Here is a 60,948-nt window from a genome sequence, read left to right on the forward strand (position 1 = left end):
AAAAGGGAGCTGTCTTTTATGGAGAAGAGGAAGAATGTTAACAGAGTAAGTTTGGGGAGAAAGATCAGAAAATAAACAGTTTTGAGTGTGTTGACTTTGCGATGCCTATCAGACATCCAAGTGGATATACTAGGAAAGAGAGTCGGGCCAGAAATGGGACGTTTAGAGACGCTAATACTTAAAGCTGTGAGACTGGATGAGACCACCAAGGAGTGGGCAGGAAGAGTAAAGCAGTCTGAACACTTGGCTTTTAGACTCTAACATTTAGAGGTCAGGAAAATGGGGATGATCCAGTAAAGGAGGTGGGGGAAGAGGCGCTGGCTAGACTAAGTGTCATCAGCTGCCCCAAATGCTGCTGAGGACCAAGAATTGGCCATTGAATTTAGTAACATGGAAATCATCGGTACGTTGAGACAAGTCAGAGTGGAGACGGTGAGTAGATGGCTTTTTTTGAGGAGCTTTGCTGTAAATAGGAACAATGGGACCGTAGCTGATGAAGCTGAGATCTTTTTAACCACCACCCCCTCCCCTCTTAAGGCCAAAGTCCTGGTCTTGCTTTTTACTAGTGTCTCTAGCCTCCCATCTTTTTTGTCAATGTTTTCTTAAACCTGATGGATGTTGACTTTTGCTAAAATTTCCCTTCTCTTCCCCATTGCCGGTACTTCTCCAAAATAATTCCTTGTCAACTCTCAGGGCCATGTCCTCTGAATCAGGTGCTTTGGATGTGCCCGCTTGCGTTCTTCAGAGTCTCCGTGGACTGTATGTGTAGTGTTGAAGGCATTACAGATTTCAAAACAAATTGAGCCATTGCTTTAATCACCTTTTGTTTTGCTTTAAAATTTTTCTTGGTTAGGCTCCACCAGCCAGTGTTATTTCATGTTGGTATGGAGATCTCACTTCAGATTTTGTTATGAAATTTAGAACAATTATAAACAAGTTGCTGGTTTCACAGTCTTGTGAACACCCACCAAATTCCTCCAAGTTCCTGCAGGATGAAACAACACAACTATTTATTCAGTAGTTTTATATTTACCTCACAGTTGATACTTTGGTTTTGTGTTACAGTCTGGTGTAATAACATCCTATGTAAATAGTTGTCCAGTAACTAATACATGAATTTTTATAACACGGAAATATCTGCTGTAGGTACAGTCTAGGCAACTGCTAATTTAATGTTTTATTTGCTTAATTCCTTCTTCAATTTTAAAATAATTAATGATTAAAATAGAAGAATAAACTTCAATTTTAAAGGTCTTATTACTCAAATACAATAAATATTTCATGTGTGAAGTAACCAAACAAAACATCCCAAGCAAAAATATTACATCTTGCCATTCACATTCTGTTTCACTCTTTTATTTTTACTTATTTTCTAAGTTTATTTATTTATTTTTAAGTAATCTCTGCACCCCACATGGTGCTCAAACTCACAACCCTGAGATTAAGAGTCACATGCTCTGGATGCCTGGGTGGCTCAATGGTTGGGTGTCTGCCTTGGGCTCAGGTCATGATCCCGGGGTCCTGGGATCAAGCCCCACATCAGGCTCCCTGCATGGAGCCTACTTCTCCCTCTGCCTAGGTCTCTGCCTCTCTCTGTGTCTCTCATGAATAAATAAAATCTTAAAAAAAATTTTTAAAAAGAGTCACATGCTCTTCTGACTGAGAGAGTGGGGTGTATCACTGTTTTACTCTTTTAAATTTAAGCACACAAAAGCAACTCCAAATGGTCACACAGAATGACAAAAATGAAGTGACTCAAGTTTTATCTCTTCATCTTTACGATCGTTGTTGATTTATGAATCAATGGCTTACACCCAGGAATAGGCTGCTCCAAGGAATATGTAGCACCAAAGGGAATGGAGACAGGAACCATACCTGATATGAATTTGAACCACTCTGGGCCATTATGAATTTCCAAAATGAATATGGAGAGCTGAGTCCACATGTGTCCTGGGTCCAACTGTGTAACTGGGGTTTTTTCAAATTAACTTCTATGTTCATGACTACAATGTTCATTAAATGCTAAGAAGCTAATGTGCGCTGATTTGAAGTTTACATGTGTATTATTAAAACTCAACAGTAATTAGAGGAATTGTTTAGAACACTATGCCAATAAAGAGTTGTTCTCTCAGACGTTGCTTAGAATTGCCGACATGTGAGAAGAGAAAGCAGACTGACTTTTAGTTGTTTTCATCCTTGTTTGTAAATTTTCTACAGACAACGCCCATGCCATTGCCTGCACCCAGGACTGACTGCCCCTTCTCCCATCTTTGGTATACCCCTGGGTGGTGGATGTTTGCACGGTGGCAGTGATCCAGTAGCAAAAGGAAAGCGTATGATGCCGAAGACAGAGAGAGAGAGAGAGAGAGAGAGAAATTGCCAGGGTCATAGCTCTGAGTAGACAGAGGGGACGGGGCTCTGAGGTGCCAGCGATTTGGATAAGGGCAGGAACAGTTCACCCATTGCAATAGGAGGGAAGGCCGACTTTACCGGTACAGATGCAAGCAGGCCTATTGTATTCTAGTGCCTTGTGAAGAAATGGAATTGCATTCAGAAGCTTGGGTGGGTGTCTGTGACTCCTTTTAAGGGCCCTTTAGGATTGACTTTAATTTTCTTGACTAGTTGGGTTGACCATTTCAATTGACTGGTAGCGAGCCTTGTTTATCACCTCTACTGACCCAAATGGGAAAACTCTTATAGTTTTGGAATTGAAGATTATTAACCCTGCTGACAGAACAGATGTTCTGATTGGGGAAACCCAGTTGTGGACATTGAAGAATTTACCCTTTTCCTGCTCCTTGTCTCTGAGGGAGATGCTGAGGGTCTGCGAGTGGCTGCATGGAGGTGGGAGATGGCGCCAGCAGCCATGCATGGCCTTTTCTGTGGGGCTTTATTTTGATATTTTCACACTGTTCAAGGAGAATTCCACCCAAAGGTCCTCAAGTGCCATGAAAAGGACAAGGAAAGAGCATCTTTGAACAGTGGCATTGTTAAATGCCAAGAGCCTGCCTCTCCAGTGGATAATTTTGAGACCTTCTGAAACACTTTTCAGAGGCTTTGCTAAGTACTCATTGTGGAAAAGGACAAATTCTATATTAAACTCACACCAGGGCCAGAAGTGGCCTTGGGTAAAATCGTGAACGAGATGATGTTTGCCACCCTCTCCTTACTGCCCTTTCCCTGTCAGTGGATCTCCGCCACGTGCTATAAGCTTGCTGAAGTCTCGTGGGGTCTTCCCCTGCTCTTCCTCTTTGCTTTCTGCCATTGGGCACCAGGAAGGGGTACACATCAGTCACTTTGATCTCATTCTTCCCGTGGACACTGCCTCTGCATGTCAAACAGAGCTGCTAATTCTTCCTTACCCACAGACCTGTAGCTGCTCGTCTGCTTCCAGTGTGGCTGTTCTCCAAACCAACCTGCTCTCATTTCCTCAAACCCTCCCTCAGGGCCCAAGTTTCAGGTTGTACAGCACCCTGTCCTGGGGACATTTTTCCTTTTCCCCCCTAAGGTGGGGGGGGCGGTCCTACCCCAGGAAGCCTTGATTCTCCCCATTCAAATTAGTTGCTCCTCATAAGTAATTTTTAGTACTAATCTCATTACCTTGTAATTGCTTGCATATTTTTCTTTCCTCTCTCTCCATCTGAGATTTTGATTGGGATGACTCTGCCTACAGTAATTTCTCATTCTCTGGGAAGAAGCCCAAAGTCGGGGTGATTGTAGGTGATGGTCGCATCAATGTCAATGCTATGGTGTTGATCCCTTAGCCAGAGTTAATGACCTATATGTTGAATAAAAAATACTGAATGGATGGATGAATGAATGAATGAATGAATGGAGATATTCACTACTTCTGTGGATAATTTCATTTTGGTCTCTATATTTTTCCTCTATAAATAGGCTAGAAATTCTATTTTATAACAGTTTAATGATAAATTCAAATCAATAATATTTAATGAATGTTTTCTGTAGTAGAAGTACTATGCTAGGAACTCAGGGGCACATAAGGACAATAATAAAACAGCTTCAGTCCTCAAGAAACTTAAAATCTATCACACTTATATTTTTTCACAATAAACACATATGTCTTCAAAGGGTTAAAAAGATTAAGTGTTTGTTTTAAAATTTGATTTGATCTTATTTTTGGAAGCTGCTAAAAATGAAGAGGAAGCACCTTTAGACTTTTAGTGCCTACTATGTGCCAGGGGTCATGTTTTTCTCATTTGATACCCAACATCTAAAAAAATGGTATTTTTGGTTGTGAAATGAGAGTATCTGTCTTTTGTTTAACATATTTTGGAACCATTTGGTAGCTTCAGGGGTTTTTTCCTGCATTTGAAACAATACTGGGAGCTTAATTTCCTGTTATTTTAGAGATCTGCAAGTCTAAGTCAAAATGAAGAGCTACTGTTTAGTGGATACAGAGTTTCGGTTTCCCAGTATGAAAAGACTTAAAAGGATGGTAGTGATGGTTATACAACAATGTGGATGGACTTAAAGCCACTGAACTGTGTATTTAAAAATGCTTAAGATGGGGAGTGCCTGGGTGGCTCAGTTTGTTCAGTGTCTGACTCTTGGTTTCAGCTCAGGTCATGATCTCATGGGTTGTGGGATCCAGTTCCACGTAAGGAGTCCAGCCTCAGCAGGAAGTCTGCTTGAGATTCTTTCCCTCTGACCCCCCTCCCACTCTTTGTCTTTTTCTCTCTCTCCGAAATAGATAAAATCTTTTAAAAAATGGTGAAGATGGCAATTTTCATAGTATGTGTATTTTACCATAATTTAAAAAAATTAGTCCACTCTAGAGAAGAGAGCCTCCCCTGATACCTTGATACCTTTTAAAATCTTTCTTGATGACTTATCTCATAAAATTTGCCTGTTTTAAGTGTACAATCCAAAGATGTTTAGTGCATTCACAGGATTATATAACCATTACCTACAATCAATTTTAGAACATTTCCATCTCCCCCAAAACTTCCTTGAGCTTATTTTCAGTCATGTCGTCATCGTCGTCGTCGTTGTCTTCTTCTTCTTCCTCTTCTTCTTCTTTTTTAAAAGATTTTATTTCTTTATTTGAGAGAGAGAGAGAGCGTGCGCATGAGTCTTGGGTGGAGGAAGAGGGATAAGCAGACTCCCTGCTGAGCATGGAGCCGGTCTCAGGACTCCATCCCAGGACAGTGAGATCACCACCTGAGCCAAAGTCAGACACTTAACCGGCTGAGCCACCCAGGCACCCCTTCAATCACTTCTTATTTTTCATCCCAGGCCCAGGCAACCACTAATCTAATTTCTCTATATTTTTGCCTTTTCTGGACATTTCATATAAATAGATTTAAGCAATACAAGTTTTTTTTTGTTTCTGGCTTAACTTAGTGTATCACATTTTTGAGGCTCATCTGTAATTTGCGTCTCTGTTCACCCTGGGTGATGGATGTATCAGGGCTTCATTCCTTTTCATTGTCAAATTTTATTTATCTATTTCTCATTTGATGGACGTTTGGGTCTTTCCCCACTTTTTTGCTATTATCAACAGTGCTGCTATGAACATTCATGTATCAGTGTTTGTGTGTACTTGTTTCATTTCTCTAGGGTATGAGTGGAATTCCTGGGTCATATGGTAAATTCATATTTAACTTTTCAAGAAACTGCCAAACTGTTTTCCAAAGTAGCTGCACCACTTACACTTTCTTCAAGTTCTCGCCAATGGTGGTTTGTGCCTGTCTTTTTCTGTTTGTTCCCTTGGTTCTTTATTTCTCTTTTCTTTTTCCTGCCTTCCTATTGGTTACTTGTGCATTTTTTGTAGAATTCCAGTTTGATTTATCTATAGTATTTTTGAATGTATTTCTTTGTGTAGCTTTTGTTAGTGGTACATATATAACTTACCAGTCAACATTTTTTCCAGTTCCAGCAAATTGAAGAAACCTTATCTTCTTCTATCTTCTTCTGTTGATAATAGAATTTGAGAACTATATGAGGCAATGTTGCAATTTTTGCTCCAACTGTCAAACACACTCAAACAGCCAAGAGAGGGCAGCCCCGGTGGTCCAGTGGTGTAGCACCGCCTTCAGCCCAGAGTGTGACCCTGGGGACCAGGGATCCAGTCCCATGTCGGGCTCCCTGCATGGGGCCTGCTTCTCCCTCTGCCCGTGTCTCTGCCTCTCTCTGTGTGTGTCTGTCATGAATAAATAAAATCCTAAAAAAAAAAAAAAAAAAAAAAAGCCAAGAGAAGGAAAGTCTATTTTTTACTTTTCATCTTTCTTTCTTTTTCTTTATTATATTCTTCCTTTTATCATTTCTATTTTAAGAATTTCCTTTAGCCATTATTTTAGGGTAGTTTTGTTGGTGATAAATAATCTTAGTTTCTTTGTTTTTGTTTTTTCATCTGAGAATATTTTGATTTTCCCTTTTTTCCCTGAAAGATATTTTCATTGCATCGGGATAGTGAGTTGACAGTTCTTTCAGCCCACTTCCTTCTGGCCTTTATGATTCCTGACAAGAAAGACACTTATATTTGAATTGTCTATTTTTCTCTTTGTTGTTCAAATTGGGCTATTGTTCTATTTTCAAGTTCACTGATTCTTTCCTTTGTCCTCTCCATTCTGTTGCTGAGCCTTGTATTAGTTTCCTAGGGCTGCCATAACAGACTACTATGAACTGAGAAATTTAAAATAACAGAAATGTATTGTCTTGATTTGAAGTTTGGCCAGAAGTTTGAAATTAGGATGTTGACACAGCCATACTCCCTCTGAAACCCACAAGGGAGAATTTCTTCCTTGCTTTTTCTAGCTTCTGTTGTTTGTTGGCAATTTTTGGTGCTCCAATCTCTGCTTCTGTTGTCACACAGCCATCTTCTTTCTGTGTGTCTTTGTCCTTCCCTTAAAAGGATATCTTCTAAAAGGATCTTAACTAATTCCATCTTCAATGACTCTATTTCCAAACAAGGTCACATTCTGAGGTACTTGGTTTTGGACTTCAACATACCTTTTTGAAAGATACAGTTCAACCCATTATAAGCCCATCCGTAGAATTTTTAAATTTTAGTTATTCTATTTTTTTATATGTTAATTGTCACTTTATTGTAGAGGAAAAAATATCCTGTAATATTTGTTAAATAACAATACTTCCTGACAAAAAATCATTCTTCAGGGTTTTCAAGCCTTACCATCTCATCAGACATAGTGAGCTATCCCTCACCTTGTAATAAGCTTCATTAATATTGGCATAAACCACAGGAAAACCCAAAGATTTCCTAAACGGCTTCCCAATTTCTACATAGATGTCCTTAATAATTCCAAAGGTAAACAATAAGCAGATTGGTGGAGAAATTAGAAGGATAGTTTAGAGGGGAAAAATATTAACACAACTGGTGAATCGAGAACAAGGGTCATAGATAAGTGTTCATTATACCATTCTTTCAACTTAATTTTTTCATTGCAGATAGACTGAAGAGTTGCTTAGCATGATCATGCCATTTTCCACACTTGCCTAAAAAGTACAGCCAACTATTTCCTTTTAAACCAGAAACAGAAAAATTAGTTCTCCCCCAGGTGATACCCACTTTCAAATATGTCTAAAAAGCTAACAGTTTTCTGGAAAGTTTAAATTAAGAGGCTACAGTACATTGATATGGTTTTATAGTTCTTGGGAGGTGTTTGAGTCAAATTTTCATCAAAGGTCTCTGATGGTCACTGCTTTGTCCACAACAGTCATGTGGCCGCAGCTACAGAAGAGAGGTGGGTCCTTGCTGTGTGGATGAAATCCTTTCTGGTGACAGGAAGAAATCTCTTCTAGTCCATGGTCAGTTAATTTAAAGAATCCAGTTTCCTGGAACTTGAGGGAGGAGGGACAAACAATGGCTATTGATTCCGGCCACATCATCTGGTAGGAGCACTGAGTGTGTAGGTCAACACTGGAGAGGAAGGCAGTCTGTGTGGGATGAGTATGGATCCAGTCCAGTGTGATGAGACCCTGCTGATCCTGTAGAGGAAGCTCTTCTTCATTCTCAGTGTGGCAATAATCAGACCTGGCACTTTGCTTGGGGATGAGAACATGGGTAATGGTAAATTCATTCCTCATCAGTTTTCCACAGAGAATTCCACATGTCTCTACTCCTCGGGCTGTGTTGGCACTGGCTAGCTGGAGAAACTGTGGACAGAGCCTCTCAGGTACCACCACATGGCGCAGTCCATCGATGGCAGGAGTACTTTCTGAGTTGCTCAATGCTCCAGGTTTCAAGGACCTGGCGACCACAGGTGGCTTGGCAGGCCTTACAGCGGTATTACAGTCCGCAGGCTGTGCAGATGCGACAGGTGCTGGGGGGAATATGTCTGGGGAGGGCTTCTCCAAGTCCGGCACCAGAGGCCCGCCTAGGCCAGGGTCCACCTTCCCAAACTCCTGCACGATTTTCAGCCACTCCTTTTCCAGTTCCTGGTTCTGGATCATCTCCTCAAAGGCATGGAACTGCTCCTGTTCCAACTGCTGCTGCTTCTGCTGCCACCCTCTACTGTTCCCTGTCCAGCTGCTGCTGGATGGCCACATTTTGGGCGAGTTCGTCCGCTTCCCATTTCTTTTCTTCATTATGTTCTTTGGTATATCGTTTTAATAGCTCTTCCTTCAGCTCTGCTGCTTTGGGAAATGCAATTTCCTTTAACTTCCTTACTGTGTCTTTCTTCTCAAGAATGATAGCCGATTTGCAATCTCGATGCTTGGGGAGTTTCTCAATAAAGAGCGTGATATACTTGTTATAGAGGATGAAGGCATGTTCAATGTGGCCTTCCTCAGAGTAAATGGATGCCATTCGGGTAATCTCAACTCCAGAGTGGAAGTACCATCGGGGTGGAATGTCTTCATTTATCTCCACTGTGCTACCCATCTGGGACAGGCTCTCACCCGGTCTTCAGGCGGAAGGCTCACATCTCCATGGTCAGACATCAGGACCATGAAGTTCTGTCCCCACAGACGACACTCCGAGCTTCTGGAAATGTCACTAGTTATTCTATTATTTGGTCATAAAATTTCCGTTTGGTTCTTCTTTATGTCATCTAATTCTTTGTGGAGACTTATTCTAGGTTTTCACTTGTGAATTTGAATTTCATTTCATTAAAGTGCTATTAAATTGCTTGCTTAATTGTTCATCAAAGCGATTTTAGGAAGACTGCTTTAAAATCCTTGTCAGAAAATTCCAACACCGTACTCCTCTCTATGTTAGTGTCTACTGTCTTTTTTTTTTTTTTTAAGTTTTTTGTTCGTTTGAAAGCGAGAATGAGAATGAGAGAGAGAGAGAGAGAGAGACTGCGCACATGTGTACAAGTCCAGGGAGGGGTAGAGGGAGAGGGAGAGGCAGACTCCCCACTGACGAGGGAACCCTACCATGGGGCTCAGTCTCAGGACCCTGGGATCATGACCTGAGCCTAAGGCAGACACTTAACTCGGGGATCCCCGATTGTCTCTTCTCACTCAAGTTGAGACTTTTCTGGTTCTTGGTATGACAGATGATTTTCAATTGCTTGCAGGACATTTTGGTTATTATGAGACTGGATCTTATTTAAACCTGTTTTGCCAGGTCTCCTGTGACACTGAGTCAGTGGGGGAGGTTGAGAATGGCATGTTGCTATTGCTGAGTGGAGGGGGAAGGCATATTCTTCACTCAGCCTCTGTTGACAACCCAGGGAGGGAGGAGCTCTCATTACTCTTGGGTGGGGAGAAGTTCAGGCTCCCCACCAGGCTTCCACTGACGTCACCCAGGCTGAGACAGGGAGTGGTGCCTTGTTGCTCCCTCTCACACTGCCTCTGCTGGCACTGCAAGGGCAGGTCTCACTATTGCCAGCAGGAATCAAAGTTTTGGCCTTCTCTGACACAACCCTGCTGAGTGGAAGGGATGTCTCCATATAGCTGGGTGGAGTGCAAGTCCAAGTGTCCCATGTGGTCTCCAGTGACATCGTGGGCATGGCTGTACTTCATGACATGTAGGCAAGACTGGAAGTCTAAACTCCCAAATATGCCTTTTCTGACAGGTGGGGGTTGGAGCCTATCTTTTCAATGTGTTTGGCTGCAGTAGAGTAGTTGTTGTTTAGGAATTTTCTGTCTTGGTACCCCTTTCCTGGTCCTTTGGCTAGAAAGAGAAGGCTTTCATTCATTTTTGTCTGTGACAGGTGGTGTTTCTGGGTTGCAAACTTCACCAGCACCCAGTTTGGGATACATGAGGCAAAAAGAAAACCAGGGAGTTCACTTTCACTGCTGTGCCATTCTTTGGGTTGTAAAGTCCCTAACTGAGCAATTCTCTCCACCCTTCAGGGTCTTCTTATGTTTGCTTTATATATAATATTTAGATTTTTGGGGGGCTATATTTAGATGAAAGAATAGGAAGAAGTGTGTCTACTCCATGTTTTCCCTGCCTCTCCTGATATTTGAAGCACCTAAGAAAACAATCTAGAATATTCAAGATGCTGCCATTTACCTCTTATAAAATGAGACAAATTAGGTAAGAAGAAAAGTATAGTTATTCTGGAAACAAAGCTAGTTTGTTCTCTCCAAATCATAGCTTTTTTTTTTTTTTTCCAAATCATAGCTTTAAGTTTAGTTTTATTGGTCTTTACTTCTATCTTCTCTAAGTAGAGATTTAGGTTGGAAAATTAACTGGAGCCAATGGACATTATCCTTGCTAATATTTCATGTTCATGTATGATTATACACATTGTGATTTAAAGAATTAAAATGGAATCATTTGTTAGCTAGGAAATTACTGAATCCTTATCAGAGTCTGATGAGAATGTTGAGAAAGTAGCCATGGGGAAAATTGTCTTTGAAGTCATCCTCCACACTTTCAGTGAGTTAATTACAATCACTAATTTTCATACGTACACAGTATATACATCTCTTTAATATTAAAACATTTTGAAAGAGGCAGTAATGTGATCATTAAGAGTGTTCCACTGTGTGATACAGTCACCAGTTGGCCATAGCATTGTGGCACAGTCATTTTAACTGAAATCCTGTTGGGGTGGGGAGGGGGAATTCATCATGGTGAAGCAATATCTGATGTTCAAATAATGTAAGTTGATTTTGGATTACAAAATAGAAAATGTTACAAAAGTACAGATTGTAAATAAATCAGAACTACCAACATTGTAACCATTTCAAAGTTACAAGGTGAGGCAGAGATTATCTGGATTTTCATTTCCTGGAAGATGTGAAGGGTGAAACAGGCAGAGAAATGCAATACTGCTGAGCTTAGTGCACTGGTTGCAAAATGTTCAGAAACTAATTATGAATATTTGCTGCCTTAAGCCATCTGTTCATAGACTAACTTGTATTTTTCATTACTGATTAAATATATTATTTAGAGTCTATACAGTTATTGAAATGTCCTGTATTTGACTGTAAAATTTAATATGTAAAAGATAATGGTCTGTCTCTAAAACACCTTTTTTTTAAAAAAAAAATTCTCATTCAGAGAAAGGACTTCATAGATCTGGCCTTTTCTCACAATAAGCAAAGTGAAATTGTTTTGTTAGCCTTGTAATAGTAACATTGAGACCTCCAGGTAAAAATAATGAGAATATACAGAATACAAAGAAATTAATCCAATTATTAGATTTGTTAAATGTTGCAAAACTGGTGTTTGTTATAAATGACATATTATATATTATAGTCTGTAAACAAAGCAGAGGAAAATGAAAATCTGATGCTCTGAATTGTGATGGGCAGCTAGGGAAGAGCTTTGTGTTTTGCCTCAGGTGTAATTTCAAAGAACTGAGTGTTCAAAGAAGGACTAAAGCTCAGCATACCTTTTTTATTTTCTATTTACTAACATAAAAAATAGTCACTGAAAATTGCCTCACTGAAGCTTTGGGATCTTAAAATTTCAATTTGAGCATCAAAAGTGTTTTGTGTATGCAACACACTTCCTGATGGGTTTGAAAATTGACAAAAGAATTACGACCATCACATAACTATAAGAGTTTGCTTGTTTGATGATAACCTGGGGTCAATGCCATCAAATATCAGTCTATAAAGATTCTTTTACATACTTTCCAAATGCTCTTGTGATTGATGAGGGTTTTCAAAAAACTTTAAATGCTGAGATTACAATGAGGGAAAACTAAACCTTCACTAGTCACAATCCAATCAGACAATGGGCCTTGTGTTAGTTATCTCATGCTGTGTAACAAATTATCCCCAAATTTAACTGCTTAAAATGGCATGTATTTATTATCTTACACAATTTCTCAGGGTTGAAAATCATGAGATGCCTAGAGGATGATTGTAGTTCAAAGTCTCTTAAAGGAATGCAGCTGAACTGTCAGTCAGGGCTGCATCATCTGACCACTCAAATGGGGAAAGATCAATTTCCAAGCTTACTCATGTGATTTGTCTACAGGCTTCTGATCTTTGCTAGCTATGGGCCAGTCTCAGTTCCTTGTCACACAGGCCCCTCCACAGGCTACCTGTGTGTCCTCACAACATGACATCTATTTTCTTCCAAAGAGAGTGATCTGAAGGAATCTCAGGGATGGAAGCCACAGTCATTTTTAACCTCATCTCAGAAATGACACAATATCACTTCTTCTTTATTTTATTGGCCACCCAGACAAACCATGGCACAACGTGGGAGGAGACAACACAAAATTGTGAATGCCAGGAGGTGAGGTTCATGGTTTATTGATTGTTTATTATTGGGAAATTGTTTATTATTGGGAAAAAATTACATTGGCGTCTACTAGTGACCATCCAGGTGGACCACAGGGGCAAATGGAAAATTGCTGACATTTCTTCTCCAAAGTTACATCACCTTTCTGTGATCTGAGTCTACTAAGTATACTAAGTATTAATAATTCAACTCTTAGTCATAGTTTTATGGGGACTAAAGGGCAAATTTAATTTCAAAAGTATGTATGATCTACAGTATAGCCTTGAGAAGGGTAAAATATATAAGGAAGTAATATAAAACAATATGCTGTTCGGTGACTACCAATCATATGCATGTAAAAATAAGGTTTTAAAACTTGACTATGAAAAGTTGGAAAACAAGAGACCTTTCAGCTTTCTTATTTCTCAGCTTGAGTAATTTAATTGGATTTATTTATTTTTTAAAGATTTTGTTTATTTAATCATGAGAGACACAGAGAGAGAGAGGCAGAGACACAGGCAGAGGGAGAAGCAGGCTCCATGCAGGGAGCCGGACGTGGGACTCAATCCTAGGTCTCCAGGATCACTCCCTAGGTGGAAGGCAGGCACTCAACCACTGAGCCACCCAGGCGTCCCTGGATTTACAATATCAGTAGGAATCAATGACTGCCTTTAGCTTTTCTATTTTGGATGACAGATAAGTCACTTTGAATATTTCTGGTAGTCAATTGCCAGGTAGAGATACAATCATTAAAAATTACTATATAAAATTCTTGACTTTTTGTAAAAGAGATTTCAGATAGTTTTTAATTTCAGAAAGTCTTCTAAAAAGCTTCATGTAAATCAGGTGCTTGAAACTCACAAATCCTAAGTTACCTGACCCAGGCAAAGCAAATACAGAGTGGTAGGGCATAAATAGCTCTACTGGATTTATACATACAAATAAATAAACAGCCAATTTAAAATCTACTATGCTTTTTTAATCCTTAAATAACCCAGCCATCTGGTTAAGTCAGGACCTACCTGCAGAATAGAAAGGCTATAGATAAGATAGAGTTGTGGCAATAGATAACTTTTTCTTAAGACTCCACATTATCTATGCTTAGATTTACCCTCAGCCCTAGTCAAGGTGTGCTCCTAGATGCTCACGCTTTCCGGGGAGAGGAAGGGAATGATTGTAGGTCGAGAGATGGTGATTTTCCACCTGGAGGGGAAACGGAGCCTGGGCAGTATTGGGGTGCTGACTTAACAGTCGTTCTCCACCTAAGCTGCCTAATAGGATCAGAGTCTCTGGAGTGAGACTCAGGTGCCAAATGTTCATTAAACTCTCCAGGTGACTTCACGGTGCAGCCAAAGCTGAGAATCTTTGTCTTGGGACGGTGACCATCAGAATCATCTGGAAGGGCATGTTAAAATTCCAGAACCCTGGGCCCCATCGTAGGAGGGTCGGGTGGGTCTGGGGTGGGGCCCAATACTTTGCATTCCTAACGGGTTCCCAGATGATGCGGATGTTGCCGTCCTACACTTTGAGAATCAATCTTAGAAGAGTTGGGCTCTGGTATTTGCTCCGGAGTCCGGCTGTGCGTGGGGTGTAGGCCGAGGGTGACAATCGGTGCAAGGAGAGGGCAGAGGCCCCTGGTCTCCCCACTTCCCTGGCCCGACCCCCTTCCAAGCCGCAGGTGAACAGGGAGCCACCACTGCATCGCGTCTCCCCTATTAGTCTTTATTTTACAGACTGAGAAACAAAGGATTTTTCAGGGGTCAGTGGACCGGTCCAAAGCCGTTTAGATCGCACTTGACTGCAGTGTAGCAAGCTTTTTTTTTTTAAACAACAACAAACTATTTATTTATTTATTCCCGAGAGACACAGGCGGAGGGAAAAGCAGGCTCCCCGCAGGGTACTGGATTCCAGCGCCCCGATCCCCGCCTGAGCTCAGCGGACGCCCGGCCCCCAGCCATAGGAGCCCGCTGCGGGTTTCTGCGCTCCCGCAGACCAACCCGCCCACTAGCCCCTCCCTCCTCCCCGGCCCCGCCCCCAGCGTCCTGCGTAAGCACGCAGGCAACGTGCACGGCGGCCTTCAAAGCGGGCGGCGAGGGCGCCTCGGGGTGGCTCCGCGTGCTGCGCAGGCGCGAGGGTGGGGAGGCGGCAGAGCGGCCATCATGGCCTTCGTCAACCCTGTGGTAAGGAGGGCCAACCTGGACTCTAGGCCTGGGCTCTGTAGAGGGAGAGCCGGGCCCGGGGGCACGGCAGCCCCGCGCTGTACGCACTGTGCCCCTCGGGGCCCCTCACGGACGTTCAGGAAGCCCTCTCCCTGAGCGGCCCTGGCTGTCGCCATCCGCCATGGAGGAAGCGGAAGGGGACCAGTAGCTCAGCCGGAAGTGGGGCCTGGGCGCGCGGGGGGGGGGGCACAGAGCCGCCGCGGCCCCCCCGCCCCCCCCACGCTCCTCGCGCAGGCGCCTGCGGGGTTAGAGCTGGGCCCACGCCAACTCCCCGCCTTCCTGTGCGTTCAGGAAATTCCCGAGTTCACTTGTAGCCTGATTTGTAATCCCTAATGTGGGTATATGGCCATTGTTGAGTTGGGTTGAAATCACCAGTAATCTGATACTTCGTGTTACCCCACGCATATTTTTCCCCCCATTTCCCCATCCTGACGCCCCAAGTGTGCGATGGGCCTGAAACGCAGACCTCGTGCCTCCTTACCCCTAGAGGGCCGCGCCTCCTCACCTTGGGGACTGACGCGCCGAGTGGCACCCGGGAAATGCCCTCTCAATTTTCAGGAGCGGAATTCAAGAGAAACAACCGGGATCCGCGTTTGTTTTCAGCTCACCTGAGCGAACTTCACATTTGGTGAAAGGGCAGCGTGGTTGGGCCGGAGCCGCGCGTTTACGGGCTCCGCGTGCACGTAGGCAGCGGCATGGAAGGGTCCGGTTTTCAGAGACGTGTCACTATTTCCGTGTGTATCCGTTTTTTTTTTTTTTTTTTTTTTTTTTTTTTTATTACGTTAGTGTGTTTTAAGATCTGTAAAATACTCGGGCTTGAACGTAAGCTTACCGTGTGTTCACCACCATTGTATGTGATGGTGAGCTCTGAGCAGGGTGTGTGTGTGTTTTCTTTTAAATAGACAAAGAGATTAAGGTGGATCTCCTGGACTGCGCATAGTTTTGGTTGACAGTAAAGGCAAAGGACATAAAGCCTTTAACTTTAGCTCCGGAAGAGAGAGTATGTTCAGTACCTGTTTTGCTTTTGAAAGGGTGTGTTGTGATGGGTTATTTTTTGACAGCTGTTCTTATACTTCTGAGGGTGGAGCTTTTTTTTTTTTTTCCTTTTTAAGGATTTTATTTATTTACTCACGATGGACAGAGACACAGAGAGAGGCAGAGGGCGGAGCCCGACGTGGGGCTCGATCCCGGGTCTCCAGGATCACGGCCCCGGCTGAAGGTGGCGCTAAACCGCTGAGCCACCCAGGGATTCCCCTTGGGTGTGGATCTTAAGGAAGTTTTTAGCCTTAGTAGTAATTTCCTCTCGCTGTAAATGGGATCGAACTGGGAGGAACACTGAAGTATCAATTCCGTATGCCTTGATTAGGGTAAACAGTTCTCAAACTAATCGAGAGGGCACTTAATGGAAATGCCTGTGAATAACGTGTTACTGATTGGCCTATTCATAAGCTTAGAGGGATTAGTTTTAAACCTGACTACTCTTGTTGTGAGCAGGAGTATTCAGAGTATTTACTGGTCCTAGTGGCCTGGTTAGTTTCTACTAGGAATCCTATTTTGGTGCAAGATGCGCTTTTGTTTGACAGTGGTTCAGAATTTTTTTTTTTTTTTTTTTTTGGACTATGTGTATTTTGACAGTGGGATAGGCTTTGGTTACTTTATTGTAAGTACTTTCCCAGTCTTAATTGGCTTGCAATTTATTTTTATTATTTTTTTTAATGAATTTTTTAAAAATTTTTATTTATTTATGATAGTCACACACACACACACACACAGAGGCAGGGACACAGGCAGAGGGAGAGGCAGGCTCCATGTACCAGGAGCCGGAGGTGGGATTAGATCCTGGGTCTCCAGGATCGCGCCCTGGGCCAAAGGCAGGCGCCAAACCATTGCGCCACCCAGGGATCCCCAATTGGCTTGCAATTTATTTGCATATGTGGAAGTAGTATAGTCAACTCTAAAAACAAAAACAAAAACAAAAAAACAAAACACCAAAAAAAACTCCTTTGGCCTCTTTGAGAAAAAAATAAATCAAAGACAAAGTTCATTTCCACCTGCCTTAAATGAGTTTCCATTTTTAAAAGGAGGGAGAAGGTTAAATTCTGGCAGAAAAATCAAGTTACATAATTGTAACCTAACATCTTGATGAATTATCTCACATTTATTTGATTGTAGTAAGTCAGTCTTTTAGATAACCTGAGACTATTAAGTCAGAAGCTAACATACAATTTATGGACAGTTAAGACTATACTGGGAGTAGAATGCACTTAGTAAAAATCCTCATGGTGATTTTTCTTTAAACCATATGAAAGTGTACACTGCATGTCTTTTAAGGCTGAATGCATTGAACTTGAGAGTTTAAAATGTTAACAACTGCTTTTTTTGTAGCCTAAACTCTACAGATCTGTAATTGAAGATGTAATTGAAGGAGTGCGGGATCTATTTGCCGAAGAAGGTATAGAAGAACAAGTTTTAAAAGACTTGAAGCAGGTTTGTAGCCATGACAAGTTGCCCTTTTTGTTTTTTCTTCTTTAAAAACTGATAAATTATAGTTTTAGCCTCTTAATTATAGTTTAGTGCTTACCCATTAGTTGTGCCATCAGCAGACATTTTTTAAAAAGTTAAAAAAAGACCTAAGTATCCTATTCTTTTTTTTTTTTTTTTTTTTACAGTGAATTTTTTTTTCTCCACAGCTCTGGGAAACAAAGGTTTTGCAGTCTAAAGCAACAGAAGACTTCTTCAGAAATAGCGTCCAATCACCTGTGTTCACCCTTCAGTTGCCAAACAGCTTGCACCAAACATTGCAGTCATCAACAGGTTGGATACAGCTAGTAAATTAGTACTATTTGGATCTTCAGAACAAATTCTCATTTGGTGGTGGTTTTTGTATTAGGGTAATGTTCTTAAGGTGAGAGGGCTTGGACCTTAAAACCATTACTATTAAATGAACACAGAGTAAACCATCATCCTGTAATTATTGGCAACAAAATAAATTAATTCAAGCTAGCTTTTTAAAATACTGAAGTCCTTAGAGGTGACTAAGTGTTATTTTAGAGGAACAAGTTACATAGCTTGTGGGCTCTTGGGAGTACCCTCTGATTATTTCAGAGAATTTGGCTTGAGTCCAGGGAAAAAGCTAAGAAAGGATAAATGATACTGTGATATCTTTCTAGCCTTTATTTCTTCTTTTCTGATTCTTAAAATTTTTATGCTCTTCTTATGTGTGCATATATATATATATATATATATACACACATATATATATACACACACACACACGTAGGTTTTATTTGGTTTAGCTGAATTAGATTAATGTCTGCCAGAAGTGAGGGTAGATTTTGGATTAGATTGTCAGTAATAACTAGGTTGTTCGTTGTACACTTGGGAAAATTCACCTTGGTGCATGTCCTTTTCCTTTGAAGAGAAAATAGTAAGAAGGCTAGCTTCTTATTTATTACAAAATAAGAGAATTTAAGTCTGGCAGCAGTTAAACTTATAAAATGAAATAAGTTAACGAATATTGAATTATCAGACATAACTTTCATCTAATGCTATGCTTATAAAGTGTAACTTTGCTCTATTAGAATTAGCCATAGAAATTTTAATTACTAAGTTGACACATTGAAACATTTTACATTAGTTTCTAGGATTTTGGCTTTGCATTCATTTTTAACTGTTAAGTATTTTATTAGGTCATTCTGTTTCTCAATTTGAATAACATTCTTTTTTTCTTTATTGAAGAACTTTTAAAGATTTTTTTTTTTTTTAAACCTAGGACTGATTTGGAGGGTAGCCAACCTAGATGAATAAAAGACTAGACTGTCTTTTATCAAAAGCTTCTTCTCAGGTTCTTTGTCATTCAAAATTGCAATACTTGATTTTGCCGCAAGATGGTAATATTACCAGTGATTTAAATCACAAAATAGTCTTGCAACTAATATGTCTAGCTGGCTTTCACTCTACACCGTTTTCTTTCTTTCTTTTTTTTTTCTTTTCCCCCCACACCATATTCTTATTCTCTTTCTTGGAAGTTAGAATAATAGAAATAATTACATTTAAACAAGACAATTTTTATTCTCTTCTACATCGTTTATAATGAAAAGGTTTAGGAGGAAGTATATGTATCCTTTAAAAATGCAATACAGGTCTTGTTTTTATCCCTTTTCATTTCTAGATTCCCTACAATAAGAATCTTGAAGTAAATAGCCTCATAAAATTGAAGTATTTCTTAATTATAGCTTCTCATTGTAGGCTTTTAAAAGCCTGATTAAAATAACCTAAACTAACTTACTTCTACAACCTTTTTATCTCTTGACAACAAGTTCAAATTAAATCTACAATGGAGTAAGTCATTTGCCTTTGTTCCATCTTTAAAGCTTTTCGCCCTATCATATATTTTTTTGACTGTATTATCCATTTGCTTAACAATTTCCTGTATCGTCAGTTGTCAACTTTTTTTCCGTCTCAGGACCCCTTTACACTCTTAAAAATTGAGGACCTAGAAGAGCTTTCTTTTATGTGCTTTGCAAGTATCTGTTTACAATGTTAGAAATTCAAGCTGAGAAATTTAAAAAATGTTGGTTTATAAATTTAAAAAATTGATTATATGTTAACATAGTAACAGATTTGTTAAAAATAACTTTTCTAGAACAAAAAGTACTTGAGATGAGTGGCATTTACTTTTCTGCAAATCTCTTAATACAAGGCAGCTGGATTCTCATATCTTTTTAAATTCAATCTGCTGTAACATGGTTTTGGCAAAAGTACATAAAGAAAATCTAGCTTCCCACAGATGTTTAATTGGAAAAAGAGTATTTTAATAGCAATTTCAGATAACTTGATACTACACTAAAACTCAACAAGTGGTAGTTTCTGAGACCTTAGCTACAAGGTGGAATTTGAAACTATATCAGTGGACTTTGTGTAATGTTAAAGTTCACTGTTGTGTCTTGCATTTTGACTACTTAATCTGTGTATAAGTTTGTAACATGTTACTGGAAAAATATTGTTTCACTGAGTTACACATTTGACATATTATTCATTATACAAGATTAAAAAATCATATTAATACCACCACACATTTCATAGAATGGTATTGGAAAGCTATCAAGCTCATGTGGTGGACATAAAATTTAGAAACTAAGATTTTTAGCTGAAAGCTTGAATTTTATCGTTGCCAAACAAATACTGTCAGTTTGTTTTCCTCAAAGTGATGGGGACACTTGGTTCATTTTCAAAAAAAATGACTGCAGGCAGGGTGCCTGGGTGGCTCAGTCGATGAAGCATCTGCCTTTGGCTCAGGTCACAATCTCAGGTTCCTAGGGTTGAGCCCTTGGTTGTGGGGAGTCTGCTGCTGCTGCTTTTCCCTTTTCCTCTGCCCCCCTGCTCAGTGGGGAGTCTGCAGCTGCTTCTCGCTTTCCCTCTGCCCTCCTCCCCACACTTGTGAGTACTCTCTCACAAATAAAATCTTAAGACAGAATGACTGCCAAATAATCCATGTCTGAATAACCATAGTTTGTGTCACTTATTCTTTCAAGTAAAAATAGTGTTGCTTAGAAAAGGCTAGATCAGCTCTCAACTTAAAAAATAACATCAGTACTTTCCGTGTACTTCCTGGTAAATCTGTATGCCACAGAAATGCTTTGTGTTCTGCCCATTTCATCCCACAGAATATTAAAGGAAAGTATTCTTGAAGGTTGAAATTTCATAAAAATAATTCTTTATGGTTACATCCAGGAACAACTTTAGTGAGACAGTTTTATTGTTGCTGTTGTTTTTTGTCTTTTTTACTGTAAGTGGCAGTGGAGAAACAAATACAGTGGCTACTAGTCAGGTTTGGTACTACTGCCTTAATTCATGCTAAAATGGCTTCACTTTTTAAAAAAATTTTTTCTTTTATGTGAGTTCCACACCTAACATGGAGCCCAGTGTAAGGCTTGAACTCATTACCCAGAGATCAGGACCTGAGCTGAGATCAAGAGACAGGTGCTTGGGATGCCTGGGTAGCTCGGTTGGTTGAGCCTCTGCCCCTCCCCCCTGCTTGTGCATGCATGTACTCTAAAATTAAATAAATAAAATCTTAAAAAAAAAAAAAAAAAGTTGGACACTTAACTGACTGAGCCATCCAGGTTAGCAATGCTTTGTGCTATGGGTCCAAATGTCAAAAAAAGAACCAAAAAATTTAGTGAAAAATGAAAAAAAAATTATTGTCTTGGTATTATAAAAATATTTTGACCTTGTAGATACCGTGACACGGTCTCGTGGACCCTTCTGGGTTTGCACAGTACAATTTGAGAACTGCCGTTCTATTCTTAGGGTGATTATGTACATTTTATAATCCACTTTTAAAAAAATAATTGTTTTTTAACTTCAGATTCACAACAAATTTAAGAGAAGGGACAGATTTTTCCTATACCTCTTGCCTCCATTTATGCATAGTCTCTTCAGTTATCAACATCCCCCATCAGATGGATACGTTTGTTGTGATTAATGAACCTACATTGACACATCATAAACACCCAAAGTCCATAGTGTTTACATTATCACTCTTGGTGTTATTTTAAGTGTTTATGCAAATTTATAATGTTATGTATCTATCATTATAGTTTCATATAGAGTATTTTCATTGTCTTAGAAGTGTTCTGTGCTCCTTCCTCCTATTCATCCTTTCCTTCCACACCAACTCAGGGCAACCATTGATGCTTTTATTGTCTCCATATTTTGCCTTTTCAATAATGTCATGTAGTTGGAATCATGTAGTATATGGCCTTTTAAAAGTGATTTATTTCACCTAGTAACATGATGTTAGAATTCCTTCCTATCTTTTCATGGGTTGATAGCTCATTTCTTAGTTCATAATATTCCATTGTCTGGATGTGCCCCAGTTTATTTAATTGTTCACCCACAGAAGCACATCTTGGATGACGCCAAGTTTTGGCAATTAGGAATAAAGCGGCTCTGTTGAAGTATATGTATGGATATATGTTTTCACCTCCTTTGGGTAAATACTAAGAAGAGTGACTGCTGCCTTGTGTGCTTAGTTTTGTAAGGAACCACCAAATTGTCTTTCAAAGTGATTATACCATTTTACATTCCCATCAGCAATGAGTGAGAGTTCCTGTTGTTCCACATCCTTGCCAACATTTCGTGTTCTCAGTGTTCTGGATTTTGTCTATTCTAATAGGGATGTAATGGTATCCCATTGTTTTAATTTGCATTTCCTTGATGACTTATGATATGAAGCAGCGTCTATACTTATTTGCCATCTATCTTCTTTGATGAAGTGTCTTTTTAGGTCTTTGGCCCATTATTTAGTTGGGCTGTTATGGTTGAGTTTTAAGAGTTCTTTATGTATTTTGGATAAGAGCCCATTATCAGATATGTCTTTTGTAAACATTTTTTTTTCCAACCTGTGGCTTTTCATATTATCCTGATGTCTTTTTCAGAAGTTTTAAATTTTAATAAAGCCCAGCTTATCAGTTATTTCTTTTATGGATTGTGCCTTTGGTGTCATATTTAAAAAGCCATTGTATACTCATGGTCATCTAGATTTTCTATCTTCTAGGATTTCTGTAGTTTTGCATTTTACATTTAGGTCTGATCTATTTTCAGTCCTTTTTTTGATGAAGGATGTAAAGTCTATGTCTAGTTTCACTTTTTTTTTTTTTTTTTTTTGCATTGCATAGCCAGTTGTTAAAGCACTATTTGCTGAAGAGATTATCTTTGTGCCATTGTATTGTGTTGGCTTCTTTGTTAAAGATCAGTTGACTATATTATGTGGGTCAGTTTCTTGGCTTTCTCTTCTGTTCCATTGATACATTTGTCTGTTCTTTCACCAGCCAACACTATATTGGTTACTGGAGCTTTCTAGTAAGTCTTGAAGTGGGGTAGTGGCAGTCCTCCAACTTTGTTTTCCTCCTTGAATATCATATTGGCTGTTCTGGGTCTTTTGCCTGTAATCTACTTTTGAGAGAGAAATGGGATTCCATTAATAATAACCTTGGGATAATAGGTGTAAACTAGGACTATCCTGAGGTAAACTGGAACATGGAGTTACTTTGTCTATGATTGTCCTATTCTAGCAGTTAAAATCAGTTTGTGCTATTTGGTCTTCATGTCATACGGTTTTTTTTGTGTGTGTGTTTTTTTTTTTTTTTGACAAAACTATTATCAATCGTTGTGGGAGGAAGAAAGGAAAGAATAGGAACTTTGAGAGGTTTGTGATAGCTTTCATCTTTGTGCGTTCAAACTCCTTCAGGTACAAACTATATGTCCAATTGTTCTTGAATTACTTGGTGAAAATTTCAGCAATGCTGTTGGTTCTTTTTTTTTTTTTTTTTTTAAAGATTTAATTTATTTATTCATGAGAGACACACACAGAGAGAGAGAGAGGCAGAGACACAGGCAGAGGGAGAAAGAAAGAAGCAGGCTCCATGCAGGGAGCCTGACGTGGGACTCAATCCCGGGACTCCAGAATCAGGCCCTGGGCTGAAGGCGGCGCTAAACCACTGAGCCACCCAGGCTGCCCAATGCTGTTGGTTCTTGATGTGACTTGAGGTAGAATATTCAGTTTGGTTGTTAGAGATATGCATATGCTCGTGAGTAGTCACAAAGAAGAATATTGACCAGTCTTTGCACCTCTTGAGTCATGTGACTTAGGTATTAAGATTTGGAATGGTTTAAAGCAGGACCAAGAATTGTGAAGTTATTAATTATCTTGATGTATCAAATACTTCTTGGGGTATAGGAAAAAAATAGATTTGTAAATGTTATTATGTAATATTACCATTTTCTTAATTTATATTTATTAAATTTGTGAGAGTGATTTCTTTCTATATTGTAAAGCCTATTTGTGAAATTTAATATTTCTTGAATATATACATGAGGACAAAAATTCTAACACTTTCAGTTCAGTTTAAAGACACACATTCAGTTAAAACTTAATTGGTTATTGAAACCATCTTGAATATTTTAAAAAGCATGTTTCAGGCACATATAATGGCATATGTAATTTGTGAAAGTATGTAAATGGTGCAGTTAGTATCAAAATTAACTAGGAGCTACACGAAACTTCACTATAAAACTGTTCAGTGCTTTTATTGTGATGACTATAAAGAAACTCTTAAACTTTCTTATAGCTCTGTTTGATTTATATAAGATTAGAGAATTATCCTTTAGGATTTATTGCAAGGTATTTAAAAGAGGGGGATTGTTGCTATTTTTCCTCAAGAAATTCATTTAATTGCTTCAGACAGTGTGTTAACAGATTTTTGTTTCCTCTCAGGCTATGGCTTCAGCTCTACCAGCTTAAGCCTCGCTCACTTCAGCTAATTAAGACTAATACCATTGTGTTCCTGCCACACCAATTCTTTCTAATTTAGCCTTTCTAAAAGAATGCCTGTTAATAAGCAAAGCCATAGATGAACAGAGGATAAAAATAATTTTCTGCTTCATTAATCATCAATCTCTCTAGCTTTGCTTCTGTTGTTTTAATGTGGGAAGAATGGTTAGTTAAAAAAAATATTTGTTCTTCTGAGTTGTTTATGATGGAGCCATTCTATTGTCAGAAGCAGATCTTTGGGACAATTTAATGTGGTATGTGAAAAAATACCATAATAACCATTATATTTAATACATATGTGCTGCATAAACATGCTAAGACATTCTCATTTTTATAGAAGAAAAGGCAAAATGATACTGTAACAGTCAAATTCAGCTATTTAAAATGACCCATGAGGTAAAGTTTAAGTTACGTTGATCAACTGAGGTCTTTCTACTAGAGTTACTATTTGTTCCTTATTCTCACTTTACAATCATTATTAGGTCAACATTTTATCTGTAGCATAGGTAGTATAGAAAATTGGTAGATAATAAAAATTATGTGATATTGCACTTTAATGGAAGTTGGGGTGATCTTAGGATGTTGTTCTCTTATATATTTCTTAGTAGTCATATTTGTTTCATACAAAGACTTGTGGAGAGATGTTCTTACTCATTTATTCCTAAAATTATGTAGCTGTGGAGGCTTAGTTGGCTAAAGTATTATGAATAATTTTTCATGCAATGAATAAATTGGAAATTCTTTCAAACCTCTAAAATTTAGAACAGTTTATCGTGGGTTACATATTTTTGCTCAATAATAGAGTCTTTTGGAAATGTGCTACTTGAGTAAATACTACTTTTTTCTTCTATAAAAAGTTGCAGTGAAGATTTAGTGCAACATTGACTTAATAATAAAAACCTCTCTGGTGTACTTACTTACAATGAAATACTTTCTTTTGGTACTTAAAATAGGTTAGTTGTAAAGTCTCTAAAGTTTTTGGGAAAAAATAAAATTAAATTCACTTAGCTTGCTTGCAATTAGGAAGTTTACAATTCACCATGGTCAGACATATAATGAAAAATGCTTTTTTAAAAATAAGCTATTCTTAGGAGTTTTGTTAAACTGGTAAATTGTAATGAATGTATAATGTTTATTTTCTATATTATTTTCTATTTCCATGTTTTCTGTACAGCATCATTAGTTATTCCTGCTGGTAGACCTCTTCCCAGTTTTACTACAGCAGAACTGGTATGTAGCCTATTTAGGATGTATTTTAAAATAGATGCCTCCCTTTCAGTGATTGGTAGCAGAAGGCCAAGCTTAGATGTAATTCATAATCCCCCAGTTGAGTGAGAAAAGATGTAGAAAGGGCTGGGGAGACAGGAATAACGTCTATAACATACGTGTTGCAAAAATTGAGGAGTTTTGGAATTGACCTTTTCTTTACCAGCTTCCTGCTTCCAGAACAGTTGTTAGCATCTGCCAGTAGTTACACAAGGCTAGGAAGTTTCTGAAGTTAAATACTATGGAGTTTTAACACATGGTATGTTGTATATCAAATAGATTCTAAATGGATGATGTTGATATTTTCTGATTTTTTCCCCCCACCTTGAGACACATTTCTTCTTTTTATTTAAGTTTGCTCATTTTTAAAATCTTTGTAGAGATTTAGAGTATAGGTTTCTCCCAGAAGATTTGGGGCAGAAAATAAAATTATAACTTGTATATAGAAAATTGAGTAGTTTTTAGGCAGGTTAAAATAGCACTTTTTCTCTTTTACTTTTCTTTAATGGCATATGGTCCACTGTTTTTCATCTTCTTTAAGACCACTTTCTGGGGCAAAAGGTTTGGTAGGCTATTAATTCCTATTTCATTAAAAACAAAACCACACCCTTTACCAGGATTTTGGGGAAGAATGGTACTGCTTTTGATAGGAGACCACTGAAAAATATCTCTGCCTTTGAAATTCGTGGAACTTTTTCTCCTGATTAAGGAAATAATATACTTCTAATTAGTAAAGACAAATTTATAAAGTAAAAAGTGAAGGAGCCCTGTAGTATTGTACCCCAAAAATAACTGTTATAACTGTTCGATGTGTATCTATCTAGCATTCTTTTATGAAAGTTACATTAATTTTTTTGGGTAAAAGTAGGCTCATTCTCTGTACTGGTTCTATAATACTTTTTTAATTTAGTAATATAGATAAGTCCTTTTCACTGCCAGTTAAATATTGATTAACCTTAGTGGATGTATTACAGTTTCATTAACTGATCTTTTATTAATGGACATTTAAATTATTTTTAATTTTTCTTCTGATATAACATTCCATTGATTATACTTGTAGATATATTTTTCTGTATTTGTATGATACTCAGGTAATGAGGATAAATTTCTAGAAGTTGAATTTCTGGGTCTAAGATTATGCATGTTTTCTTTTCTCTCTCTGTTTTTTTTAAAGATTTCATTTATTTATTCATGAGAGACATAGAGAGGGAGAGACACAGGCAGAGGGGGAGACGCAGGCTCCATGCAGGGAGCCCGATGCAGGACTCGATCCCAGGTCTCTAGGATCACGCCCTGGGCCGAAGACAGTGCTAAACTGCTGAGCCACCAAGGCTGCCCAATGCATGTTTTCAATTATGTTATATACTGCAAAATTGCCCTCCAAAAGTATGGTAATATACATAACTTATATAAGCAGTGGTTTGAGAAAACTGGTTTTAATCATGTTCTTACCAACACTAGGTATTGCTAATCAATTTTATGAATTTTTGCAGGTCTGGTAGGCAGAAGCTTTTTTGTCTTTTGATTTAGCATTTTAAAAAAATGGAAAACTCTGAGGTTTAATTATTCTGAAATAAAAATTGCACACTATTGTATTATCTAATTCAAAGTACCATTAGTGATCAGCCTCCAGACCAGTGGACCTCTATAAGCAGCTGTTCTTGTATCTGACATTTTTGAGAATCGTGGACTCAGACAAAGCTATGTAGTGGGCAAGTTATATGAGTCAGTGCTCATACCCTTTACTAAGACTTTACTAGCAATTTTTCATTGCTAACAGCTGTAGAACAGAATTCTTTTTATCTTTAATGAGATGATCTAAATTAAATATGGAAAAGCTGTGTTACTCAAAGAACTTAGCCCCAGTGTTAAATATTGTCCAACCATTTTCCTGTGGTCTGAATCAGAATTTTTTTTTTCTCATGAGAGGAGGAAAAAATAAGGAAAGCCCTTTTCTAACTTTCTGATTAAATTTCTCATATCTAGGGTACCTCAAGCTCTAGTGCAAGCTTCACTCTTTCTGGATATCCTATTCATGTGCCAGCAGGTGTGACACTGCAGACTGCATCTGGTAAGAGTATAGGCCCCAAATATTTTTTTTTTTAACATTAGTACTGACTGCTGGGTGTTAATTCTCATGATTTTTAATAAACTTTTATATCAGAAGTTATTGAAGTTACAGGAACTTTTAATAGAACTTATTTTAAAAACAATAATGTATGGTGGTTATTATTGTTGTAGAGGCAACCTACCATAGAAGATAACATACTAGGTCTGTCCTGTAACTTACTCCCATTTCTCTTTCCCAAATTGTATAAGTTGCTCTATGTATGTTAATTCAAATCAATGATCTAAATTTTGACAAACACAAAATAACATATCTGTGTCCCTGCTAGTTCTGAACAAGAAAAACTAAAGACTATGTTGATCAACCTTTTTCTCCTTTCTTAATGGAGATTGCATAATAGAAAGAATATCCAAAAAGTTTGGAGATGAACCAATTTTGCTTTTCAGAGTACTATTTGAAAGAGATCATAACTATTTTTTAGGTTTTTGCAAAGTATAAAGCACCTAACTCAGTGCTTTAAAAAATAATTTTTTTCCTCCTTTATTTTAGTGTTATTTTAAAGGAGAAAAGGGGGAGATTTGATAACTTTTGAAATTACTAAACTCTTTTTGGATAGCATTATCTTATAGTAGTTACATGGTATCTTAGATTTTCTTTCTAAAGATTTTATTTATTTATTCATGAGAGACACAGAGAGGCAGAGACATTGGTAGAGGGAGAGGCAGGCTCCCCGCTGGGAGCCCGATATAAGACTCTGTCCCAGGACCCTGGGATCATTCCCTGAGCCAAAGGTAGATGCTCAGCCACTGAGCCACCCAGGCATCCCAGTATCTTAGATCTTAAATATCTGAAATACATTTTCCATTATTATGTTTGTTAAAATCCCAATTTGGGTTGGTAACATAGTAATTTATCAAACAATGGGATAGGTCCATGGAGTAAATATTGGTGGCCTGTATATATCTCAAAATTGCCATATAAGCAATAGTGAAAAATGGCTAGAGTTCAAGTGAGACTGCTTTGATTGTTAAAAATAGAGTAATACATATTTATTATAGAGAACACAGAAAATATGAAGAATAAAATAAGAACTCATAGAGATATCATTATTAACATATGGATGTATTTGTGGACAGCCTGTTGTGCCTGAAGGTTGGTTTCTTTTCTTTTCTCCTTTTCTTTTCTTTTCTTTTCTTTTCTTTTCTTTTCTTTTCTTTTCTTTTCTTTTCTCTTTTCTTTCTTTCTTTCTTTCTTTCTTTCTTTCTTTCTTTCTTTCTTTCCTCTTTCTTTCTTTTAAAGGAAATTAGGTTTCTATCTTACTTACGGTTTTTTTTTCTCTTTTTTGAGGTCACCTTTATAAAGTCAATGTACCAATTATGGTGACACAGACTTCTGGAAGAGCAAGTATTCTACATCCAATTCAGCAAGTATTTCAGCAGCTGGGGCAGCCTCCAATAATCCAGACCAGTGTTCCACAATTGAACCCATGTTCTCTCCACGCCACTACTGAAAAATCACAGAGAATAGAAACTGTGCTCCAGCAACCCACAATTCTTCATTCTGGGACAGTGGATAGGAAACATTTAGAAAATGCCACCAGTGATATACTTGCACCTCCTGCAAATGAGCGTGAAATCATGTCTGAAGCCTTGTTGAGTCAGCCGGAAAGCTCGCAGTATATCAGTCTTCCAGGTGTTGTGTTTCCTCCACAGGTCTCTCAGACAGATTGCCAAGTGGAGCCCGTACTCAGTGTTTCAGGCAGCATGACTCAAAATCTGAATGGTAGGCCCTTCTCCACCAGCCAACAGGGGGCCCAGCACCGGCACATGTCTGATACTCAGCTTCATGTTCTTAAAAATAGGATGTTTGGATGTGATTCTATAAAGCAACAAAGAAATACAGAGGAGCCCAGCAACCTACCTGTCTCAGAGAAGGTAGCTCTCTGTTCAAGTTGATGGTATTAGGGGACAGACAGTGACTGGTGATTTGACATCCTGAGTTTTTTTTTTTTTTTTCTTTTTTTTTAAGCTGTAAGATACTCAGAAGTATAAATATTTTGTTTTTTCCTTTAGAAGATTATTTATTATTATTTTTTAATATAACTATAAGTTCTTATAAATGCCCAGCATTTCTAACTTTTAATTTCAGTTAATGAGTTGGAATAGTCTTCAGAGAAAATGGGTTTGTTTTAAAGAATTCCATTTTACCTCTCCCTTACATTGTGAGAATATTTGTTTATATCTAAGTTTAAAAGACTCAGAAATCAATCCTAGTAATTAAGTGAAAATATCAAATTTTCCTAAGCTCCCATAAGAAATTTTCCCTTTTCTTGCCTAGTACTTAATTTCTCCCTGCTTGCTGAAATATGAGTTACTGTCTTTTGGAATTCAAACCAGTAAAACATATCTTCCAATTAACTTTGCATATTGAAAATAGGTTCAAATTATTAATTGCCAAGAAATTCATAGTGTAGGCAGACAGTTTCATGGCGAATTTCGGTTGGTAAAATAAAATCTTGTGTTCTTTTTCCTAATGTGAAATACGTCACACAGCTAACTCCATGTATACAGTTTAGTTACATATGACAACTAACAAAAGGTCTGTGTATCTAGCTAATGGTTAAGTGAAGGGTAATGAGCGAAGGAAATGTCAGAAGCTGTTGGACCTGTTTGAGAAAATTTCTGATGTTTGATGAAGCCTTTTCAAAATCTTTTAGCAAGTCTTTTTTAGCAAGTTGAGTTTTGATATGGAGTATAGAGATTAAGAATTTTTTTGAGTATTTTTCACTCTATTTTCCACATAATATAAAAAATTTAAGAAATGTAGACTAGACTCATAATTGTGAAACATTGTTTTTGAGGTAAAAAAAAATAACTGAATTTAAAATAAGCATTTGTTTTCATCACTTAAAACTTTTGGAAGTATTTTTCTCCTGAACTCTGTATGAACTTTGTAGATAGTTGGTATCAAGGACTTACTCTACTGTTACTTATTAGATATTACCTTGTACTTTGTTCTGAAATGGGAAAATAGATTAGTTAAGGAAGATTAATCAAGAATTGTTTAGGGGATAGTGGTCGAGAGCTTAGTTTGGAAGTCACAATAGATTCAAATTCCAGATTCACCATTTACAAACAAGCTATGTAATGTTACTTTCTGAAATCCAGTTATAGTCTGTAAACTGGGCATGAAACCAGCCTCAATTATCAGAGATGATTTGTATAGAGTTTTTAATAGCTTCTGGGATCAAAATAAGCTTTAGATTAATGCTATTATGCTTTGTGAGCATGTGATAAATCAGGTGACTTTTCATATAATTCTTCCGTTGGTTTTAAAATAGAGCTGTATTTAAAACACCGAAATCCAAATAGAGTATCTACTTTATAAGGTTTTTTTTTTTTTTTTATCAATATACAGAAGAGACCTTTATTTTTTTTATTTTTTTTTTTGAGACCTTTAAAATAGTAGTAATCTGGTAAAGTTTATGCTGATAATATTTTGAAAAGAATTATAAATAGGTTTTCCATTTTAAAAGATTGCTTCTCAGAAATTCTTATTGCTTAAAGCAAGTTACAATTAAGTATACATGTTTACTTGTCCTATGTAGATTACCAGAGATTTATGTAGCTTTTCTATGCTTCTATGTAGGTTTATATGTAGGTTTAACATTTTCACTGTTGCATGCAATATATTCCTGACAATTTTTGATGTGCTCCTATTTTAGAGTACGTGTTACTGTGTTAGGTTATTCTTAAGTGTGGGAATTTTGTTTTATAATCTTAGAAGGCTACAGAGAACTAGAAACTCAGGTCTTCATTGGAACTTCAAAAAGTAGGAGTAGAAGGAGAGAAATAGTTCAGTAAAGTGTCTTCTTTAACTACTTTTTATCTCTTTTCTGCCTTCACCATCATCATCATAAGCCCTACCTCTAAATATTGTCATTTCTTCTGCCTCATCTTTTAATTCTTTACCTATCTCACTGTATCTTCTTACCTTATTTCTGAGCTCCTCTTTGTTTCCTTCCTGTTTCCAAAGGTTGTGTCCTCAGACCGTTTGTCTTCTTACTTGAAGTTTTCCTTTGGGCAATCTCATGGATTGTTATGGTTTTACCTACCACCTATTTGTTGATGACTATGTTTCTTTTTTTTCTTTTTAAGATTTTATTTATTCATGAGAGACACACAGAGAGAGAGGCAGAGACATAGGCAGAGGGAGAAGCAGGCTCTATGCAGGGAGCCTGAAGTGGGACTTGATCCCGGGTCTCCAGGTTCACGCCCTGGGCCAAAGGCGGCACTAAACTGCTGAGCCACGCCGGCTGTCCGATGACTATGTTTCTAACTGTATTACTCCCTTGAGCTTCATTCTCATGTCGGTCTGCCTTCTAGACAATGCTACCTGAACATCACAGTAATTTACCGGTCCTCCAGAGATACTGCATAGTGCCACTGCCCAGCTGGTCTCTCATGCTAAGGACTTAAAATTAATTTTTGGTTCTTTTTTCCCCCTTATTCTCCTTATATCTTTTGCTTTTAAAAATTTATATTTTACATTGCTGTAGAATGTATACAACATACAGTTACCATTTTAACCATTTTTAGGTGTACAGTTTAGTGACATTGAGTACATTCATCGTTGCGTAACCATCACTACACCCATCTCTAGAACTTTTTCATTGTCCCAAACCAAATCTCTGTACCTGTTATATAATAACTTGCAATGGCAAGTTACCCCCTCCATTCAGCCCCTGGTAACTTGTGCTTTCTCTATGAATTTGATACCTCCTAACTGGAATCATAAAATATTTATCCTTCTGTGACTGGCTTATTTCACTTAGCAAAAGATTTTCAAGGTTCATGCATGTCATAGCATGTGTCAGAATTTCATTTCTTTTGAAGACTGAATCATATCATTTGATAACTTTATAACTTCAGTACTAAATATTTTGAGAATTTGTTCCCTTTTCTTCATCTCTCCTGCTATTGTCCTCATTGTCTCTCATTTGAGGTAATACAATAGTTTCCTAACTGATCTACTATCCTATCAGTCTGATTTTTTTCCACTCCACACTGGCCAGTCCATCCATTTTAGAGGTGAAAGGCTTAGGCTTTAGGGGTCAGAGTTATTGATCCCTTCTGTATCCCTTAAAAACTACGTGACTTGGGCAAGTTAATTTTTTCCTCACTTGTAATAAAGGTAATGGTATCTGCGATGGAGTCAGCGTGGGAGGATTGCAGACGATCAGAGAGAAGTGCTCAGCAGCACACTGCCAGGCACATGGTAGTGTTCAGAGTGTGTTAGCTGTTATCTCATGGTTTCTCATGGCGACCGGAGACTTAACCCAGAATGCAGCCTGCTCAACATGTCACTGACAGTTATTTACCTGAAGGGTAAAGTTCAAGCTCTTTAATGTGGACCATGTTCTTTCTCTGCCAGATTTTCTTATTTTTCCTTCATTTCATGCCTACTACTTTGGTGGGAACACCAAACTGTGAGTGATTCTCTGTTAACCTTGGTGTATCCACCTCTCTTTTGCTTTTGTTATTCCCTCTGCTTGGTGCCTGAATCTTCTTGCCCATCTTTCTCTCTGGCTAATGGCTTCTTTTTTTAAAAAAATATTTTATTTATTCATGAGAGACACAGAGACACAGGCAGAGGGAGAAGCAGACTCCATGCAGGGAGCCTGATGTACGACTCGATCCCAGGACCCCAGGACCATGCCCTGAGCTGAAGGCAGACGCTCAACTGATGAGCCACCCAGGTGTCCCTGGCTAATGTCTTCTTATCCACTAAATACTTCCTCCAGAAATTTTACTTCAATGCCTCTCTACCAGCCTACCCCCCCTTCTTCATTTTTGGACTGGCTGGCTGTCTTCTGTGTTACTGCACCTTAAACATGTGTGTATCATAATGTAGTTAAAAGATAAAGTGTCCTGTTTGCATTGAGGGGTACATTTTATTAATCTTTGTATACATAGCACCTAAGAATATATACACATTCATGTATACTTGAATATACTTTGCCCAACGTGGGTCTTGAATTCAAGACTCAGAGATCAAGAGTCCCATACTCTACCAGCTGAGCCAGCCAGGCACCCCTAGAATGTAAGCTTTTAAAGAACAAGGTTTATGATTAGTTATTTGGCTTAGTCGTTCTCAACTCTGGCTAGGTATTAGAATCATTGGGGCATTATGGGCACCTGGGTGGCTCAGTTGGTTGGGTGTGTGCCTTTGGCTCAGTTTGTGATCTCATGGTCCCACATTGTGCTCCCTGCTCAGTGGGGAGTCTCCTTCTTCCTCTCCCTCTGCCTCTCCCCCTGCATGCTCGCGCTCTCTCTCTCTCTCACAAATAAATAAAATCTTAAAAATCATTAGGATATTAAAAAATAATGTTTAGATCTACCTCAAGGGATTTGGATCTAATTAGTCTGGAGTACGTTCCACTCATTAGTGTTTAAGAACCTTCTATGGCTTGTAATAATGGTAGTTAAGATTAAGAACCACTGACAGCTCAAAGTCAGTGTATAAATGAAAAATGGATGGAGTGAGGGGGTAAGAGAATTTATAACTTCAAGAGCTTTAATTTTTCTTTCAAATCCATTCTGATATTTTACCAAAAGATAAAAAGTCATATGAATAGTTTTTTGAATATAGAATTCAGTTAACTGAGCAAATATGTAAATTTTAAAGATTTTATTTATTTATGAGAGAGACAGAGAAAGGCAGAGACATAGGCAGAGGGAGGAGCAGGCTCCCTATGGGGAGCCCGATGGTGGGACTTGATCCCAGCACCCTGGGATCATGCCCTGAGCCGAAGGCAGACATTGAACCACTGAGCCACCTAGGTGTCCCTGAGCAATTTTTAAAAAATATTTTATTTATTTATTCATGAGAGACGCACAGAGAAAGAGAGAGAGGCAGAGACATAGGCAGAGAGAGAAGCAGGCTCCATGCAGGGAGCCCAATGTGGGGCTTGATCTTGGAACTCTAGGATCATGCCCTGGGCCGAAGGCAGTTGCTTAACCGCTGAGCCACCCAGGCATCCCCTGAACAAATATTTTTTGAGTCACTGTGTTACATCTAAATATCTCCAAATCAAAGATTTTTAAACCAGATAGGTGATATTTTTCTTTATAGGAAAAAAGCCAATTTTAACAAAATACTTTTTTTGTATTTGTCAAAATAAGGTATATTTCATGCCACATTGGAATGCATTGGCATAGGATGCTAGTGTATGTGGGCAGATATTACTGCCACTCATTACTTTATGGTAAATATCTGGAGTGAATTTCTGTTAAGAATTAAAGATGTACTTTGCCATTATGATTATAGGCAATTCATTTTCACATAGTTAAATTTGAAAATGTGAAAAGAAAGTGTATCAGAGCTTAAGTTTCTTTTATTTTACATTTATCCCCACATATAGGTGTGGAATTGTCAGTCCTTACTAGCCATTGGAAAAAATACTGTTCGTTCTTTTTTTTTTTTTTAAGAGTTTATTTTTAAAATATTTATTTGAGAGAGAGTGAGCAAGAGAAGAGAGCATGAGTGGGGTCAGGGGCAGAGAGAGAAGCTGACTCCCAGCTGAGCAGGGGCACTAATGTGGGGGCTCCATCCTGGGACTTGTGGCCTGAGCTGAAGGCAGATGCTTAACTGACTGAGGCAATACTGAAAAATACTGTTCTTTGATTAGAAGAAAGCTTAAATTGACAGGTTTGGAATCTGGATGTGGCAAACAAAGCTTTATCTTTGCATCCTACGCATTTGCTTATTGTACTACCCAGCCACAGAAGCAATACACAATTGAAGTGACCTTGTAAGAAGTTACTGTGGCTGAGTTCAAAAAGGGTGTTGCCTGTGTTCTCCTCTAGGATTTTGATGGAATCTTGTCTCACATTTAGATCTTTCATCCATTTTGAGTTTATCTTTGTGTATGGTGAAAGAGAGTGGTCTAGTTTCATTCTTCTGCATGTGGATGTCCAATTTTCCCAGCACCATTTATTGGAGAGACTGTCTTTCTTTCAAGGGATAGTCTTTCCTCCTTTATCGAATGTTAGTTGACCATAAAGTTCAGGGTCCACTTCTGGGTTCTCTTTTCTGTTCCATTGATCTATGTGTCTGTTTCTGTGCCAGTACCACACTGTCTTGATGACCACAGCTTTGTAGTACAACCTGAAATCTGGCATTGTGATGCCCCCAGCTATGGTTTTCTTTTTTAAAATTCCCCTGGCTCTTCGGAGTTTTTTCTGATTCCACACAAATCTTAAAATAATTTGTTCTCTCTGAAGAAAGTCCATGGTATTTTGATAGGGATTGCATTAAACGTGTAAATTGCCCTGGGTAACATTGACATTTTCACAATATTAATTCTGCCAATCCATGAGCATGGAATATTTTTCCATCTCTTTGTGTCTTCCTCAATTTCTTTCAGAAGTGTTCTATAGTTTTTAGGGAATAGATCCTTTACCTCTTTGGTTAGGTTTATTCCTAGGTATCTTATGCTTTTGGGTGCAATTGTAAATGGGATTGACTCCTTAATTTCTCTTTCTTCAGTCTCATTGTTAGTGTATAGAAATGCCACTGATTTCAGGGCATTGATTTTGTATCCTGCCATGCTACCAAATTGCTGTATGAGTTCTAGCAATCTTGGGGTGGAGGCTTTTGGGTTTTCTGTGTAGAGTATCATGTCATTGGCGAAGAGGGAGAGTTTGACTTCTTCTTTGCCAATTTGAATGCCTTTAATGTCTTTTTGTTGTCTGATTGCTGAGGCTAGGACTTTCAATACTATGTTGAATAGCAGTGGTGAGAGTGGACATCCCTGCCTTGTTCCTGATCTTAGGGGAAAGGCTCCCAGTGCTTCCCCATTGAGAATGATATTTGCTGTGGGCTTTTCGTAGATACATCCATGAAGGCAAAAGAAACAAAAGCAAAAATGAACTATTGGGACTTCATCAAGATAAGAAGCTTTTGCACAGCAAAGGATACAGTCAACAAAACTAAAAGACAACCTACAGAATGGGAGAAGATATTTGCAAATGACGTATCAGATAAAGGGCTAGTTTCTAAGATCTATAAAGAACTTATTAAACTCAACACCAAAGAAACAAACAATCCAATCATGAAATGGGCAAAAGACATGAAGAGAAATCTCACAGAGGAAGACATGGACATGGCCAACATGCACATGAGAAAATGCTCTGCATCACTTTCCATCAGGGAAATACAAATCAAAACCACAATGAGATACCACCTCACATCAGTGAGAATGGGGAAAATTAACAAGGCAGGAAACCACAAGTGTTGGAGAGGATGCGGAGAAAGGGGAACCCTCTTGCACTGTTGGTGGGAATGTGAACTGGTGCAGCCACTCTGGAAAACTGTGTGGAGGTTCCTCAAAGAGTTAAAAATAGACCTGCCCTACGACCCAGCAATTGCACTGTTGGGGATTTACCTCAAAGATACAGATGCAATGAAACGCCGGGACACCTGCACCCCCGTGTTTCTATCAGCAATGTCCACGATAGCCAAACTGTGGAAGGAGCCTCGGTGTCCATCGAAAGATGAATGGATAAAGAAGATGTGGTTTATGTATACAATGGAATATTCCTCAGCCATTAGAAACGACAAATACCCACCATTTGCTTCAACGTGGATGGAACTGGAGGGTATTATGCTGAGTGAAGTAAGTCAATCGGAGAAGGACAAACATTGTATGTTCTCATTCATTTGTGGAATATAAATAATAGTGAAAGGGAATATAAGGGAAGGGAGAAGAAATGTGTGGGAAATATCAGAAAGGGAGACAGAACATAAAGATTCCTAACTCTGGGAAATGAACTAGGGGTGGTGGAAGGGGGGGAGGAGGGGGTGGGGGTGAATGGGTGACGGGCACTGAGGGGGGGCACTTGACGGGATGAGCACTGGGTGTTATTCTGTATGTTGGCAAGTTGAACACCAATAAAAAATAAATTTATTATAAAAAAACAATTGAAGTGACCTTGGCTTAAATTATTAAGCTGCCTTTTTTTTTTTAAATTTTTAAAAATTTATTTAATCATGAGAGACACAGAGAGAGAGAGGCAGAGACACAGGCATAGGGAGAAGCAGGCTCCAGGTAGGGAGCCCGACGCAGGACTTGATCCCAGGACTCCAGGATCACACCTTGGGCTGAAGGTGGTGCTAAACTGCTGAGCCACCTGGGCCGCCCAAAGCTGCCTTCTTTTTGAGCAGAGAAGGAAAATTGAAGCAGTGCCTCTGTCAGATGACGACATCTGTACAAGAGTTGTTGATATTTTTTCACGTTCAGCTGGAATTCATAGAAGAATCAGCAGCAACTTTAACATTCAATAGGATAAAAATATGAATGCTTCTCAGTGTGGCCAGCATTTGATTTTAATCATCATTTGTACATTGGCACTGTCAAAAAAGTTGCTACGTTGTGAAACTTTTTATTAATATTTTTTGTAACAAAATTTGGTACTATCTATACTGAGGGTGCTTCTGAGATGGTTGTCAACAAATGGTTTTGCTACTTCAGTAAAGAGAGCATTGCTATCTGTTTCAGCACATGGCATACATTAATGCTAAGACATAGCCAATAATTCTAAAAGAAGTTTCATTGGCTGCCATGAAACTCAGAGCAGAAGTATTGAATTATTGCCTTTTTCAAGACATTTGTCAAAAAATGTGGGCAAAATGTTAAGTTCTTCATGTAGAATTTTTCTGGCTTTTCAAAGGACAGTGCTTGAAGTTCTTAATTGATCCTTGGGGAGACTGATTATTTTTGAGAGAGAATGAAAACTCCTCTTTACAATTTGACAGGGAGAAGTCCATTGATGATGTATGTGGTGAATGTTTGGCCATAAGAAAGACTTCAGTTTTTCTATTAATGATCCTGCAATATCAGTTTTGGATGTTGCTGTAAAATTGCTAACTGCTATTTTGGTCAAATTCCTACCTTACGAGGTTGGAGTCCAATAAGCAAATGAACTTTCCAGCACTTGGTGGAAGTGCTTCTGAAGAAGTTGAGAACGACAAAAATCTGCAGTTACTGATACTTAATTTGTATTTGTAATCTTACTCCTCTCGAAAAGTAAATAAGACCTTCCTGATTTAAGTTAAAAAAGGTGATGCTACATGAATTTAATCAGAAGAGTCCTGGAATCTTCAGTATTCCTTAATAAGCTTAAACTTTTCTTGCAGAGTACTATGGGAGCTCTGATTAATTTTGCAACAAAAGGTCTTGTGGTTTGAGGTTTTCAGTACTTGTCACTATTAAAACCAAGAGCCAATTCCAACATGTGGTTTAGGCCTAAGACCAACCTAATCAATAATTTACTTAGATTTATTGAGGTGGAATTTACATACTCTTTTTTAGGTACACAGTTTATAGGTGTATAAGAACTTTGACAAACACTTGGAGTTATATAACCAGTACCAACCCGAGATACAGAACATTTCTGTCACCCCGAAGAAGTTCCACATCCCCCTTTGTAGTTAATATCCTCTCACTGCCTCTGGTCCCTCTCAGCCACTCACTGATCTGTTTTCTTATGTCATAGGCTTGACTTTTCCAGAATATCAAACAACTGGAATCCTACATGTAACTTCAGCATAATGCATTTGTGATTCACCCATGTTGTTGCATATAAGTATTCCATTGTATCATAGTTTGTTTATTCACCATTTGGACATGGGGATTCTTTCCAGTTTTTGGCATTTGTGAATAAAGCTTCTAAAATATTGATGTGCAGTTTTTTTTTGTTGTTTTTGGTGTGGATGCATATTTTCTTTTCTTTTGAGTAAATACCCAGAATTGGGATTTGTAGGCCATATGATACATGTAACCTTGTAAGAAATCAACACATTTGTTTCCAAAGTGATCATATTTCCACCAGCAACGTATGGTAGAATTTTCGCGTTTCTCCTAGCAATAAATAAGATTTGTAGCTGCTTCACATCCTTGCTACTTTAATACGGTTTTCTGGAGAAGAGATGTTTGTGGTTTTGATGAAATCTACTTATTTTTTCCTTTTGATTTCTGTTTATATATCTTGACTAACCAAAGGTTGTAAAGATCTTACACATCTAAAAAAATTTTTTTATAGGTTTTCCATTTGGAACTGTGATCAATGTTGGGTTAATTTTTGTATATAGTACAAGGTTTGGTTCTTTGTTCTTTGCGTGTGAATGTTCATTTTGTTTAGCATCACTTGTGGAAAAGACTAGCCTATCTCCATTGAGTTGTCTGAAGTTCATTGAGTTTCTAAAGCACTTCATCATCATGAAAATCAGTTACTATATGTATGTTGGTTTACTTCTGGACTTTCACTGATGAATTCATGTCTATTTTTTCAGATATACCACGCTGTCCTAATTATGGTAGCTTTATAGTGTTTCTGGATATCAGAGAGTTTAAGTCTCTCAACTTTGTTCTTTCTCAAAGTTGTTTTGGTTATTCTTTTACTTTTCCATATAAAAGTGAGAATGAGTTTATCAATTAAAAAAAACTGCTAGGACTTTGAGTTGTGTTGTGTCTGTAGATAAGGGGAGAATTGACTTTATCACAATAATGAGTTTTCCAATTCATAGATATGACACATTTTCTATTTATTTAAGTCTTTGACTTTTTCATTGTCTTGTAGTTCTCAACATACACAGATTACACATATTATGTTTTATCTAAGTATTTTTATTTTGAGTGCAATTAAAAATAGTACTAAAAGACATTATAAAGAACTTTATATTATATGCTTCATTTGAATTACTTGTAAAAATATTTTCAAAGGTAGCTATTGAGAAAAAAACTGAAAATTTCCATAGTTCTTTATGTACATTGCCACAATAATTTCAAAAGAGGTTGTGCCAGTTTTCCGGCTACCAGCAGTCTGTATCACTGTATTTTATTATATGCTTGACAGTTCATTATCACCATTGATTTTGTTCTGTTTTTTTCCTGTTGTAAAAATTTACCTTTTTAACCATTTTTAACTGCACAGTTCAGTGGCAGTAAGTGCATTCACATTGCTGTGCAACTATCACCATCATCCATCTTCAGAACATTTTTGCTTTCCCATATTGAAATAACTCCCTGTCTATGCCTCACCCCAACCTAGCAGCCACCATTCTATTTTCTATCTCTATGAATTGGACTATTTCAGATAACTCATAAAAATAGAATCAGATGATATTTGTCCTTTTATATTCCTTGTCACTTGGAATAACGTCTTCAGTGTTTATCCATGTTGAGGCATGTGTTAGAACTTCCTTTTTAAGGTTAAGTAATACCCTGTGTGTGTATATATATATATATATGTGGTATATAAATCTGTCCATGGGCACTTGGGTTGCTTATACCCTTTGGCAATTTTGACTGTTACTGTAAATTTGGGAGTACAAATATTTCAACTCTCTGCTTTCAGTTATTTGGGATATATAGCCAAATGTGGAATTGCTGGATCATATGGTAATTCTATTTAAAATTTTTTAAGGAACTACCATACTATTTTCCATAGCGGCTGTACTATTTTACATTCCCACCAATGCACAGGGGTTCTAATTTCTCCACATCTTCACTAGCGCTTATTTTCTGTGCTTTTTCCTTTGATAATTGCCATCCTAATAGGTGTGAGGTGCTATCTTATTGTGATTTTGATTTGCATTTCCCTAATTATTGATACTGAACATCTGTTAATGTGCTTATTGGCTATTTTGTGTATCTTCTTTGGATATATGTCTATTCAAGTCCTTTGTACATTTTTAGATCAAGTTTTTTTGTTGTTGTAGGGTTTCTTATGTATTTTGGATATTAACTCCTAATATGTACGGCTTGCGAACACTTTCTTCCAGGTTATGAGTTATGAGTTACCTTTTTACTCTGTTGGCAATGTCCTTTGATATACAAAACTTTAAAAATTTTGATAAAGGTTATTTTATCTATTCTCCACCTTTTTTGCCTCTGTTTTTGATATCATATTTAAGGAATCATTCCCAAATCCAGTGTCATGAAGATTTTACCCTATGATTTTTTTCTAAGAGTTTTATAATTTTGGTTCTTACATTTAAATTTTTAGAGTTGATTTTTGTATATGGTGTAAGTTAAGGATCCAACTTCATTCTTTGCATGTGGATACCCAGTGTTCCCAGTAGTACCATTTGTTGAAAAGACTGCCTTTCCTCATTTGTCATCTTGTCAAAAACCATTTGACCATATATGTGAAGATTTGTTTCTGGGATCTCTGTGCTATTCCATTGGTTTGTTATCTGTATGTCAACACCACATTGTTTTTACTTAGCAGTTTTGTAGTAAGTTTTAAAATCAGGGTGTGTTATAGCTCCAACTTACATCTTTTTCAAGATTGTTTTGGTTATTCAGGGTCCCTTGAAATTCCATATGAATTTTAATATGGATATTCTATTTCTACAAAGATATTATATGGATTTTTAAAAAAAGATTTTATTTATTCATGTGAGACACACACACACAGAGAGAGAGAGAGAGAGAGAGGCAGAGGGAGAAGCAGGCTCCATGCAGGGAGCCTGACATGGAACTCGATCCCGGGTCTCCAGGATCACGACCCGGGCTGAAGGCAGCACTAAACTGCTGAGCCACCGGGGCTCCCCTATATGGATTTTGATAGGGATTGCAGTGAATGTCTAGATGGCTTTGGGTGGTATTAGCAATATTAAGTCTTTTAAATCACAAGCAGTGTCATCCCATTTATTTCTGATTTCTTTAATTTCTTTCAGGAAAGTTTTATAGTTTTTAGTGAGCAAGTCTTTGGGACTCTGTGGTTAGGTTTACTCCTAAGTATTTTATTCTACTTAATGGCATTTTAAATGGAGTTGTTTTCTGCATTTCTTTTTCAGGTTGTTAATTGTTAATGGATAGAAATGCAACTGATATTTGTGTGCTAATTTTTGTCTTATGTAATTTTGCTGAATTTGTTCAGTAATTCTAATTTTTTAAAAAGATTTTATTTATTCATGAGAGACATACGGGGGTGGGGGGGTGGGGCGAGCAGAGACACAGGCAGAGGGAGAAGCAGGCTCCATGCAGGGAGCCTGACGCGGAACTCGATCCTGGGTCTCCAGGCAGGATCAGGCCCTGGGCTGAAGGTGGCACTAAACCGCTGAGCCACCCGGGCTGCCCTAATTCTAATATTTTTATGTGTGAGAAATCTTCCAGGTTTTGTACATGTATGAGAGTATTATCTGCAAATAGGTAATATGACTTTTTCCTTTTCAGTTTGGATGCTAGCTATTTATTTAGCCTAAATGCCCTAGTTAGGACTTGGAGTACATTATTGAATAGAAGTGACAAGAGTGGGCATCCTTACCATGTTCCTGATCTTAGAGGAAAAGCTTTGAGGTTTTCACCATTGAGTATGATGTTAGCTGAGGGCTTCTCATAGATAGCCTTTATTATATTGAGGCAATTTCCTTTTATCCCTAGTTAGCGTTGTTTTAAAATCATGAAATGGTGTTGAATTTTGTCAAATGCTTTTTCTGCATCAGTTGAGGTGATTGTGTGTATCCACCTTCATTATGTTAATATGTTGTATTACACTGGTTTTTCATATGTTGAATCATCTTTGCATCCCAGGAATAAATCCCACTTGGTCATGATGTGTGATCTTTTTAATGTGCTTTTGAATTCTGTTTGTGTTAGTATTTTGTTTAGGATTTTTGAGGATTGGTGTTAATTCTTCTTTCAGTGTTCAGTAGAATTCTCCAGTGGGGCCATCTGGTTCAGGACATTTCTCTGTTGAGAGATTTTTAATGACTGATTCTATCTTCTTGTAGATCTATTCAGATTTTCTATTCATGATTCATTCTTGGTAAGTTGTGTATTTTTAGAAATTTGTTTCATCTAGATTATCCAGTTTGTTGATATATATTTCATAGGATTCTCATAATTATTTTTATTTATGTAGAATCAGTAGTAAAATTTCATTTTGACTTAGTTGAGTCTTTTTTCTTCATCAATGTAGCCAAAAGCTTATCAATTTTGTTGTTTTTGGAGAACCAACTCTTAGTTTTATTGATATTTCTCTATTTTTCCTATTCTTTTTTTTAAATTTTTTTCATTTATTTATGATAGTCACACAGAGAGAGAGAGAGAGAGAGGCAGAGACACAGGCAGAGGGAGAAGCAGGCTCCATGCACCGGGAGCCCGACGTGGGACTCGATTCTGGGTCTTCAGGATCGCGCCCCGGGCCAAAGGCAGGCGGTAAACTGCTGCGCCACCCAGGGATCCCTATTTTTTCCTCTTCTTTACTTTGTTTATCTCTGCTCTAATTTTTATTTCTTTCCTTATACTAGCTTTGGGCTTTATTCTTCTTTTTCTAGTTCCTTACGGTGTAAATTTAGTCTGTCCATATAAGATCTTTTATTCCTTTTTTTCTTTTATTCCTTTTTAATGTGAACATTTATAGCTATAAATCTCATTCTTAGCTTTTGCTGCATCCCATAAGTGTTGGTATGTTGTATTTTCATTTTTATTAGTCTTAAGATATCTTTTCATAAAAGACTTTTTTGTGTTTTGTTTTTTCTTTTTCAAGTCTTAATTTAAATTCCAGTTAACATAATGTAATGTAATGTAATACTAGTTTCAGGTGTAGAATTTAAATAATTCATTGCTTACATACAACATCCAGTGTTCATCACAGCAAGTGCCCGCCATCAGCCATTTAACCCATACCCCGCCCACCTCCCCTCCAGCAATCCTCAGTGTTTTCCCTATGATTAAGAGTCTGTTTTCTGGTTTGCCTCTCTTTTTTCCTCCCCCCTTGTTCATCTGTTTTGTTTCTTAAATTCCACATACGAGTGAAATCATATGGCATTTGTCTTTCTCTGACTTATTTTGTATAATACTAATTCTATTCACACCATTGTGCATGTGGCAACATTTCGTTCTTTTTGACCAGAGATCTTCTGGATGGTAGGGTAGTCCTATTTTTTAACGTTTTAAGGAATCTCCATACTGTTTCCAGTGGCTGCACCAGTTTGTATTCTCACCAGCAGTGTTAGACGGTTCCCCTTTCTCTGCATCCTCAGCAACACTTATTGTTTCCTGTATTGTTAATTTTTTTAGCCATTTTGACAGGTGTAAGGTAACATCTCATTGTAGTTTTGATTTGCATTTTCTTGATGATGAGTAATGTTGAGTATCTTTTCATGCATCTGTTAGCCATCTGTATGTCTTCTCTGTTAAAATGTCTATTCATTTTTTCCCATTGTTATTTTTAAATTTTTTTAATTTTTTATTTTTAAAAGATTTATTTATTCATGAGAGAGAGAGAGAGAGAGAGAGAGAGAGACACAGAGGGAGAAGCAGGCTCCATTCAGGGAGCCCAACGTGGGATTCGATCCCGGGTCTCCAGGATCATGCCCTGGGCCAAAGGCAGCGCTAAACCACTGAGCCACCCAGGCTGCCCATTTTTGCCCATTTTTAAGCTGGATTATTTGTTTTTTGGGTGTTGAGTTTTATAAGTCCTTCAAAGATTTTGGGATACTGACTTGTTATCAGATATGTCACTTGCAAATATCTTCTTGTATTCCATAGATTGCCTCTTAATTTTGTTGATGGTTTCCTTTACTGGGCATCTAGAAGCTTTTTATTTTGATGAAGTCCCAGTAATTTATTTTTATTTTTGCTTTTGTTTCCCTTGCCTCAGGAGACGTATCAAATAAGAAGTTGCTATGGATGATGTCAGAGAGGTTACTGCCTGTATTCTCCTCTACAATTCTAATGATTTCCTGTTTCACATTTAGGTCTTTCATCTATTTTGAATTTATTTCTGTGTATGGTGTAAGGAAGTGGTCCAGTTTCACTCTTTTGCACATTACTGTGCAATTTTCCCAATACCATTTGTTGAAGAGACTGTCTTTTTTCCATTGGATATTCTTTCCTGCTTTGTTGAAAATTAGTTGACCACCACATTAATGAAAGGAAGGATAAGAGCCATATGATCCTTTTAATATATGTGGGAAAAGCTTTTGACAAAGTACATCCATTCATGATAATAACCCTCAGCAAAGTAGGGATAGAGGCAACATGCTTCTATATAATAAAAGGCATATATGAAAAATCCACAGCTAATATCATCCTCAATGGGTAAAAATCTATGGTGAGGAATAAGATAGGGAAGTCTCCTCTTATTGCCGTTATTTAACATAGTACTGGAAGTTTTTTTGTGACCTCAGCAATTAAAAAGAATCCAAATCAGCAAGGAAGAAGTCAAATATTTACTGTTTGTGGATGATTTGATATTGTATGTAGAAAACCCAGAAGACTCTGCCAAGTTGAGAAGACTCAATTGCTAGAACTGACACATACATGAATTTAGCAAAGTTGTAGGATACAAAATCAACATACATAAATCTGGTACATTTCTATACACCAATAATGAAGCAACAGAAAGAGAAATCAAAGAATTGATTCCATTTACAATTGCACCAAAACCCATAAGATACCTAGGAATAGACCTAAAACAAAGAGGTAAAAGATCTGTACTCTGAAGACTATAAAACACTTATGAAAGAAATTGAAGGTGACACAAAGAGATGGAAAAACATATCATGCTCATGGATTGGAAGAACAAATATTAGGGGCTCAAGCGGTTAAGCATCTGCCTTTGGCTGGGGTTGTGATCCTGGAGTCCTGGGATCCCGCCGTATGTTGGGCTCCCTTCTTGTTGGGGAGCCTGCATGCATGCTCTCTCTGTCAAAAAATAAATAAATCTTAAAAAAGAACGAATATTGTTAAAATATCTATACTACCCACAACAATCTACACACTTAATGCAATCCCTGTCAAAATGCCACCAGCAGGGGATCCCTGGGTGGCTCAGCGGTTTCGCGCCTGCCTTTGGCCCGGAGCACGATCCTGGAGTCCTGGGACGAGTCCCACGTCGGGCTCCCGGCATGGAGCCAGCTTCTCCCTCCTCCTGTGTCTCTGCTTCTCTCTCTCTCTCTCTGTCTATCATGAATGAATAAATAAATATTAAAAAAAAAAAGAATCAAAATGCCACCAGCATTTTTCAGATCTAGAACAAACAATTCTAAAATTTGCATGGAATCTCGAGACACTGAAAATAGCCAAAGAAGAAAAGTGAAGCTGGCGGCATCACAATTCTGGACTTTTTCAAGTTTTATTACAGAGCTGTAGTGATCAAGACAGTATGGTACCGGGACAAACACAGGCACCTAGATCAATGGAACAGAATAGAAAACCTAGAAATTAACCTACAACTAGATGATCAAGGTTGATTTTTTGGATTTCTTTTTTTTTCTCTTTGACCCATTGATTTTTTTGAGTAGTTGTTTAATTTCTATATGTCATGTGTTTTCCTTCCATTATGATCAGAAAAGATACTTTGTGTGATTTCAATCTTTTTAAATATTGTTTTGTGGCCTAACATATGGTCTTTCCTAGAGAATGTTCTGTGCACACTTGAGAATAATGTGTATCCTGCTATTGTTGGGTGGTATGTTTTGCATATGTCTGTTATGTCCAACTGGTCTATAATGTTCAAGTTCTTTATTTCTTTATTGATAATCTTTCTTGTTCTATTCATTAGTGAAAGTGGGGTATTGAAATTTCATACTATTATCATAGAGCTATCTATTTCTTCCTTAAATTCTGTTAGTGTTTGTTACATATTTTTGGGACCTGTAATGTTTGGTGCTGATACGTTAATAATTGTTAAATCTTCTTGGTGCATTAGTCCTTTTTTTATTGTATGATATTTTTTCTTCGTTTTTTCTAATAGTCTTTGACTTAAAGTTTATTTTGTCCAATAGTAGCATAGCTATCCCAATTCTTTCGGTTACTGTTTTTTTTTTTTTTTTCGGTTACTGTTTATGAAATATCTTTTTCCATCCTCTACTTTCAACTGTGTGTATCCTTAGATTTAAAGTACGTCTCTTGTAGACAACATTTAGTTAGATCCTGTTTTTGATCCATTCTGCATATTTGTGTTTTTTGATTGGGGAGTTTAATCCATTTACATTAAAAGTAATTACTAATAGGGCAGGACTTTTGACATTTTGTTGTTTTCTGTGTGTCTTTAGCTTTTTTGCCCTAAATTTCCTCCCTTACTGCCTTCTTTTGTGTTCAGTTGATTTTCTTATAGTGACACATTTCGATTTCCTTTTCATATCCTTTTGTGTGTATTCTAAAGATGATTTATTTTTGGTTACTGTGGGGATTACTTATGCCATCTCAAAGTTGCTACATTCTTGAAGTGATACCAACTCAACTTCAACCTCATAAAAAATTTTGCTCCTCTTCAGCTCTGCCCTCCCTTTGTTTATGATAATCCCAAATTACATCTTTATATATTGTGTTTTCCTTAATATAGTTTATAATTAAATTTTTTTTTTTTGCTTTTTGTCTTTTAAATCTTGTTCAGGAATAAGAAGTAGAATCACAAAATTAGATGCTGTTTTTTATATTTGTCTATGTATCTTTTACCAGAAAACTTTATATTTTTCTATGGCTTCAAGTTATTGTCTAGTTTCATTTCAATTTAAAGGACTCCCTTTAGGGAGTCTTGTAGGGGCAGGCCCAGTGATAATAAACTCCTCAGCCTTTATCTTAGAATCCCTTAATTTTTCACTCATTTTTACAGGACAGTTTTGCCAGATATAGAATTTCCAGTTGACAATATTTTCTTTCAGTATATTAAATATATATCCTCTCACTGCCTTCTGGCCCTCAAAGTTTGTGTTGAGAAATCTGCTTGTTATACCTTAACTGAGGATTTCTTTATGTGAGGAGTTTCTTTTCTGTTGCTGTTTTACTTGGTGTTGTTTTTAAATTTCAATTTCTAATCATTTGTTGCTACTACACAGATACACAGTTTTTTAAACTGACATATCAGTCTGAGTGTTCGTGTCCTCCTCCCGCAAATTCATATGTTGAAATTCCAACCCCCAATGATGATGGTAGTTAGGAGGTTGGGTCTTTCAGAGATGATTACGTCAGAGTGGAGCCCTTATGAAACGGACGACTTGCCTTGTAAGAGACTCTATGGAACTCTCAAGCCTCTCTGCCATGGGAAGACACAGTGAGAAGGAATTGCCTGTGAACCAGAAGGTGGGCTCTCACTAGATACTGAGTCTGCTGGTGCCTTCATCTTGGACTTCCTAGCTTCTAGAACAGAGAGAAATGAATTTCTATGACCTACCTAGTCTATGATATTTTGTGATAGCAGCTCAAATGGCTGAAGACAGTTTCCTTATCCTTTTAATGTCTTCAGAATCTGTGGCAACACCCTTTCTTTAAATCCTGGATAGTGTTTCTCCCCTCCTCTTTCCTGGTCAGTCTGGCTAGAGGCTTATCAATTTTATTGATCTTTTTAAAGAATGAACTTTTGGTCTAACTGACTTCCTCAACTTTTTCCTGTTCTCGATTTCATTTATATCTTTTTAATTTCTTTTTATTATTTCCTCTTTTGCCAGGAGCTTGATTCAGTCTTCTTCTTTTTTTTTTTAGTTTCTTATGGTAGAATTTTAAGCCATTGATTTGAAACTTGATTCTTTTTTGAATATAATCATGTAATGCTGTAAATTTCCCTCTAGGCACTGCTTTAGCTAGATTTCACAAGTTGTGAAATGTTATATTTTTGTTTGTATTCAATTAAAATTATGTTCTGTTTTCCCTCATGACTTCTTTGATCCATGGGTGTTTAGAAATGTGTTAATTTTTAAATATTAGAGGATTTTCTAGACCTTTCTGTTACTGATTGCTGATTTAATTCCTTTGTGCTTAGACAACATTCTTTGTGTGTGTTAAATTTATCAGGATTTGTTTTAGAGCCCAGAATATGGTCCATCTTGGTGAATATTCTGTGTGCTCTTTAAAAGAGTACGGCTTTTGCTATTTTGGGATGGAGTATTCTATAAATGTCAATTAGGTTAAATTGATTGTGTTTTTCAGGTCTTTTACATCCTCACTCAATCTCGGTCTACTTTATCTGTTGTTCACTGGAAGAGGAATGTTAAATTCTCCAAAAATAATTATAGATTTGTCTGTTTCTTTTTTCATTTCTATCAGTTTTAATTCCTTTTTTTTGGTTCTTGTGTACTTGGCTTATTTCAGCCAGTACAGCCCTTTATGTGTTTTTTTTTAAATTTTATTTATTTATTCATGAAAGACACACAGAGAGAAAGGCAGAGACATAGGCAGAGGGAGAAGCAGGCTCCAGGCAGGGAGCCTGATGTTGGACTTGATCCTGAGACGGCGAATCACACCCTGAGCCAGGGGCAGGTGCTCAACCTCTGAGCCACCCAGGCATCCCCCTTTATGTTTTTTATTTATCCATTGAGCATGATATCACTGGTACTTTCTACTTCATTGAATTATTGTTTAAAATAAAATGGAATGGTTAAAACCTAACAAATACTGTATAAATTTAAAGTATATATATAAAAGCTAGCAGTTACTACCTGAAACTAGTGAACTCATTTGTTGTCTATGTATAAGTGTAAGTGGGTTTACTTTATTTATGATTTAAAACTTATTCCCATGTTTCATAGAAATGCTGGGAGTGTTCTAAAATGAAAAATTAGGGAACATATATAGGAAAGGAAAGAAATGTTGAAAAATATATTTTAAGATCGCTTGTGAAATGTTTAGTTTTATATTTTGTGTGATTCAGTGCTTTACACACCTTTTTGACTTGAAAAACTTTATTGCCTTTCTTTCTCTTTCTAGGATTCTAATTCTCAGATGGATTTAAGCATTCAGGTAACTGATGATATTAATGAAATAATTCAAATAGATGGAACCGGTGACGCATCTTCCAATGATGAAATAGGAAGTACAAGAGATGTAGATGAGAACGAATTTCTAGGGATTATTGATGCAGGAGACCTGAAGGTACTTGAAGAAGAAGCTGACAGTATATCAAATGAAGATTCAACTGCCAACAGTAGTGATAATGAAGATCCTCAAATAGACGTTGTAGAAGAGGTGAGGATCATTTTTGAGTTGAAACTTTTTTTAAAATTAAATTTATAGCATTTGTACTTTAATATACTTTGTATTAATACTTTGTATTACTTTGTAATATGCTTTGTATTAATAATACTTTATTCATGAAGAATAGCAATTAATATTAACTCCGTCTTTAGTCTTTTAAAATGAGACTTATTTATACCCTAATATTGAAACTTAAAAAAAGATTTATTTATTTATTTTTGAGAGAGAGAGAGAGAGAGAGATAGTAACAGAGATAATGAGAAAGAGCGTGAGCTAGGAGGAGAGGGAGAAGCAGCTGGGCAAGGACCCTCCCCATCCCTATTCAGGGCTCAATCCCAGGACCTTAGGATCATGACCTGAGCTGAAGGCAGACCCTTAACTGACTGAGCCACCCAAGTGCCCCTAAACTTTTAATCTTAAACTGTAATTCAAACTATATTAAGTATTTGGGAATCAGCTACTGTATTTATTGGTCTTAACTAGAGATAGTGGGAGGTTTAGAGGATGGGAGTGAAGGCACAGAAGGCAGCCAGGTTAGATGTATACGGTATCTGCTCTGATTCTAATAAATGCACTAAATCTTTGTGGAATGTGGTGAGTAGTACTATCATTAATGGTGGCCTTATAGATGTACCAATACCACACTAAGTCTTACCTGTTTTATGTTATTTAACATTCCTACCACCCTGTGGGTCCTATTTTTGTCCTCATTTAACAGATGAGAAAACCCGGAGATGCAATTTTAGTAAATCAACGGTCAGTTACTAAATTTCCAAGCTGGGATTCAAACTCAGGATATTTGACTTTTTAAGTACAATACTATTCTCTTTCTAAATTCCTTTATTTCTATATGTATCTCTGTCTTTAAAAAATTCAGAGCATCATGAAATTCCTTAATGTGACTATCTTTCATCTTTAGGACCCTTTAAATTCTGGAGATGATGTTAGTGAGCAGGATGTGCCAGACCTGTTTGACACAGATAATGTAATCGTCTGCCAGTATGACAAGGTACTGTATTTACCTTTAAACTTTGAGTTTATTAATTGCATTTATGGTAGAAAGGTGTGCAGAATGATGGAAAATATGACGATGAGTTACAGTTCACAGTTAATCTTGGAAAAGCTAATTAATTGTATATATTTTGTGTCTAACACTGTGCTGTGTGGTCTCAGTGATATAAAAAAATGTGTTAGTTTTTAAGGAGGTGACAATCTTATTGAAACAAGATGTTTCTGTATGTAATAAAAGAATGGCATACAATAAGATGGTAGGTAAATCAGAAGCTAAAATATGTGACAGGTAAATCGAATGCTAAAATACATGGCGTATAAATCAAATGCTAAGATGAGTGGCATGTAAATCAAATGCTTAGATATGTGGCACAGATAGTAAGTCCAAAAAATAGCTAGGAAGTACAAGAAATCATTTGTAGTTGGAGTTCTCCACAAATCCTTCATGGGTGATGTGGAACTTTGAAATAGGTCTTAAATGATTTGTAAAGCTATAGATAAGTGTAGAGAGTAGACGTTCTTAGTAGAACAGCTTAATAAAAGGCAGGGAAATGAATGCATGTAGAATGTACAAGGGTAAGTGAAGAGACAGCCCTGCCTTAAATAAAATATTCTTCTTTTGGATTTATTAGGAAATGAGGCAGGGTTGGGGACAGATTGGCAGCAGATTGGAAAATTCAGAATCCTGGTAGGAGAAATTCAAACATGATTTGATGGATGTTAGCATTCTGAGAATATTATTGAGAACATCATAATTGGGTTTAAAACTGTATTTTAAATTGGCTGTATTTGCTAATTAGGCAGAGGCAAATGGTAAGAACAGGAATAGTGCAGACATGAAGTAACCAGAACCCAGAATAAGGATGGCAATGTGGAACATGAAAGAGTCAGAGATGATGGTGGAAGAATCAACGAGATGTAGTGATTAGTTGGACATTAGAGAATGATCAACAAAGAGAGTTAAGGGGCACCTGGGTGGCTCAGTCGGTTAAGCATCCAACTCTTGATCTCAGTTAAGGTCTTGATCTCAGGGGTCATGAGTTCAAGCTTTGCATTGGGCTGCATATGTAGCATGGAGCCCATTTAAACAGAGGAACGAACACTGTCAAAAAAGTGCATCCTTTTTTAAACCTAGAAATTAAGTTAGAAGCAATTTAACTTTAGCAACTAAAATAGAATACTGCTTTCTTTTCTTTTTAAATACTGTATCTGTGATTATGTAGTAGAATGGTCAGCTTTTGTCTTTAATTCATGCATATTTACATCTTTGTTTTTAGCAGCCTTGAGATAGAATTCACATACTATAAAACTCATGTTTAAAGCATAGAATTCAGTGGTTTTGTATATTCATAGATATGTGCAGCCTATTAACATAGCCTGTTTTAGAGAATTTAGTCACCTCAGAAAGAAACTCTATTCTCTTTAGTTCTCACTCCTATATCTCTGTTTCCTCCCATCCCTACCCCAGACCTAAGAAATCATCAACTACTTTCTGTTTCTTTAGATCTTCCTTTTCTGGAGTTTCAAATGAAAATAATTATATAATATGGTTTTTTTTTTTTTTTTTTGTGACTGGCTGTTTTAACTTCACACAGTGTTTTAAGATCCATCCATGTCATAGCATGAATAGTTATTCATTCTCTTTTATTGCTGAATACTAGTCCATTGAATAGATATACCACATTTTGTTTGTCCATTCATCTGTTGGTGGACTTTGGGTTGTTTCCATTTTTTAGGTATTACGAAGAATGCTGCTTTAAACATTCATGTACAAGTTTCTGTGTGAACATATATTTTCATTTCTCTTGGTATATGCCAGGGAATGAAATTCCTGGGTTATATGGTAATAGTTTGAAGAACTACCAGACTGTTTACCAAAGTGGATCTATCCTTTTCCATTCCTACCAGCAATGTATGAGGGTTTATATTGCTCCGCATTCTCCCTAACATTTGTTATCTGATTTGTTGATTCTAGCCATCCTACTTGGTATGAAGTGGTATCCCACTGTGATTTTGATTTGCATTTCCCCAATGACTAAAGCATATTTACATCTTTGCCTTTTTTTCAGTAACAATTCCAATATATTCAGGAGAAACAGAGGATGGTGTTTTGAATTGCTATAAAAATAAATCCTTTTCTCTAAAAATAAGATCGTTTTCTCTTCTATAACATTTTATATAGATAGAAAATGGCAATTTAGATGCTGGTAAACATAAGCATAAGAAGGAATAGGTAATAGAAAAGAGACCATTCTTAGTTTGAAACTTATTTTAGTTTCTTATAAACAGTGTATTGCCTTCTATGAAGAAAACAATCTAAGGCACTAAGTTATGTGTGCATTCAATAGAGTCACAGAGAATTTTCTAGACCATTATGGGTATAGTATCCTTTTTTGTACTGCATTGTGAGAAATAGCTTGTAATTAATTACATAGTACTTTGTATTTTTCAAAGTATTTTCTCATGCATTGTCTTTGCTTCTTACAGGACAGGTAGAAGAAGTGATATTAGATGTATAGGGTTAACAAATCTAGGTGTCTGAGAGTCCTCTCTAATTGATGGATATTTAAAAAATAGTCCTAAGCATTTTATTTTATTTTTATTTTTATTTTATTTTATTTTATTTATATATTTTTAAAGATTTTATTTATTTATTCATGAGGGACACACACAGAGAGAGAGAGAGAGAGAGAGAGAGGCAGAGACACAGGCAGAGGGAGAAGCAAACTCCATACAGGGAGCCTGATGTGGGACTGGATCCAGGGTCCCCAGGATCACACCCTGGGCTGAAGGCAGTGCTAAACCCCTGAGCCTCCAGGGCTGTCCAGTCCTAAGCATTTTAAACCAAAGCATTGGGGAGTCATTGAATCATTGTTAAAAGGAGTTCATGAAGTTAGAATATAGCTGGCAAAGAAAATGTATCTATAAGGTCAAAGTGGAATGAAAGGGACTACTGCCAACAGTGGATTTTTATGAAAGAATAACTTTGATCTGGGCATTGGTTGGCTTATTTCAAGTAGTACTTAATATAACCAAACTCAAGTAAATTGAAAGAGTTTTCAGCCTTTTCTGAAGTCTTTTAGGTCTTTTAAGAGCTTTATTAGTACATTTTGAAGGCCAGTAGCATTAGTTTGCCTGGGAGTATGTTATAAATACAGACCTTTGAGTCTTACCCCAGAGTTTGGAATCAGAATGGACATTTTAATAAGACCGTGGAATGATTTGCCTGCTTATTAAACTTTGAGAAGTACTGTTTTTGTTTTTTGGTGTTTTTTTATATATATTTTATCTGGCTTTGATGACCATGTGAAATTTACCTTTAAAATTTGTAAGTTAACAGTTGGGGAAAACCTTGAAAATATTAAGATGTGCCATGAAAAAGAGTTAAATGAAGGTTATTGGTCACCATTCAGAGTGAGAATTAAAGGATATAATCATGTTATTTCAGAGGCTTAGAGAATGTCTAAGATTAATGTAAAGGTTAGAGTAATAATGATATTATAGAGAAGATTAATGGTGAAATGCAACCTTTTTTTCTATAGGTGGGAGTGTTCTATGCCATAATTGGACACTACGGTGGAATGTAAAACTATTTGAATATGTTGCATCTTCATGTAACAGTTTAGCGAACTTTAGCTTATTTATAGCTGGCTCTGTCTGTTAGATCCTGGTACGAGTAATTGCTAAGTGTGTAACAGTATCTTTCTCTTTATATATATGCTTTGCTTTCTAAATAGACAATGCATACATGCCTGGCAAAAAATCAAACACTATAAAAGCATAGCATGGAAAGTCTGATTCTTACTCCTTCACATTTTGTGTTTCCTTCCAGTAGCTTCCTGTTTCTTCCTTAAGTGTAAAAAATGCAGCCAATTATATTAATTTCTTAATATAGTTACAGGGTCTTTTTATTCACGTTGAAGCCTAAAAGATAGCATAGACAACACTGTATCCTGCACCTTGTCTTTTAAGACATTAACAATATATCTTAGAGATCTTTGTCCTAATATTTTTATAGTTGTATGATTTTCCATTGTAGAATTATTAAAGTTTATTTCACTGATCCCCAACTGATGAATATTTGATCCCCAACTGAGAAATATTTGAGTTTTCAGTCATTTGCTATTGAATGACCACATCTATGACGTTTCATACATGTGTAGTTATATCGATTTAAAAAACCCCCAGCAGGACATCTGGCTGGCTCAGTCATTGAAGCATCCAACTCTTGATCTCAGGGTATTATAAATTCAAGCTTCACATTGGATGTAGAGATTACTCAAAATCTTAAAAAAACAAATCCCTAGAAATGAGATTACTAGGCCAAAGGGCAAATGTATTTGGTCAGATATTGCTACATTGCTCTCCTAAACTCTATTTTAGGATCTATTCCCATTACAATATTTAAGAGTGCTGCTTTTCTTACAGCCTTGCCAATGGAGTATAATAAAATATTTGGATGTTTGCCATTATAAAAAGTAGAAAATTTGTCTTGGTGAAATTTTTAACTTTTCATTTGTTTAAGGACTATTTCTATTTTTGCATGAACTGCTTGTTCATAACACTTGTCTATTTTTTTAAAAAATTGGGTTACTGGTGTAGTTACTGATTTCAAATAGCTCTATATTGTTTGGGGGGAGATTAGTCCTTATATGCAGAAATACTTTTCCTTAGTTATTTGCCTTCAGTGCTTTTTCTTTCTTTCATGCAGATGTTGTATTTGTCAACCTTAATTTTTTTAGCTTCTAATTTTGAGTCTTGAGTAGAAAGCTCTTTCTTACCTCAGATTTTGAAGGGATTCACTCATATTTTCTTCTAGTATTTCTTTGGTTTCTTTAATTTTTTTTTTCCAGGTGGCTATCCAATTTTCCCAACATCACTTATTGAAAAGTCTATTTTATCCACACTGATACAAGAATGATTCCTTTATCACTCATTAAATTTCCCTCTATATTTGGGTCTACTTCTTGACTTTCTCATTTGTCCCATTGGTTTGTCCAATGGCCTATGCTACATTGATTTAATTATTAAGGTTTTTAATATCTGGTAGAGTTAGTACTTTTTCATGAGGCCAAGTGAGGAAAATATTTCAAAGGGGAGAGAGTGTTGAAGGGTGCCAGTAGATGGAGTATTTTAAAAATTTTTTGCTAGCTCTTTTTTCTCTTTCAATGCTATAGTAAAAGGGCTCTTTCACTGTATCTTCTAACCGGAGCTTATATACCTGAAGGGTATGAATTTGTGCATATTAATTTGGTATCAATACTGAATTCTTACTTAGTAATTTTTTAAAAAGATTTATTTATTAGAGAGCACGCAAGAGTGAGTGTGGGAAGAGGCAGAGGGAATCTCAAGCAGACTCCATGCTGAGCTTGGAGCCCGAGGTGGGGTTGGATCCCACAACCCATGATATCACAACCTGAGCCCAAACCAGTTGGATGTTCAACTGACTGAACCACTCAGGCACCCCATGATTTAGTAATTTTAAAATTGATTATCTTAGAGTTTTCAGACATGCAATCATTGCATCTGCACATCTTTTTTTATCCTTTCCAACTTTAAACTTCTACTACTTTCTTCTTGTTCACTTGCATTGGCTAGAGCTGATTGTACTTTCCTCTTACTTAATTGTATTGGCTAGGATCTCTAGAATAAAAACTTGGATAATCCTTGACTATGTCTTGATTTTAGTGGGAATACTTTTAGGGTTCCCCACTAACCACTAAGATAGTTTTTAGGCTGAGGTAGGGCTTGTGTGTGTGATGCAGTTTTTGATTCTCATTGAGTTAAAAAAATCTAAAATTCATTAATTTATTTAATGCTTTGGTGACATCACTAGAGATTATTATATGATTTATCTCCATAGGTCTAGTGATACAGTTTTTAATATTAATAAGTTCCTAATATTGAACCATTGTTGCATTTCTAGAATAAAAGTACTGTTTATGCACTATTTCAAGAATTAAGTTACTAGATTGAGTTGTTGCTGCTGCTACTGTTGTTCTCTGCCTAGTTCTGGTTAGATTTTATCACCTGTGCTGAGTTCAGGATTCTGTGTCACTGTTGTGTACTCAGGAACTTAAGATATGTCCAAGTATAAATTTGGGAGTCAAACTCAGAGAAGAAATTTTGCATTTTTAGGACATCTTTCCCCCCCAAACAAATAGGGGTTTTTCATTTGTATTTTCTTATGCTTCATACCATGCATCTGAATATTGGTCCCAGGCTTTTCTTCTTTGATTTGACTATTGGCAATAAATATTTGGGCTTAATTTTTATCCTTGATTTCAGTTCATACATTACGAAGGTTTTTACTATTTATTTATTCATTCATTCATTCATTCATTCATTCATTCATTCATTTTAAAGATTTGTTTATTTATTCATTAGAGACACACAGAGAGAGGCAGAGACACAGGCAGAGGGAGAAGCAGGCTCCACGCAGGGAGTCTGATGCGGGACTCGATCCCGGGACTTCAGGATCACGCCCTGGGCTGAAGGCGGCGCTAAACCGCTGAGCCACCGGGGCTGCCCTACGAAGGTTTTTAAATAGTCATTTGTGGTTTACCCAGAGGTAATGATGATTTTATGATTTCTTACCTCTTGAAGTAGTAGGATTTTCTGGTTTTTATATTGTCTGTATTTAGACTGATTTATTAAAGTGAAAGAACTGCCAGTAGAATCTAATAGAGCATAACCTGTATCTTCTGACCTTGCTCAGTGCTTTACTGTAATTTTCTCCTTCAAAATGAAATTCCACTTTTTTTCATTGAGGATAGTATTGACTACATCCTCTCTCTTTATTCCTTTATAGACATTCTGAACTCTTTGCTGTTCTTGAACAATCCAGATATCCCCCTCCTTGGGGCCTTTGTACTTTTGTTCCCTTTGTCTGGAATGCTCTATCTGGTTAATATCTTCCTGGCTTTATCCTTTACCTTCTTTAAGTCTTTGCTCAAACACTAAGTCAGGCCCACCCCGACTTTCTTACTTAAAATTATAACCCACTTCTGTATTTGTGATTTTCTTTTTCCTGCTCTAGTTTTCATAGCACTTAGCACCTTTTAATACTCTTCATAATTTAGGTATTTATTAGATTTCTGTTCCCTTGTACTTATTAAAATGTAAAATGTAAACTACTATTCAAGGTCAGGAATTTTTCCAGTTTTTAAAAAGTAATATATAAAAATTATATATATTTTAAACTGATATATCTATAGTGCCTAAAACAATACCTGACACACAGGAACTCGAATATTTGTTGGGTGGATGAGATCTTACTTTTAAAGAACTCCCATTTAGGATCAGAAAAATCCCATGTGATGTGCAAAGAATTGTAACTGATCCTTTAATTTACAGAATTAATTAATTTAGACTATTTTTTTCCCTCCAGATTCATCGAAGCAAGAACAAATGGAAATTCTATTTGAAAGACGGTGTTATGTGTTTTGGAGGGAGAGACTATGTATTTGCAAAAGCCATTGGTGATGCAGAGTGGTAAAACTTAAGAGCTCAATACACCATAAACATCAATGGGACTATATTACATACTGTGAAACTTATTTTTATTTTAAATATAGTCCAATATAGAGCTCCTCAAATTTTTAGTTCATTGTATGGAATTTAATAAAATTATAATTCTGATGCAGGTACAAATATACAATTTTATATTTCTTTCATTTGTTGTTTTAATGGGGTTATTTATTTATTAATTTAATTTAAATTCAATTTGCCAACATATAATATAATACCCAGTGTTCATCACATCATGTGCCCTCCCTAATAATCCCTGTCACCCGAATACTCCATCCCCTGGGGTTTCTTTTTTTTAAAGCCCTCATTGTGTATACCATTATGGAGCATAAATGAATCAGATGTGATGGAGCATGAAAAAAATGTCACATTTCTTTAATCTTGAAGTAAAATTTAAATCAGACTCGAATTCCCCTTCATGGTAAAGTAGGTATAAGTTATTAGGTTGGGGCTGGTGTCCTCCCCATCTCTCCTCAAACCATGTTATTAACAGATCCTAGTGAGTTTTATAATTAGAAGGTTATTCAAGAAGACTTCTCTAGTCTTCAGCCTATACTCATCACTAGTGATATGCTGATTGTGGAGGCCTAAGTGGTCCGTTGGAAGCAGATGTTTCTGTTGAAACTATACTATACTTGAACATGGAAATCTATGTTGAGCCCAGGATCCCTGGAGCTAAGGATCAGCCTCTCTAGGCCTCTTATGTGGCTGGGCCATTCTTCTTCACATTCTACGTTCTCCCTGAGAATTGTGAGGAAGTGTTTAGGTTCCCATTCTGTTTCTTGAAACTTCAGCCTTCTGTCGTCTTAGTCATGGTGGGTTTTTCCTTTATCTGTATTTTTTTTTTCTGTTTTTCTTAACAGTGGAAGATCCCTTTGCAGACTCCTCCCTGAAAGACACCATCTCTTTCTTTCCTTCCCCTCACAGAGAATTCCCTCATTGAGTTTAGGTTTTCTAAAGCAAAGGTCAAGAAGAGATGTTCTTTTCAGGAACTTTCTGTTTTAGCCAGGCAATCTCATTTTGACACAGGAAGACCTAGATAACTGTCTTAAAACAGGGAGAAAAAACAAAGTACAAAATACAAATAGCCCTCATTTTCCTGCAGCAATAAAAACAAAGCAAATTAATACCCCAGAAGGCTGTTCTGTATTATTCTTTTCCTTAGTAGATTCAAATTCATCAAGGGAACATTTTCCCCATCAATCTGCTTCTCTTAACAGGTAGAGTATACATGGTCTTTAAGATCCTACTTTCAGCCCTGAATGGTGTTCTCTGGGATGGTAACTCTCATACAAAAACCAGTGCTGAGATGAGTGGATTATGGTCTCTGAAAGCTCCCCCAAGATTGGATACCTCAGTTTGGCTGGTCACAGGGTGAATTCCTCATTTCTTTTCTTTTCTTTTTTATTTAATAGAGTTTTGTTTGTTTGTTTGTTTGTTTGTTTATTAAAGTAGGTTCCATGCCTGATGTGGGGCTTGAACTGATGATCCTGAGATCAGGAGTCACATGCTCTACTGACTCATCTAGCCAGGTGCCCTGAATTATTTCTTTTTCAGAGGCAACCCCATTTGGGGAATTTATTTTTTTCCATTACTGTTCTGTCCTACCCAAGGGACTCAGCACCTGGTAGATCTTTTCAAAATCTGGATTAATGTCTTCTGGGCATTGAACAGCATTTCTGGGATACTGTCTTTGGCCTAAAGTTGTCAGTTGCAAGAGGATACAATTAGTACTAGTGAATGTGCTATTCTCCTAACCAGATTCTCCAGCTATTCCCTCTTCATCCTCAGAGTAATTATTTTTTCTCTATGACCACTGCTGTCCCAGATCCTTGTCTGGTTTTTGAGAACTTCTGGGAGCTATGGGTTCTCTTCATGAATGTTGTCCTTCACGAAATGTCCATCTTT

The 60,948-nt window shown here is 37.1% G+C and overlaps 1 protein-coding gene and 1 pseudogene across 1 annotated transcript; one reads left to right on the top strand and one right to left on the bottom strand.

Moving 5' to 3' along the window:
• Positions 1 to 7,662: 7,662 nt before the first annotated feature.
• Positions 7,663 to 8,942, bottom strand: LOC112915236 (STAM-binding protein pseudogene; annotated as a pseudogene).
• A 5,788-nt stretch (positions 8,943 to 14,730) lies between these two features.
• GTF2A1L (general transcription factor IIA subunit 1 like) lies at positions 14,731 to 59,163 on the top strand. Its single transcript, XM_025992613.2, has 9 exons — positions 14,731 to 14,802; positions 17,227 to 17,328; positions 17,532 to 17,655; positions 25,353 to 25,408; positions 27,431 to 27,515; positions 28,860 to 29,446; positions 50,233 to 50,490; positions 51,419 to 51,508; positions 58,901 to 59,163. The coding sequence occupies exons 1-9, from the start codon at positions 14,782 to 14,784 to the stop codon at positions 59,006 to 59,008; spliced, it is 1,431 nt and encodes a 476-aa protein (XP_025848398.1). The 5' UTR covers positions 14,731 to 14,781; the 3' UTR covers positions 59,009 to 59,163.
• Positions 59,164 to 60,948: the final 1,785 nt, after the last annotated feature.

The sequence above is a fragment of the Vulpes vulpes genome, chromosome 16, assembly GCF_048418805.1.
Source record: "Vulpes vulpes isolate BD-2025 chromosome 16, VulVul3, whole genome shotgun sequence".
Classification (NCBI taxonomy): Eukaryota; Metazoa; Chordata; class Mammalia; order Carnivora; family Canidae; genus Vulpes; species Vulpes vulpes.

Coding starts and splice junctions, on each gene's coding strand:
- GTF2A1L (XM_025992613.2), top strand. CDS start 14,782: ATGGCCTTCGTCAACCCTGTG. Junction 25,409..27,430: donor GTTTTACTACAGCAGAACTG/GTATGTAGCCTA, acceptor TCTCATATCTAG/GGTACCTCAAGCTCTAGTGC. Junction 50,491..51,418: donor AAATAGACGTTGTAGAAGAG/GTGAGGATCATT, acceptor TTTCATCTTTAG/GACCCTTTAAATTCTGGAGA.